The 72,089-nt window shown below is 38.2% G+C and overlaps 4 protein-coding genes across 4 annotated transcripts in view; 1 reads left to right on the top strand and 3 right to left on the bottom strand.

Annotated features, from left to right (window-relative positions):
- The first annotated feature begins 16,996 nt into the window (after positions 1-16,996).
- LOC122031795 (indole-3-glycerol phosphate synthase, chloroplastic-like) lies at positions 16,997-26,120 on the top strand. Its single transcript, XM_042590942.1, has 10 exons — positions 16,997-17,480; positions 18,801-19,055; positions 19,144-19,320; positions 20,172-20,246; positions 20,352-20,396; positions 20,515-20,679; positions 20,749-20,827; positions 23,463-23,545; positions 25,503-25,571; positions 25,815-26,120. The coding sequence occupies exons 1-10, from the start codon at positions 17,145-17,147 to the stop codon at positions 25,899-25,901; spliced, it is 1,371 nt and encodes a 456-aa protein (XP_042446876.1). The 5' UTR covers positions 16,997-17,144; the 3' UTR covers positions 25,902-26,120.
- Positions 26,121-28,284: 2,164 nt separating this feature from the next.
- LOC122032725 (transcription factor GTE1-like) lies at positions 28,285-31,466 on the bottom strand. The gene is made up of 6 exons (XM_042592039.1): positions 31,185-31,466; positions 30,749-30,979; positions 30,478-30,576; positions 30,229-30,287; positions 28,921-29,071; positions 28,285-28,595 (listed from the first exon to the last, which is right to left on the bottom strand). The coding sequence occupies exons 2-6, from the start codon at positions 30,962-30,964 to the stop codon at positions 28,437-28,439; spliced, it is 684 nt and encodes a 227-aa protein (XP_042447973.1). The 5' UTR covers positions 30,965-30,979; positions 31,185-31,466; the 3' UTR covers positions 28,285-28,436.
- Positions 31,467-36,903: 5,437 nt separating this feature from the next.
- LOC122031320 (probable serine incorporator) lies at positions 36,904-37,538 on the bottom strand. Its single transcript, XM_042590446.1, has 2 exons — positions 37,355-37,538; positions 36,904-37,214 (listed from the first exon to the last, which is right to left on the bottom strand). The coding sequence occupies exons 1-2, from the start codon at positions 37,536-37,538 to the stop codon at positions 36,904-36,906; spliced, it is 495 nt and encodes a 164-aa protein (XP_042446380.1).
- Positions 37,539-61,669: 24,131 nt separating this feature from the next.
- LOC122032410 (ubiquitin-conjugating enzyme E2 30-like) overlaps positions 61,670-72,089 on the bottom strand; it is a 13,761-nt gene continuing 3,341 nt past the window's right edge. Inside the window, exon 3 of the mRNA XM_042591700.1 lies at positions 61,670-61,813. Within this exon, the coding sequence (XP_042447634.1) occupies positions 61,670-61,813 (144 nt within the window). The remainder of the gene's footprint in view (positions 61,814-72,089) is intronic.

Below are 72,089 nucleotides of genomic sequence, written 5' to 3' on the forward strand. Positions count from 1 at the left end.
TAAACTTAAAGCTTACAGATACTATTTTTCCTTATACTGTAGATAAGGGTAAAGGAAAGATGGACTAGCAGAGGAAGTTGGAGGTCAATGCAGTGATGGTGTGTGTGGCAGGAACCTGGAATGAAGATCCTTAGGGAGTTTAGCAAATTGAGAACTTAGTTTCTTTTCTCAAGTACCTTTATGCACTTTCATACCTTAGAATGTTTAAACCATGGAAGATTTGTTTAAGTTGTTAGTAATTATGTTGGAATGCTAGTTAATAGATGTTAGAACTTATTTCAATTACTTTTAGAACTCTTATATGAGATTTTGGCACGAACTAGTGTTGAAATCAGGGTTTTGATTCGAAATCAGAAACCCAGATCGATCAGAGTTGGGTTGTGCCGCTGGATCGGTTAGCTGACCGATCCACTCGCGAACAGAAAGTTTATGGATCGGTCAGCCGACCGATCCAGATGCGAACAGTGAGTGCAGAAACTCACTGATCGGTCAGTCGACCGATCAGTGAGCCACTGGATCGGTCTACCGACCGATCAGTGTACTCCTGGATCGGTCGGTAGACCGATCCAGCCGCATACAGAAGCGATATAGCTTCTTGATCGGACAGCCGACCGATCCAGGGTTTTTCTCCGTGCCAGTTTCAAGCTGGATCGAACACTGGATCGATCCGACAGCCCAATCGATTCATGGATCGATTGAAATGCCTGATTACAGCTAGCAGGACATCCGGGAGGCATAGATTATCTTCCTTAGCATGTGTACAACTCCTAGGTACACCTAGAATATTAAGTTCAGATTTTACAGTAATTAGTTTAGTAAAATTTTAATCAATCCAGATTTCTGTAATAGTAATTTAGCACAGCATTACGTAACGATCGGCCTCGCAGCCTAGTCAGTAGGAGGCGGGTCATTACATCATAACTAGTTCATCTTCTTGTATAGATTTTGAAATACTAAATACAAGAGGCTATCGATTTTAGGCGATCAATTTTATGTTATCGTTTTATGTTTCGATTTCGTGCTTCGATCTTGCGCTTCTATTGACGTTTCTGTAGTTAAACATAGTTTACTGTAAGAAGTTAAATATTCGATTTCTTTGAAAGGCTTTGTCTAGGAAGTGGTGGATGATCCCATACCTAAGAAGGTCATGTGCCTCGCTATGTTTAACCTGGAAGCCAATCTTCGAAATAGATATTTAATTGACTTCTGTAATATAGTTTAACTTATGAAGAACACATCGGTTAAATTTGGATTAATAATGTTAAGTTTCATTTGCAATCCAAATTTAACATCTGAAGGACAACTTGGATTAATAATGTTAAGTATCGTTTGCGATCCAAGTTTAACTTCAATAGAGCACATGGGTAGCTAGGAAAGTTCTATGCTTGTACAAAATTTTTGTATAGGGGAACAGAACGATATCCAGGTGTAGCAACCAACATTTAATAGGGAAAACTTAGAGAACGAAGAAAAGAAAACTATCAATTCATTTTTTTTTTAAAAGCAAAAGAGTTGACATTGACAAGTCAAGGGCATTCTTCATTTAATATTGATATATTAAATTCCAGTGATCAATAACCTGACAAATCTCCTATAATTAATGTTGATGTCAATTCTTTTGAACTTGATCCAGTATTACGTACTCTGATATGGAAATATTCTGTTAATCAAATGGATGAAATTAAATGAGCTTATAGTAAGATAGAGTCATATCAATCTATTAAGAATAAGTACCACTGATCAAATTCGGAAGTCAAAATTGGGGATTTCAAAGTCATTGGTTTAAGAAATTTATTTGATTAGAGTACTCTCGTTTGAAAGATGATGTATTTATTTTCCCTACTTTTTGTTTGAACATAAACATCCTCGTAATTCTACATTTATGAAAGATGGATTCAGATATTGGAAGTGAGTTAATGATAGGGATAAATGAGCATTTTTATGCATATAGAGATGCAATACTTCACCATATAATAATACTGCGGAATTTCTTAATAATTTAATGAATATACTGTTAGGGTGTATACTAAAAGTCTAGCTTTTTGTAAACATTTATTTGAAATAAGAATCGCATTGGTCATATGTCTGTATTTATGTTAAATGTAGTTGTCCATTTAGTTTATATTGTAGATAACATGGTGTGTGGTGTCACACACAGAAGATCATGTTATCAGTTCCTTATAAATTATAAATAGTAGCTCAAGACCGAAATGGATAGGGACAAACCATTGGAATGGTCATAGTGTAATTTGGTATTAGTTTATCTTAACTATAAAATTACACTAGTACACTATGAGTATATTGAGTAGGACCATTTGAAGTAGTTCTTTTCATACTGACTGAATAAAGGAACAAGATCCTGTTATTATGGAAGTGTGTGCTCTTAATCCTGATATAATAACAAGCACATATACTTAATATATATTTCTTTAATTTATCAAAGGGTGAGATTTAGTTCGTTAAATCAATAGACCCGATAAGTTGGAAAATAATATTATTTATATGGTGTGTTATTGATTATAAAAGGAAACTGTGTCCTAGTGATCTAGGTTGATGATGTCCCCAAGACGAGCTCATAAGGTTTGTCATGTAAACCCTGCAGGTGGACTTAGTCCGACATGACAATAAGGTTGAGTGGTACTACTCTTGGAGTTAGATATTAATTAAGTGAGTTGTTAGTAACTCATTTAATTAATGGACATTCGATATCTTAAACACAGGGAGATAGCGCACTCATGATAAGGAGTCCATAATGTACTATGGGATTGGTGCGGTAGTTCAATAATAGCTCTTTGGTGGTATAAGTTATTATTGATGAACTTGAGTTGGGTGTTCGGGGTGAATACGGGAAGCCCAAGTTCATCGGGAGACCAAAACCAATTCCTCCTCTCGGTCCCTATTGTAGCCTCTTATTTAGTCTTATATCCACCTAAAGCCCAACTTCTTAGCCAAGTAATAGGGGTCGGCCAAAGCCCATCTTGGAGACCAAGATGTGGCCGACCACAAGCTTACTTGGAGTCCAAGCTAGGGCCGGCCAAGCCTTGCTTGGTGTCCAAGCAAGGGGTTGGTCATTAAAAGATAGAAAAGAAAGTTTTAATTTATTTAAAATCTTTCCTTTATAGCTATCCATAAGAGGATTTAAAAGAAAGATTTTAATTTTAAAATTTTCCTTTTTTTAGATCGGTCATAAAAGAAAATTTTTATTTTGTTAAAAACTTTCCTTTTATAATGTTATCCACATTGTTTTAAAAGAGTGTTTTAAAATTTTGAAATCTTTCCTTTTATAACTTTCTACAAAGGATTAAAGAGAGATTTGATATCTTTCATTATTTGTAGTTAAAAGAAAGATTTTAATTTTTGATAAAATTTTCTTTTTTGTAACCATGATATAAAAGAAGTTTTTATTTTTAAAATCTTCTCTTTTATAGATATTCATAAAAGGATTTAAAAGAGAGAGATTTTAATTTATAAAATATGTCTTTTATAGCTAACCACAAAAGGGATTTTAAAAGAGATATTTTAATTTTTTGTTTAAAATCTTTCCTTGTTTGCTTGGACAAGAGGTGGCCGACCATGTAAAGATAGAAAAGGAAGTTTTATTTTTGTTATAAAACTTTTCTTTTATGGATTCACCAAGGATTATAAAAGAAAGGTAAAGGATGCCTTCATGAGACACACAACCTTGGCTTTCCTCCTCTTCTTTCTTCCTTGGTGGCCGACCTTTTCTCTCTTCCCTTCTTCTTGTTTTCTTTAGCTAGGGTTGGCGGCACCCATTGGAGATCTCCCTTTAGGTGGCCGGTTGGTTGAAGTTGAAGAAGAAGAGAAGGAGGCATTGTGTTCTAGCATCTCTTGGTGGTGGTGGCCGAAACTTGGAAGCTAAAGGAGGGGCATTGGTGGATTTCATCTTGGTAGATCGTCGCCCACACGACGTCCAAGAGAAGAAGAGGAATACAACAGAAGATCAAGAGATCGTTAAAGATACAAAGAAAGGTATAACTAATTAATAGTTTCTGTATCATATTAGTTAGTTCATGTTCTTTGTATTGTTCTTGAAATACCAAACACAAGAGGTTAGCGATTTTATGCGATCAATTTTTTATGTTATCGTTTTGTGTTACGATTTCACGTTTCGATCTTATACTTCTATTGAGGTCTCTATAGTTAAACCTAGTTTACTGTAAGAAGTTAAACATCCAATTTCTTTGAAAGGTTTTGACTAGGCAGTGGTGGATGATCTCATAACCAAGAAGGCCTAGTGCCTCGTCACGTTTGTCCTGGAAGCCAATCTTTGAAATAGATGTTTAGTCAACTTCTGTAATATGGTTTAACTTATGAAGATCACATCGATTAAATTTGGATTAATAATGTTAAGTTTCGTTTGCAATCCAAATTTAATTTCTGAAGAGCGACTTGGATCAATAATGTTAAGTTTCGTTTGTGATCCAAGTTGAGCTTCAGCAGAGTACATGGATAGCTAGGAAAGTTCTGTGCTTGTACAAAATTTTTGTACAGAGGAACAGAACGGTATCTAGGTGTAGCAACCAACATATACCCCATCATATTGACAAAGTGATGAATGCACAATCTTTAAAAGAAAAGTAGAAGAACATATTACTGTTGGTGCGGTTAGCACTAACGGTCTAACTCAGATTTTGATGAATGACAAATCAGGTTAAGTTAGGTTCGTCGTTATCTAACACTCTGATCGAGTGTGCAGGATAAGGCCAGCTAGGTCGACGGGCTGACCGGATAGCTGGCGAGAAGTCCAAGCGGGTCGACGGACTGACCGGACGCTTGGCGAGAAGTCTAGCTAGGTCGACGGGCTGACCGGATAGCTAGCGAGAAGTCTAGCTAGGTCGACGGGCTGACCGGATAGCTAGCAAGAAGTCCAGCTAGGTCGACGGGCTGACCGGATAGCTGGCAAGAAGTCCAGACGGGTCGAAGGGCTGACCGGACGTCTGGCAGGTAAGTGAGGTAAGTCACTGGAGGGGAGTGACTACGAGGACGCGTTCCCGGGAAGGGAACATTAGGCGTCGATCCGGCTTAGATCCATTTCGGATGTCTAAGTCGAGATCGTGACTAGATTCCGGTCTCGGAAAGACGGAATCTAAGTCATACTAACTTGTGCTAATTCATACTATTATAAAATGTGCTAACAATCTATGTTGCAGGTTATATATTGCCTCGAACTAACTTTGTTTTGCAGGAAAAGGGAGTTTTCTGGAACAAGGTGGTCCGGGCGCCCGGAGGTCCGGGCGCCCGGAAGGCAAATTATATCCAGCCGAGTCGTCGCCACGTGGAGCATCACGGTTTGTGCAGCTACGTCGCATTCCAGGCACCTGGAAGGGATCCAGGCGCCCGGAACAGCATATAAAAGAAGCCCCGGGCAGGAGCTTCATCAACAATTCATCTAAGAACTCTTCTACTACTGGTCTTGCTGCTCGACGTTCAGTGCGACGCCAACAACGCTCCGACAAAGTGCTCCTTCAATTTTTATTTAATTTCCTTGTCGGTATTGCTTTGTTTTCACTAGCATTTCCTGTATTCATTCTGTAATCATATTTCAATTTGTTAGTGATTGTCCAACGAAAGTGGTCAAGGACCACGGGCCTTCGAGTAGGAGTCGTCACAGGCTCCGAACGAAGTAAAAAATATTTGTGTCTATTTTACTTTTCCGCTGCGTTTATACTCTAAGTTTTCGAATCGATATTCACCCCCCCCCCCCCCTCTATCGAATCTAACGGTCCTACAAGTGGTATCAGAGCAGGTACCGCTCTGATTTGGTGCAACCACCAATCAGACTGGGGGTGAAATTCTTTCTTTTTCCGGTCTTCAGTTTTACACTCAAAACTCCAAACTGGTTTATAATTTTCTATAATTTTTTTTGCTAAATTGGTGCAACACCAATCTAGATTTTTTTTCTCGTCCCGCACTACTAATCCAAGACCAAGTCTTGGGATTTTTTTTGGTTATTTATCTGTGTATAGGATGTCCCAACAAGAAGGCTTCAGCACAGTACGACCTCCACTTTTCAACGGGGACGATTTTCCGTACTGGAAGAAGCGCATGGAGGTCTACCTCAAAACAGACTTCAACCAGTGGATGAGCATTACGAGGCCCTACAAAATTCCAGCAGACACTTCCGGGAATATACTGGATCCTGAAGACTGGACAGCTGATTTGAAGAAGAAAGCATCAACAGAAAATAAAGCAATCAACACTCTACAGTGCGGATTAACAAGAGAAGAACTAAACAGAGTCGGTCCACACAAAAATGCTAAAGAGCTGTGGGACAAATTGATCGAGCTGCACGAGGGAACGAGCGACGCCAAGGTAACCAAACGAGACTTGCTCTTGAATAAAACTTTTAATATAAAAATGCAGGAAGGTGAAACGGCGAATCAGCTCCATGTGAGGATCAAGGATATCCTCAACGGGCTTCATGCGATAGGCCACCAGATGGATAATAGAGACTTAATAAGGTACGCATTAAACGCCTTTCCACGTAATAGTTTGTGGGCATCAATAGTGGATGCCTACAAAATTTCTAAGAATCTTTCTAAATTAAAATTAGATGAGCTTTTCTGTGAATTAGAATTACACGAACAAACTAATGCTGGAGCCGAGAAAGGTGTAGCTTTATTTGCAGGTTCCTCCAAAGAAAAGAAAAGCAAGCCTGAATTTGAAGAAGACTCCGACCAAGACTCCGAAGACGAAGAACACCTGGTGAACTTGGTAAGAAAAATGTTCACCAGGAGAAAGAGGAGCTTCAGCAAAAAGGATCTTCAAAAGATCAGTTTTCCTTCAGAACAAAAGAATGTGACTTGCTACGACTGCAATAAAAAGGGACACTACAAGAACGAATGCCCAAAACTGAAGTTCGACAAACCAAAGCCAACCAAAAAGAAGGCACTCAAAGCAACGTGGGACGACTCCTCGGACAAAGAAGAGCAGAAACATCAGAGCCACCTCACACTGATGGCCCGCGAAGACGAAACAGAAGACGAGTCGGAAGATGAAGACGGGTCTGAACCCGAAACAAGCCACGAGTCCGTACTCGTTTCCGAAGGCCCGAATGAGGTATATTTTAATTTAAACAAAAATTTTTTTAGAATTATTTCCTGTTTAAATAGTAAATTAACCAAAATAGAAAATGAAAACAAATCACTTCTTGAGGAAAATCAAAACCTCAAGGAACAAATCAAAAATTCAAATCCAACTCAAGATCTAACACTTGAGGAGGAGAATTTATCACTAAAAAATGAGATCAACAGTTTAAAAGGAATGTTAGAAAAATTCACAACAAGATCAAAAAATCTTGACTTAATCCTGAACAATCAAAAAGCATGTTATAATAAAACCGGACTCGGATACAAGTCAAACTCAAATAAAACTTTTAAGTCGTTAATAACTCAATACAAATCAACTAATCAAGCGTGGGTTCCGAAAGCGTGCTTAACCACGCAAGTAGGACTCAATCAATATTATATACCTAAAGAAAAAATACATTATATAAAATCAAATAAACCAAACCAAAATCCAAAATCCAAAATACAAACCTAAATCAAATTCAAAATCTAAACAGTTTAAAAATCAACAAAATTATCACCAAATTAACCATGACTATAAAAAGAATCGACACAAGCCTAAAATCAAAATTTATTAAAGGCCAATAATTCAGGGGGAGGCTCCAGAATAGCTGACACCTCCAAAACTAACTTACCCGACAGGGTAACCCAAAATTTACCGACCCGGTAGGGTAATTAGGATTAGTTAAAAAGAGACCAAGTTTAACTTGAATCATAGTACTGGTGAAATTTTTGGATGATAGTATGTTAGGGAAGCTTGGGCATCGCATGTCTAGAAAGATATGGCTTCGATCTGGTGCATTTGGCCAAGTGGAACTGACCGAAGCTACCCTTAAATGAATCCTAACCAGTTAGACCAAGATTTAGTACTAAGTTCCGTGGATAGGACTATTCGAAAAACCTCGAAAGGTTGGTTACTTCTAATGATGTCCATGTGACTCACCAAGCTTAGAAGTTTATCCGAAGAATGCCTATTTGTGGAAACCAAAACTAAATCTGAATCTAACACACGTTAAACCAAAACTCCATAATTAAAAATCCAATTTCATCTCACGAAATCATAGGATTCCCTGATTGAAAATATAGATCGGGTGAGATGAATAAGGCTTCAAAATTTTAATTTTAAACTTAAAAATTAATCTCAAAATTTTAATCTTAAAAAAAAAAATTTAATTTCAAATTTTTATTTTTAAATTTTTTTTTATTTTAAACTTAAAAATTATTTTCAAAATTTTTAAACTTAAAAATTAATTTTCAAAATTCTAATTTTTAAACTTCAAAATTATTTTCAAAATTTTAAACTTAAAAAATAATTTCAAAATTCTAATTTTAAACTTAAAATTACTTTCAAAATTTTAATTTTAAAATTAAAAATTAATTTTTAAAATTTTAATCTTAAAAACTTAAAAATTTATTTTTAATTAATTTCAAACTTAAATTAATTTTACACTTAAGTAATGCATGCTCAAAAGACTAACTTTAAATCCTACTTACTGTAGGAAACCAAGTGGATTTTGGACAGTGGTTGCTCCAAACATATGACTGGAGATCACACCAAGTTCACTCAACTCACTTACAAAAGCCTAGGAACAGTTGCCTTTGGAAACAACGGCAAACTCAAGGTAATTGGTATAGGTAATATTGAATTAAAATTAGACTTTATAATTACAAATGTTTTACTTGTTGAAAATTTTAAATATAATCTTCTAAGTATAAGTCAATTGTGTGATACTAGGTATAAGGTCAAATTTCTATCTACAGAGTGTTTAATCAAACATCTAGATAATCCTACCATAAGCCTAAAAGGTTTTAGAAAAGACAACATCTATGCCATCAACCTAACCATTTCTTCCATTAAGTGTTATTTAACACAAAAAGAAGAAACTTGGTTATGACATAGGAGGATGTCTCACACCAACTTTAGAAATATAAGTAAACTAAATGGACTTGTAAAAGGCTTACCAAAGCTACCTAACTTAGATTCAACTATATGTAATGCTTGTCAACAAGGCAAACAAACTAAATCAACCCACAAACAAACAAATCAACCACAAACTAACTCAATCTTAGAACTCCTACATTTAGACCTTTTTGACTCCCATGGAGTCAAATCTATAAATGGAAACTTATATTGCTTAGTAATTATAGACGATTATTCTAGGTTTACTTGGGTAAAATTCTTAAAACATAAAGATGAAACTTTTGAAATTTTTACAAATTTTTGTAAACAGATTGAAAACGAAAAAGATATTAAAATTAAAAGAATTAGGAGTGACAACGGGGGAGAATTTAAAAATCACAACTTTAACAGTTTTTGTCTAGAAAACGGTTACCATCATGAGTTCTCATGCCCTAAAACCCCCCAACAAAATGGAATTGTAGAAAGAAAAAATAGAACCTTACTTGAAGCTTCTAGAACAATGTTAAATGAGTATAACCTACCTAAATACTTTTGGGCAGAAGCCGTTAGTACAGCCTGCTATGTACAGAACAGAACAACAATAAATAAAACTCATAACAAAACATTCTTCGAAATGTTTTATAATAAACAACCTAATATAAAATATTTTAAAGTATTTGGGTGCCCAGTCTTATCTTAAATACAAGAGAACACTTAGGAAAATTCACCTCTAAAATTGAAAATGGAATTTTTGTAGGATATTCTCTAAATAGTAGAGGCTACAGAATTTACAATAAGGTTACCTTAAAAATTGAAGAAACTACTAATGTAAAATTTGAAGAAACTAAACAAGACATAGAACCTACACAAATACCTAAGTTTGTTCCAAAAACCAACCAAACTCTAAGTCATGAAGAAGAAGAACAACATCAAGAGAGTCAACCCCCTAGAATAATAAGGGTCAACCCAAATCATCCAATTGATCAAATAATCGGTGACCCAGACTTAAGAGTTCAAACCAGATCATCTTTTCGAAACCTAAGTCAAATTTCATTAATTTCAAAAATTGAACCCAAAACTGTGGATGAATCCTTACTAGACCCAGATTGGATTATAGCTATGCAAGAAGAACTAGCCCAATTTGAGCGTAATGAGGTTTGGGACCTAGTCCCACCACCTAAGAATAAGAAAATAATAGAAACAAAATGGGTATTCAGAAACAAACTAAGTGAAACTGGGGAAATTACTAGAAATAAGGCTAGGCTGGTTGCCAAAGGATTTAGTCAAGTTGAAGGACTTGATTATGATGAAACATATGCCCCAGTAGCCAGATTAGAATCCATCAGAATGTTACTAAGTTATGCAGCCCATAAGGGATTCAAACTATACCAAATGGATGTTAAGTCTGCCTTTCTTAATGAACTAATTAAAGAAGAAGTTTATGTAGGTCAGCCTCCTGGGTTTGAAAGTCTAGAACATCCTGATTATGTTTTTAAATTAAAGAAAGCACTATATGGACTTAAACAAGCACCCAGGGCATGGTATGAGAGGCTAACATCTTACTTAACATCTAAAGGATTCAAACAAGGTCAAATTGACCCAACCTTGTTTGTTAAATCATTAAATACAGACATATTTATTGCACAAATATATGTAGATGATATAATATTTGGCTCAACAAATTCAGAATTTTTAGAAGAATTTATTAATCTAATGGAAAAAGAATTTGAAATGAGCTTAGTGGGAAAATTAACCTATTTCTTAGGATTACAAATCAAACAAACAAATGAAGGAAATTATATTTATCAACATAAATACACCAAAGAATTACTTAAAAAATTCGGAATGGAAAATACAAAAGAAATAAAGACACCTATGGCAGTAAACACAATCTTAGACAGTGACCCAAATGGAAAACCAATTGATTTAAAACATTATAGAAGTGCAATAGGTAGCCTACTGTACTTAACTGCAAGCCGACCTGATATTTTATTTGCAGTTAGTATGTGTGCTAGATACCAAACTTATGCTAAGGAATCCCATTTAACACAGGTTAAAAGAATTTTTAGATATCTTAAAGGAACAACAAATGTAGGAATCTGGTATCCTAGGACAAATAATTTTGAACTAATAGGGTATTCTGACTCAGATTATGTTGGATGCAAATTAGACCGCAAAAGCACAAGTGGTGGATGCCAATTATTAGGTTCATCACTTGTTAGCTGGTTTAGTAGAAAGCAGCATTGTGTTGCTCTATCTACAACTGAGTCAGAATACATAGCTATAGGCGAATGTGTTGCACAATTATTATGGATGATGCATACTCTAAAAGATTTCAACTTAAATATCACAAATGTAAAAGTATTAATTGACAATATAAGTTCAATTAACTTAACCAAGAATCTTGTGCATCATTCAAGAACCAAACATATTGAAATTAGGCACCACTTCATCAGGGATCATGTTACTAAAGGTGATATTGAACTCAAATACATTGAGTCCAAATCAAATTTAGCTGACATTTTTACAAAACCACTCCCTGAAAGTGAATTTAGCAACTTACGGCGACAATTAGGGATGTGCCTAATAGACTAGGATTTTTTTTAAAAAAAACTACTTTTAAAATAATTTTTTTTAACTTATAAGTTAAAACTGTATGTTTTCAAAACTTTCCATTTTTAGATTTTCAAAAATAGCTTTGGCCTTAGACTAGTTTCGAATCCATAGAAAGCATGTACCCATAGGTCTAGTTTTTGAGCATCTCACCAACACCTTAGGTTTACCTTGCTTGTGTTTGACAAATATAGAAAAGGGTGAGATGCATAGGCCAATTGTCTGGACTTAAGATGCTTATTTCAGTGCATCAGCATAAGTCTGGACGTTAAATACAACTCATATATTAATCAGATTAAGTTGATCAGTCAAGTCAACTTAATCTGACTAACCAAGTGAAAGCTACTATCTTCTGATAGTCTGTTAGTACCTAACTGGTTAGACAGCTGGTTAAATTTAAGTATCAAGTTCAGGGGAAGAGTTAACTAAAATTTGTGTGTTTGAAAAATGTTTTATGTTTACAAAAAGTTAAACTTAACTAAGTGTTTGAAAAACTTGGAAGATTAATTCCACCTAATTTTCAAACCTGATTTAAAAAGTTGACTATTAAACTTTACAAATTTAGCTTTTATCAAATTAGCCTTAAAAAAATTTATTTTGGCAAAATTTAATCTCACTTAATTTTTGCTTTGTTTTGAAAAAGTGAAAAGTAAAAGTAAATGTTACTTAAACCAAAATTTTTTTTTGAAAAGTTGAAAAACCTGATTTAAAAATTTTTTTTACTTGGATTTTTTTCTTGAATTTTTGAACCAAACTCAGATATTTTTCAAGATCAGCTGTTTTACAGTAACTCTACACTATGTGTATCCTTGTTCTTTTTGATGAATGCCAAAGGGGGAGGGTTAGGTGGTTAAGTTAGAGCAACTAAATGCAAACTTGAAAAACTAACTTAAAAACCTCGAAAATCATGCTTGATTTTTGCATATATTTATCACTAACTTAACCAGGTTGTCATTCCATCAAAAAGGGGGAGATTGTTGGTGCGGTTAGCACTAATGGTCTAACTCAGGTTTTGATGAATGACAAATCAGGTTAAGTTAGGTTCGTCGTTATCTAACACTCTGATCGAGTGTGCAGGATAAGTCCAGCTAGGTCGACGGGCTGACCGGATAGCTGGCGAGAAGTCCAAGCGGGTCGACGGGCTGACCGGACGCTTGGCGAGAAGTCTAGCTAGGTCGATGGGCTGACCGAATAGCTAGCGAGAAGTCTAGCTAGGTCGACGGGCTGACCGGATAGCTAGCAAGAAATCCAGCTAGGTCGACGGGCTGACCGGATAGCTGGCAAGAAGTCCAGACGGGTCGAAGGGCTGACCGGACGTCTGGCAGGTAAGTGAGGTAAGTCACTGGAGGGGAGTGACTGCGAGGACGCGTTCCCGGGAAGGGAACATTAGGCGTCGATCCGGCTTAGATCCATTTCGGATGTCTAAGTCGAGATCGTGACTAGATTCCGGTCTCGGAAAGACGGAATCTAAATCATACTAACTTATGCTAATTCATACTATTATAAATGTGCTAATAATCTGTTTTGCAGGATATATATTGCCTCGGACTAACTTTGTTTTGCAGGAAAAAGGAAATTTCTGGAACAAGGTGGTCCGGGCGCCCGGAGGGGATCCGGGCGCCCGGAAGGCAAATTATATCCAGCCGAGTCGTCGCCACGTGGAGCATCACGGTTTGTGCAGCTACGTCGCATTCTAGGCGCCCGGAAGGGATCCAGGCGCCCGGAACAGCATATAAAAGAAGCCCCAGGCAGGAGCTTCATCAACAATTCATCTGAGAACTCTTCTACTACTGGTCTTGCTGCTCGACGTTCAGTGCGACGCCAACAACGCTCCGACAAAGTGCTCCTTCAGTTTTTATTTAATTTCCTTGTCGGTATTGCTTTATTTTCACTAGCATTTCCTGTACTCATTCTGTAATCATATTTCTATTTGTTAGTGATTGCCCAACGAAAGTGGTCAAGGACCACGGGCCTTCAAGTAGGAGTCGTCACAGGCTCCGAACGAAGTAAAAAATATTTGTGTCTATTTTACTTTTCCGCTGCGTTTATACTCTAAGTTTTCGAATCGATATTCACCCCCCCTCTATCGAATCTAACGGTCCTACAATTACTTCTTATAACAACTATTGAAAGCATTTGATGCTCACTTTGTATGTATGTGCATTTAGAGAGTATGATAAATCTTCATCTTCTAATAATTATGGAAATTTTATTGAGATGATAACACTTATGGGAAAATGAATGAGAGCATTGGAGACATTGTCTTAGAGAAAGTTCCAAAAAAGACAAATTATATTTCACCAAATATTCAGAAAGATATCTTAAATATTCTTATCAATAAAGTGATAACCAAGATTCATAAAGAAATCGAGGATAAAAAATTCTACATTTTAGTTAATGAAGCAAGAGATACATCTAACAAAGAGCAAATGACTATTATATTATGATTTGTAGATATTAATGATTTCTTATGAGAGTAGTTCTTTGACATTGTTCATGTGACTATATAACTACTACAATACTTAAAGAAAGAAATATCTAATGCTCATGGTCATTATAACTTGAATATCCACAACATGCAAGGATAAGAATATAATGATGTGAGCAATATGTGTGACTTTTAAATGGAATACAGACTCTTTTCTTGAAAGATTGTTCATATGCTTATTATGTACATTATTTTGTTTATCGACTTCAACTTGCATTAACTGTAGCTACTGAAAAAAAAGTATCCATTAAATTGTTTTTTTTCAAAATTTAATTCCATTTGTAAACTCATTAATCATCTCTTAAACACCATGTTGAGTTATATTTTGCTCAAAGAATTGAAGTTGCACATATGGTAGCTATTGGTGACCCTGATACTTATAGAGAATGTAATCAAATTGGAAATTTACTACGACTTGGAAAGACTCGTTGTAGGTCTGATTTTTGACTTAATTTATAGCATGATTGATATGTATAACTCTCTAATTACCGTGTTAGAAAGCATTGTGGATGATGGATCTTCTAACTCTATCTATGATAAAACTAGTAGTTCATTGATTACGATGAAGTCTTTTGAATTCATATTTATATTACACAGGATGTAAAAGATAATGAGGATAATAAATCAGCTTTGTCGAGCATTGCAATTGAAATCTCTAGATATTTTAAATGTAATAGACTATATTTCAACTACTAAAACTTTGCTTCATACTTTTAGAGAAGAAGAATTTGTTCTTCAATTTAGTTGTGTGAAAGAAGTTTGTGCCAAGTATGATATTGAGATACTTCACATGGAAACTCATTATAAATCTATAAGTTGTTCTTGTCGATGAAATGACTCAATCACAGTTAATCACCACTATATATTTGATATATTTATTGTGGCAATAGATTTTCAAGTCGAAGAGCTTAATAGTATATTCAAGGATGAGATCATAGCCGACCTAGAGGTTGTCAAGGTGGGGCCAACGCACAGGGACCCACCTCTGATGGGCCCTTTTTTAAAAAAAATTATATAATTTTTTTTAATACAAGCTAATAAAATATATTCATTAGAAAAAAATTTAGAAGATGTAATTATAAATGTTAAAATATAATGATTTTTTTTATAAAGGTGCCCTTAAGAAAGAGAAAAATATGCATGAAAGTAGTTGTTTCTAATTTCTATTTCCCTAAATCCTAATCTTTCAAAATTCACTTTTGTTCAACCTCAAACTCTTCACTCACACTGATAGCCATCGTCTAATGTTGCCGTTGTCACATTGTCATGTCGTCGCCCTCGCCTACAGATACTACACAGTAGTATAAAATTTTCTTACTTAAATTAAAGGAGGATTTTTTTTTTTGCACCAGATCTTTTAAAATCTAGGACCGACCCAAGATGAGATAACCGAACTTCTTAAGCGTAGCCGTACTTTTGAACCCAAAGAAATCAACTTGTTGAGAAATTCTATCATCTTAATTTCGATGCACAAGATTTGCTCCATTTGATAATACAACTAGACCATTATAAGCTTGATGTTGCTGGCTATGAAAATTTTCAAAATTTATCAACTATTTTTGAATTATGTTGAAGATTAGTTAAAACAAACAAATTAATACAATTTGATTGATAAGTGATTTGTTTCTCATTTGCTATATTTTTTAAATTATAATTATATCATTTATTTTTATATTAAATCTAATATATTTATTTAATTGACAGCTTGATTCATCTTATTTTACTCTTCTCGTTTCTACATCAACAATGAAATGAATATTTTCAACTATGAAATTTGTTAAAACAGTTCTTTATAACAAGATGGAAGAAGAGTTTTTAATAAATTCTATGATCATCTACATTGAACGAAAGTTAGTTCAAAAAATTGATAATGATAAAATAATTAATAAGTTTGACTCCAAGAATAATGTAAAAGCACAACTTCAATAATATTTTTGTTATACGCTTTTGAATGCATTGAGTATTAAATACTCTGTTTCATATTTTTAAAAAATTTATATTCACATACTTTTTTTATTTTATTTTATTTTTTGAATTATTTAATTTATTATATCAATTATACTATCGGTAATTTTGAATCATGGTTACGCCCCTAGTTATAGTGTTATTGCAACTACTATAAATGTTTTTAAAGTAATTTTGATCAAGTTAAAATAGTATTAATGAAATTTAAATAATTTTGATGATTTAATAAAACAGTGTTCTATATATAATAATTTTGATTAGAATGAAATATTATATTTGATCACATTATAATAACTTATAGCTGCTATAATAATGTTGAAAATAGCCCTCACAATATGATACAATTGATACTTACATGTAATATTATTGTAATATATCATAGGATAGGTTGATTCTCAGCACGTATGAAATATATCGTGGGTCACCTGACTCTCATAAAAAAAAGTCACTGTGTTGGATGAAGTCTCTCATTTAGTCTTTTCTAAGTCACATGAATAGTCTTAGAGGAGTTTTAGGGATAATTTTTATAAAAGTCATTTGATGATTCATTAAACGTGAAACCTAATCCTTTCAATTTTTGCTCATTTATTCAAGTACTTGTAGTTTGATCCTCAATTATAATAAATTTATAGATTTTTTTTACAAATAAGACGTATAACCAAATAAGAGTGATTTTTAATTTGTCCTGACAATCGGTAAAAAAAGTTTGTAAGACTAATAAAACTAACTAAATTTATCATTAAACTTTTCCAATCTTTGCCCGGTTAATATTCTTTTGGATCGGAAAACACAAAAGGTAATTTGATTCTTTGAATGAAGGAGGATATTCTCATCTCAAAGTCATGTGCGTAGCACGTGCGAGGAAAAAACAAGACGGGAATTTGTGATATTTTCTTTTTCCTTTTTTGTTTAGTATTATTATTATTATTATTCGGCCCTTAATCAGCCACTCACCTGCTCCTGTTTTTCTCGCGTCGCGAAACAGAGTCGTCCCAGCGCTGGGACTGCTTATCTTCCTGCTGCTCTCCTCCTCGTCCCAGCACCGATCTCCGTCCGATGGCAAGGTAAACCTACCGCTGCTCTCCGGAAAATGGCGGCGCCCGCCGCCGCTGGCTTCTTCTACGCTCCTTTCCAATTCAGGCAAGTTAAATCATTCTCCTCCTCCGATAAACCTTCCATTTCCCTTCATGCCCCTCTCGGGATCTCTCCTCTGTCTCTCTTCGCCATCTCGAAGAATCCGTCCCGCCGAGATGTCTCTTCCCGGTGCTCCGTGGACCCAAATACTTTATTAGAGGAGGAGGAGGAGGCGGAGAAGGAGGCAGCTGAGAAGCGCCGGGAACTTAATTCGACGAACTTGCCGTGGGACACGCCCACCCCCCGCGTTGAGGAGCTCTTCGACCAGTGCGGGGCTGAGAAGGATGTCGAGGTACCGTTTCCAGCCCCTTGGATATTTATAAGTTACTCATCTTGATTGGTTGAGTTGTTCAGACCATTGGTCAGAAGACGAAACTCGCTTTGGATTGTAATTCATGGTGTTAAAAAGCCCAACTCTGGGTGCATAAGCACTGCTTAGGGGAATTTTGAGAGCCAACCGCATATGATCTCACGAACACTCTACTTTGTGCAATTAAAAAACCTCGTTTGGTTCATAACTAATTTGGACTAAATCAAATTGACTAAAACTCTAAGCTATCCTGGTTAGTGAATTGTAACTTGTAAATGTTTAGTTAAACAATTAACAGGTATTTTGCAAGTAATAAATACTTTATATACCACTATCATATGCCTTCATATTTGTTTCCATGTACCATGTGTGCACTGTGTAGTGTGCTAATGACATACCACCTTGTATATGTTTTTGAAACCCTGGTTCAAATTAACTAAACATAATGAGATTGTGAGAAAATATAGGCATTGTTTCTATTGAATACTTTGATCCTATAATTACATCTACTGGACTTGTGTCTTTGGTTTCATTTGAGTCAAAAATATTTTTGTTTCATTAATGGAATCCATGCTAGATTGCTAGCACCAAAGCTTAATAAATTATCAATGTTTAATTCTCTATATTATGGCCTCCATTTAAAAGTGCAATCTTGATGCTTATGCACTTCAAGAATTTAAGTTGATGCTATTGCAAATGTAATTCTAATAGAGACGAATTTTTCTATTAGAGGAAAATGTCTTAAAACAGTCTACAACTTAATAAAATTTTGGGTTACTAATTTTCCTTTATATTGATCATTATTTTTATCGTGTTTGAGTTTTTTTTTTTAATATCCTTATAGAGACAAAAATTTTAGTATTAAGAGGAAGATCCATAAGATGCCATGTATTATTGCTCTGAATTGACTTTGTTTCGTCATCTATGACTTTTTCCCCCACAATTTGGCATTCAAGATAGACATTATTCCTCTAAAAGATTTAGGATCTTCACTATGCTTAATGAAAAATAAAAATATGAATGTTTAGTTCCTCATTTTTTTTGTCCGTGATAATCTATTCACTTTTTATTTTATGTGCTAAGATGAATTGGTACTGAGAATAATATATACTATATGATACAAAATATAGCTTTATTAACTAATCTTACCATTTCTGTTGTATTTTAAATAATATCCACTTGTATTTGTTCCTTTAATTTGTTGTTTGAAGCCAGTGACTCATTACCATAGCTTCTTGGTTTTATTTGGCTCAGACCATTGTTTAATTAGTTCACACTGTGATTATTTTCAACTTCATAAAGGAGACAACATTAGCAAGTACCTCTGTCACTGCCAAGGAGGAAATTTCTAATTCACTGAAGTTTCCCGAGTGCCAAAATGGGAAACTAGCAGAAGATGTTGCTGCAGTTCAGGGTGTAAAAATCAGGAGGCGGCCACCAACTGGACCTTCTAAGCATTATGTTGGGCCTTTTGAATTCCGCTTGGAAAATGAAGGAAATACCCCAAGGAACATCCTAGAGAAAATAATATGGGACAAGGAATCGGAAGTGACAAAGGCAATTTCTGATTTAACCTATGACTATTTTTTTACTATTATTTCTTAATTGGTGAATGCTGACAATTCTTATTTCTGCTTCCCTTTAGTTAAAAGAGAGAAGACCTTTAATCACAATAATGAAAGCCCTAGAGAATGCTCCACCTGTTAGAGATTTTATTGGAACATTGAAGGCATCATACGAACATACAGGTATGCCTGCATTGATAGCAGAGGTCAAAAAGGCTTCTCCAAGTAGAGGTGTGTTACGGGAGAATTTTGATCCAGTGAGTGTTTTGTATCCTAGTTTATTTTTTATTTATTCTCCTAGTTTTGTTCATATTTTGTTAAATGATGGGGTTGACACATTTAGTTAAGTTTCACACTTGTCATTAACTATATAATATTTGTTCATATGCTTTCTGATTCCTACTAATCTCAGACTATTAATAATCTTGCATATTTGATCATTGTTAAACTTATATAAGTATATATACATATTTCACTTAATGTTTTTTTTAATTCCATGCCTATCATATACCATCTCAGTGTTTCTTATGGTATCATTTGAGCCTATGTTATTGTTCTTTTTCGGGTCCACTCAAGTCAGGCAATGAATGCAACATAACCATCATGTTCTTGTTGATCGGTCCCCCAGTTTGGCAGTGTAAAGAAAATTCTTGAGAACAATTTGTGGATACTTTTTCTTACATTGAATCAGTCATCCATACATTTCTGTTTGACTAGAATTTTTTTATGTTGTGTCATTCTTAATTCAGTAGAATAAGCTAAAGTGTTTTATATAAAGCTTTCTGAGCTCTGGTTCAAAAGGACAAACATACTACAAATTACAAAATGTATATCTTACCTCACACTTCAAGTCTATATAGTGTATGTCTTTCAAGCTGCTATTCGGGATGCTTATTAAAAGGTTTATGTTGGTTACAGCCATTTGCAACTGAGATTTTAAAGGCTGAAATGCCATATCTTAGTAGAGGATATACCTTTTCTCATATTTATTTGAAAATCTGTTATTTCACAAGTCAATTTCTTGAAAGATACTGCCATAGATAAAACTTTTGATATTGTTTGTGGGTTTGCTTCTACATTTGGCCACTTACAATCACATTTAAAACAGGTTGAAGTTGCCAACTCATACGAGAAAAATGGAGCAGCATGTATAAGCGTCTTGACCGATGAAAAATATTTTCAGGTAGCATTCTCCTGTTTTATACTTCTTTTTTAACAATATCATTAATACTTGAAGCAATCCTATGGATAGAATGTGATTGCTTGAGGCTGTCTGTTTTGCTTCTAGGGAAGCTTTGAGAATCTTGAGGCTATTCGCAGAGCTGGAGTTAAGGTCTATAGTCAATTCTTCCAAGTTATCTTTTATTCTGGATGATTCTTTACAAACTATAGTTCTTTCTTGTCGAGCATATCTCAGTTAGTATGATAATCTAATCTAGTAAAAAGTGCAGTGTCCACTTTTGTGCAAAGAGTTTATAGTTGATGCCTGGCAAATCTATTATGCTCGCTCAAAGGGGGCAGATGCAATCCTCCTGATTGCTGCTGTTTTAACTGATCTTGATATAAAATATTTGACTAAAATCTGTAGGTTGCTTGGCCTAGCAGCATTGATTGAGGTTAGTTAACTTCCTCTATTTCTTTGAAAACACTTGAATGCAGATATTCATCATTTGGATCTTGCTTAGGTGCATAATGAAAGTGAACTGAACCGAGTATTGGGCATAGAGGGTGTACAACTAATTGGCATCAATAACCGTAATCTTGGTATGAGTATGTATATTCCTTTACTGCAAAACCTTTATAGTTACGATCTATGTTGCTCCTTTTCACCTGTAAAGTCAGGGGTGTAATCGAACCAAGCCGAGCCGAACAGTAAGAGGCTCAAGCTCAGGCTCGGATCGTTATCCCTAAGCTCGAGTTCGATTTGAGCTTTAGTTCTTAAGCTCGAGCTCGTAATAAAATTAGCTTGAGCTTAGTTAGAAAAAAGCTCATTAAAAATTAAACGAGCTTAGCCATAAGAATTATATATATATAAACGAGCATCTTAACGAGTACGTTCGCGAGCCTTAAACGAACATGTTTGTGAGTTCACTAATCAAATATTGTTAAGCTCGAGCTCAGCTCGATAATGTTTTCGAGCTTGAAATCGGGCTCAAGCTCAAGCTCGGCTCGTTAACATAATCGAACGAACTCGAATAAACTTTTTTTTTTTCAAACCGAGACCTGAATAGCTCGCGAACGGCTTAACTCGTTTACACCCCTATGTAAAGATGATCATCGCGGTTTTGCGATTTTGGTTTAATGTTGTTGAAACAAATTATTGACAGAAATTAAAGAACCTTTTTAATAAATCAGTTACACCTCAAGTTAAAGCTATCTGGTCCATTCTAACATTGAACTCTTCATATTTTTCCAGAATATAAAACATGGGTTATGGCTTACATTATATGATTTGTTTCTATAATTTGCTTTCACCTTCCTATATAAGCATATCCACTGTGAACTTGATAAGCCTAAGATTTGTTTCCATGTTTTAGAATACAGATAACCAACACCTTAACTGATCAATTATGAAAGCTCAGGATCTTCAACCTAACTGACCGGTCAGAATATAATATTGCATCTATTGCATGTCTGGACAAGTATTCCTCTCTGCTCTAATCCCCAAAAGTAACTTGGAGTAATATTTAGTAGTTGGACAAATGAACAAAGATAATTGTGAACTTTATCTTGTGCATTCTGTATTTCCATTGTCATCTAAAAATTGTAAAGAAAGATTTTTGAACTGAATTTGTTCTGTAATCGTAAGCCCAACTACTTCCTATCTCATAAGTTAGTGATATGCCTAGACTATGTGTTATTTTTCAGGAATAAAAAAGGCTAATGAGCCAACTCTTTGACCCAAAAAATCTAGCCTATGTTCGACATTCATTAGGATTACTTGATGTGCCCAAAATCAATATTGGTTACATTTTGAGGCAGATCTTAGCCAAATTCTTGGGGAATGTTGTGCTTTAATGGTTCTTAGTGTATTTGGTTGATCTTGTAGAAATATTTGAGCGAGAGATTTCAAACTGAATGATTAGCTGCCAGCCTTAGAGATGATTGTTATAATCAGTTGTCAATATTGGTTTTAGAGTCGGGATAAGAATCAGTATAAGGTAGTTAAAGAATCCAAGAAGCGTTAGTTGCATGGAATCGGTGGGAAAGTAAAAATAATGAAAAATACAATTTTTATTTTCATATTACATCAAATCTTGTAAAAAAGAATGTATATTTATTTTGTTACATATCTTAATAATGTCATATTTAGCCGACCCCACCTAGTGGAATAATGCTTGATTGTTGTTGTTTTTCTTAATAATGTCATATTTATTAACCAATAATATAAATAAGAATGCCTATTTATTAATATAAATTAAATAAATAAAAAGGGCAGCCCGATGCACCAAGCTCCCGTCATGCGGTTTCCCGGAGAAGGATCCATTGTACGCAGTCTTATCCTGCTTTTTGCAAGAGGCTATTTCCAAGATTTGAACCCGTGACCTTTTGATCACAAAACAATAACTTTACCATTGTGCCAAAACCCCCTTTCTAATATAAATTAATAAATAATAAATAAAAATTATAACCCATAATAGAATCATATATTTTTAGTATAATCACTCAATAACACTTTCTTATTAATAATTTTTAATTGGTACTATTACATAATATTCAATGTTACAGCATTTCAAGTTCCTAACTGCATTCAAATAATTTTTAGTTAAAGGAAGTAGAGTTTTTGGATGCTTGTGGATTGAGAGAGACTATTGCATTCTCTCTCGATCCACAATAACTTTACTTGATTGTAGTGAGTGAGTGAAAGATGGGAAGATGTTGAGTATAATGAGTGATGGAAAGGTCAAGTAAGTGATCCTAATCTCATCGTAAATTTTGAGTTGTGACAAGTAGAAGCAATTTAAGAGGGTGCTAAAGACTCTCCTTCTCATGCGAGTTCTCTAAAAATCAAGCTAGGATTAAAGAATACGGCAGGTTGGTCAAGTTATTCAAAGTCATCTCAATTTTACCAAACCTCAATTCATTTTCATCCATTTTGGCTCTCAATTTGACTAAATTTAATGGATTGCATGAATTTTGTCATCTAACTAATTTGTAGCTAATTTCTTTGAATCTCTAGTTTTTTCTAGATTAATTTTTCTGAGATGCTGATTTCTTGGCAAATTTTTTTGAATCAACCATTGCCTATAATGATCCAACCTTGGGCAATCTATTTTGAAATTCGTTGATTTTGCCAACTGGGAATATAGTAAAACAAGTACTATTTGTTTTGCATAAAGATATTTAACCATGTGATATAACCCACTAAATTTATATTCTTATATTTACCTTCTTGCAGAAACATTTGAAGTTGACATTTCAAACACAAAAAGTTTGTTGGACGAAGAGCGTGGGGAGCTGATACGCCAAAGGGACATCATTGTGAGAAAACTTATTGCTCCTTATTTTTAGTTCTAGCCAAGCAATTTAAATTGATTATGGAAATAAGATACTTGCTGTTATATATCCTATAAAATGTAAAAGTTTAACAACATTTTTTATTTATCAACCAATAATGGGTTTTGTATAGTCAGATGTTAAGTGCCTTGCTATACCAATATACTATGTTACTCGGATATGAGTATTTAACATGAGTGTGGATCTGACAGTCATTTCTAAATTTTGTTTACATGTGATCAACAAGGGTGTCGAGTATCCATCAAAGTGACAATGTCTTAGTGTCAGGCATGGGGATGAATGACGAACCAACTATCAAACCTACATGATATCTAATACCAACTGTACCGCATGCTATTGTTAGAGAGGAAAACAAATGAAACCTTAGTGGACAGTACGGGAATTATGTAGTATTAGTATTGTTGCATTCACTGAGTCATTTGCATGCTAGCATGGTAGGCAAGGTTTAAAATTTCGACCCGTGCCGAGGTTTCGGTCTCAGACCGGAACGATACGATTTCGGTATCGTATCGTGCCGTGCCGATATAGTTTCGATATTTTTTATTTATATATAGTAATTATAAGATAAATATGTTTATTGTGTATATAAAAATAAGTTGTATATTAATTTATTATAAGTTCTCAATTATTGAATAATTTAATATTGTTAGAAAAAATAATTAAAAATAATTTTATTTAAATAGAATTGATATATCAATAATTCAAATTAAAATGGAAGTATCTATAATAATAATAATAATAATAATAATAATAATAATAATAATAATAATAAGTATATAAATTAATACAAGATATTACTTTATATTAATAATAATTATATAAATTAACTATTTATTCATTTAATTAATTATTAATTAAATAATATATATTTTAAATAGTAAAAAATATCAAGTAAAAAAATTTAAAAAAAAATAAAAAAAATCAGAATATAAATATAATTTATTAGAATTTTTTTAAAAATTTAAATGAAATTTAAAATAATAAAAAATGTATTAGAATATAAATAAGAATTATTATATATTTTTTAAAAATTTTAAATGAAATTTAAAATATTATTTTTTCAGAATATTAATTAATAAAATTTATTTAATTTATTTTAATTTTAAATATATTTTTTATATATTTTATTAAGATAATTTAATTAGGGTTTATAAAAGTCTCTTCAAAATATCACACATCCTCCCCACATCCTTGGAAATCGTTTAAATTAATTAAATAAAATAAATAATTATTAAAAACAGAAAAAAAAAAATCGCGTACCTGCGTATTCGAGATTGCGCCCGCGATCATCGCGAGCGATCCCGCGGGGGGCGTCCAGCGACGCTAGAAGTGTTGTCGGACGCCTCCGGCGGCACTGGAAGGGTCGCCGGAAGCGTTCAGCGACCCTGCCGGACGCTTTCAGCGCCGCAGAAGGCGTCGCGCACGACGCCTTCGGCACTGCAGAAGGCGTCGCGCACAACGCCTTTGGTGCAGAAGGCGTCGCGGGACGCCGCCAGAGGCGTCTCGTGTCTCCTCCGGCGCCGACGAAGGCATCCCGCGTCTCCTCCGGCGCCGCCGAGACGGGGACACCTCCCGTGCCGGTTTCGGCCGTCCGGCGGAACGGTAAAAACTGTCCGTGCCGGGCGGCACGAAACGGCATTTCAAACCAGTGATGGTAGGTCCCATGTTCTGACCAAGTTATGTAAATCACTCTGTGCCATCATATTCCTGTTCTGGCCTATTTTAGTACTGGCCATTGCAGGACAGGTGTCGCTGTAGAAGCCTCTGATATCTTAGCTTCTATTGCTTAAGTCTCACTTCAGTATTTTTTTTTTTTACTTTAACTTCAGAGGTCAAATTTCGATGTACATGTTTGTATAATATATATAGGAACTACATTATCTCCGACACTAAATTTCTTGAATGCAACCTGCTTCTTCAGGTGGTATCAGAATCTGGTTTATTTACTCCTGAAGATATTTCTTATGTTCAAGATGCGGGTATCAAAGCAGTAAGTTTTTTTGTTTACATGTGTTATGGTGTGCATTTGGTAAAGCTTCAACAAGCACGATGAACTGCCCTTCCATAAGTGGTTTTCCCAATGCTTTTGGCTATAATTATAGTTGATAATCTAATGACCCTATAGTATAGCAGCAAGCAAATAAAATATTTTCTTGCCATTGAATTCTTGTATATCCATTTAGTTGTCGCATGTTCTTTGTTTTTAATCCCTTCCTTGCATTCATAATTCTAGGTCTTGGTTGGAGAATCTCTCATCAAGCAAGATGATCCAGGTGGAGCAATCTCTGGACTGTTTGGTAAAAGCATATCTGTGAGGTAATTTTACAGGAGTTGCTTTAACTCCAAGATCGAAGAACAGATTAGTTCCCTCATTTACAATTTGATTTGTCTTCGTATTTCCTACTCGTTTTGGTGTTCCTATGTGAGTCTTTCCTCGACCATCGAAGTGTATTGTGCATGTTTCAGCTTTTGATTATGGATGTTTCTAATATCTGTCTTTACATTTGGAATCGAAGAGAAAATATTCTCTTAGTCCTCATTGGTTGAGTTATTCCTAACATTTTTATCCAGTTCAAGTCAGGTGCATTCATAATTCACCTCTCTTCAGAAGATCAATGTTAACAAAAATATTCAATTAATTTGTGAAAAAGTGATCATCCATGAGGTTCTCCATGTCTCCTTGATATCTTGTTGTCTTCACTAGCAATAGCCCCCAAAATTGTTGTGGATGATGTTCCTATGCAATCCTTCTCTTCTAGCTATCCCACTAGAAGTTGAACACCTAATCATGGAAACTGATTGTGAGCTGCCACCTTAGAAGACTTTCATTGGTTGCAAATGAATGATTAAGTTCAAAATAAAAGTTAATAAATCCATCCTCATAAAGCCCATCTCGTGGCAAAAGTATGCAACCAAGAATATAGAGATTTCAATGCAATTGATTCTATGCAGCAGCTAGATGTGAAAAATGCATTCCTCAATTGTATATTGGAAGAAGTCCTCAGATTTTTATGACCTCAAACAAACTCCTATGTGGTTCGCAAAATTTAACAACATTATGATCACTGATGGATTTCAACCTATCCTTATAGTATCAGTCTACTTTTCCATTATTTTTTTAAAGAAATTATTCTCCTTCTCGTATATGTTGATGATATAATTATTAGAGGAGATGCTTTTGTTGGGAAACAAAGCTCACAAGTAGTCTAGTTTGACTAAATTGTTTTGATATGTTTATCAAAAGGTTTAATTTAGGTGTCACTTGTATTTTTTGATATGCACATAGACTTGCATATTGCATATGAAGCTTGTAGAGTTAGTTGACTCGATGAGGTTGTGTTGGTTTGCGCTTAATGGCTCAGTGGCATAGGACCAATATTAAAACTTAGAGAAGTTTGGAATAGACTATGGTAAGGAGTGCTGGGTGGTTGCAAATGTGATCATAAGATTGTGGGTTCAATGACTCAAGGCCTGGTACGAGGTGGACTTGAAAGGCGAGGAGGATATAGATGATAGGAAGTAAGTTTAGGGAGTTTGTGAAAAATCCTATTGGACAATAAGTTCTTAAGGAATTTTATTGAGTTGTAAAACTTTCATAGAAATATTTTTAATCAAGTGCTTACATTGGTCAAACTTTGAACAATCTTCTAGTAAAATAATATTTTTATGAGATGTTGTTAGGGTGGTAAATAAGTCAAGCCGAATCAAGCTTTGTGGTGTTCAAGCTTATTTGATAAGGTAACCGAGTCAAGTCGAGTCGAGACTAAAATGAACCAAGTCATTAAAATGATTGTCAACTTTGACTTGATTTTTTTTTATGACTTTGAGCTTTCTTTGAGTTTGATTTAAGTTTGATTCATTTAGATATTATCAAGCTCTCAATTCAAGATATTGAAACTTTTACATTTTAAGGTTGTTTAATTAGTTAGCGAGGTTGATAATATAAATTTATTTGTTGATTTTGAAAGTTTCTTTATTTATTTAGCAAGTTGATAAGAATTTTATTGATAAATATGATTCACGAACGTTGTTCACGAATATTGTTCACGAACGTTGTTCATGAATATTGTTCACGAATGTTGTTCACGAATATTGTTCGTGAATATTGTTCATGATCGTTAACGAGCTGAACACATATGTGTTCAAGCTTATTCGTTTAGTTAAACAAGTTGTTTAAGTTTGCTAGGTTGCTAGGAGCCGAGCGGGTGTTGGTCTCTGGCCGGCTCCGGCCGCCCACTCCGAACCAAATTATAACCTAGAGGGGACGGTGAACTCAAGAAGAGATTATAACCAATTGTGGCATGATTGCGACTACAATCGTGTCGTAATTATAAGTGGTTCATCTCCTAGTCGATAAAAAAAAGGACCGAGATCTTTCTCTGGTTTTTATTCAGGATAATTGTTCATAGCTAGCCAGGAGGAAGAACAAAAAGTTATTCCGTCCCATTTCGAGACGACGAAAAAAAGAGAAAAAAAAAAATCTGCATGTGGATTTAAAATCCATCTGTCGTTTATTTTATTTTATTTTTTTTTGATAGGTAAACTAGAGAGAATGACTCAACTCTCATGGATGCTTCGAATATACCACAACACAACAATTTGCACTGCCATCAGAACAAACAATACAAATTATTACACAACCAACATCATGACCGCATTGCTAAACTTGATTCGAACTTTTTTCGGTATGCCAGAAATACCACTAGCAAAAGCTGTTTAAAGGCAAAAACTTCTTTCAAACATCTTGGGCAACAAAAAAGGCAACTTGTTTCAAAAGTTCCTACTAAATTTCTTCAGCAACAAAAGTAAGTTGCATTTACATGTATGACATTAAGCAACATCATAACACCGAAAGCTATTTGTTTCTCTTCTTCGCTGCACTCTTCACCAAAGCTTTGCAAATAATCTCTCTCTTTCTCTTCAAGTTGTCGTTAGCCTTTACCACAGAGTTCTTTGCTTGATTCTCTAATACCCTTTTCATGAAGAATTTGAGCTTCCACAATGTGGTTTCACTCTGCAGCAATACAAAGATAAGCAAATTGAATTCACTGATCAGCGAGAATGAAGCCTCAAAGAAGGCTGCTATCTGAATGACATAATAAGAATATGTTATCAATGCAAACTTGAGATCGGTATCTAAAACGCAAAGAGCAAAGTTAACCACTTTTTGCACATCTGTGAAAGAGGCATATGCACCATTTTACTTGCAAAGTAGTGGTTACAAATGGAAAGGTTTTCAAGAACATGGTGATCCATTAGCAAAAGTTACAAATTCAATCCAAAAGGCTAGTTTTTCTGGTATAGCAACAAAATATGAAAGAAATAAAAAAGAGAAATACCTGCGCATCCAAATCGAGGTCCACTACTTCGCCAGTGGCTTGGAAACTAGGATTGTCTTCAGTTATAATTTCTAAAGCCATGTTAAGATCTTCAGGGGATAAAGTGCTCAGGCCAACCCCAAGTTTCCTTTTCTCCTCTGTAGTCATTTTTCTGAAAACAAATAAATTTAAGCATTCGTCACACCATCATATTCGCGGTTCACTTTCACACTACTGGAAAAACAATACGGGCAGACTAAATGGAAGTAACAATAACCAATGTCCTAAAATAACCTCATGTTGCTAACAAAATAACAGATTAAATTTTCTGAAGTGAAACTAGTATTTTAATGTTCATTAAATAAGTGGAAAGAATTTTTATACAAAAGCAAAGGGAAGAGCAACAAGAAAGAAAGAAGAATTAGAATGTTCATATATACGTCATTCAATTATATATTAGATTACAAACTTTCAAGTTTGAAATAATCTCTATTTAAGTGGGATGTAATTTACATAATAACTTTGTTTTAACTTGGTTTACTATGGAGTTCAAATAACAATTAAAAATAGTTGTATGGAAGTAAAGAGACTAAGGAAAAAACAATTATTTTAAATAGGATGAATGGTTGATATTGAGGGCATAAAGCAAATATATCATATTATAAAGATCCTTTCAGTTAGCGCAAAGGAAGGATATCATTTTGCCAGCCGATTATCATGCTGAACATGTATAAGACATGTATGCTCAACTATTCGACACTTTAATTGTAGCACACTCCAGATGGCATGAGAAGATGGATAGGGTTAGGGAGAGAACTCATCAAGACACAAGATGCCAGATAGGATTCTTCTTCTTGATGCCTTCATACTAATCCGAGCCAGCAGCACCGTCAATCGGTGTGCCAACAAGGCATCAACACAATATCATCTCTGCTGGAGTTAAATATCCTAGCTAAGACCAATACTTTGAACCTTGATTAATACTAAAACTAAAATAATGAATTTTCCCTGGAGTTCCATCTGCCCTAACTTTCTACCTGGTCGCTAAATTATGTTACAAATAATATTTTAAGATCTACTGTCTGGCTGATAATCTTTCTCAATGGGATATCTTGCTATTTAATCACTAGTTTGTAGCCAAGAACCACACAAGGGCAGGCAACTTTTTCTAATTCTTGCCCTACATCTGTTGAATGATCAACTTCTAAATGTCAATAGTTGCTCAACAGTTTAGCTAAATTAAAGCATTCAAACAACAAAGCAGAAGAAGCTGCATGTTTGTGTATATCGTACATTCTATAAGGATGATGATGAGGCAAAATTGTTTACCTGCATTTCTCTATTATCTTCGCCCTTAGATCTTCCAATTGTGAATTGAGGTCATCAAGCTGAAAATTGGATTAAAAGTTATGAAAAAAAACACAATTGTGCTCTAACATGATTAGTTTCTATAACCTGGAGAAGACCAAGATAACATTTACATAGTCATATGACTCCAGCCTCTCCACTAGAGTAAAGAACTACAACCACTACCAGAAATGGAAAGTAACAAGAACACATTGAGTATACAAAAATTACCTCATTATATGTCTCTCTAGCTATTTTTGCATATGCAGGCTTTCGAGAATTACGAATATTTGAATGAGTTTGAGCTCCCTCATCTTTTTGTCTTGCTTCCTGGGAAGTAAAAAATTCAAGAAAAATCATAAGATAAAACAAAAAGGTATTTACAATGACAGATTTGATGCCATTAACAGAGACTAATAGATCCATGAAGAAAATGGAAAGCAAAATGTTACTGGAAGATAAAAAGAAGATGGGAGAAGAAATAAGAGTAGCTCAACTCAACCTCTTCAACTACTTTAGGTAGCAATTGCAGCCACTTCTCTTCAAAATTTTCCAGCGATGACTTTGCCATAACATGAATATCACTTTGATCATCATTGTGTTTCATTGCATTAGTGAAAACCAATCTTGCATCAGCATATATTTCACGAACATTCTTATACCAACTGCCATCCTTATCCTTAGCTTCCATCTGGCTCTTGATTGTACCAGAAACCATGGGTTTTGTAGCGATCTAGAAGCACAGAAGGATAAAGTAAAATATTGGGGGAAAAAAGACTTAAAAAGTATACCAACTGAATTTTTAAGGGATTGCTTCTAAAAACAACATTGAATACTTCTAATCAATTGTTTTGACCAGTGAAGAAGCCGACAGATACATTTCATGGAGCAATGACTTCAGACCCCGAGAGAGATAGCGATAGAGAGAGATGAAAGACCTGAGTCCGGACGGAGAGTAGGCGAGCACCACAGCGCGTTGGAGGTTCGATCGGAGGGTCCGCTGTCCGATCCAAGCACGGCGTCGTGAAGGGACGGAGGAATCGGAAAAGGAAGGAAGAGAGAGAAAAACGGGGATCTAAGATTTCCAGAGAAAGGGTGTGCTGTCGCCGCTGCCCTCGCCGGCGGCTTGATCACGCTGCTCTCGATTGGGATCAGGGCGCCGATCGGGCGGAGTCGCAAGAGAGACGAAGAGAGGGGAGGGGGGAGGGGAGAGGGGACGAAGAGAGTCGTGCTCTCACATGATTAATTTTCTTTTCTTTTATTGTTGTTTTTTTCTATTTTCCTTTTTTTTAGTATATTAAAAATATAAATAAAGTTTTATTAAAATTGCTTTAATTTTAATTTTTTATTTTTTAAAACATTAATTAAAAGATAAAAAAGAAGGAAAAATAGATAAAAAAGAAGAAGAAAATAAAACGCAGAAACGGATTAATTCTATCTATATTTATCTCCTATATTGATGGGACAGGCACCAAGATACAGTTACGATTATATATATATATATATATATATATATATAAATATATATAAAAAGAGAGAGAATTGTTATTCTACGGATTATTTCCTACGGATTACTATAGACCTTGCCATGTCATTTTCTTTTTAATTTTTTAAATGTAACTTTTTCTCTTTTCCTTCATTCTCGCTGAAACAATTTATTTCACCAAAACTCACCGCACAGCTTCGCTCACTAGCCACTCGCCTTGCCGCCCACCTCCTGTCCACCGTCGACGGCCTCTGGCCGCCTGGACCCAACCTAATGCTGTAGCATGGGGGGGGGGGGGGGGGGAACCCTTAGGGGGATCGCGACATGGATTTCAACCGCAATCGCTAATGGATTCCAGCGAGTTAGGCACGGTGGGCGGGCGGTACGGTGGCCAGGCGACCAACAAGTGGCGTGCAGCGAGGTTGTCATGGTGGGGGATTGCGGCATGGATTCTAGCCGCAATCGAGCTCGATCGCGTTGGATTCCAATTGCGATCCGGCTTGATTGCGACCAGAATCTGAGCGATCACGGGCGGAATCCGATCACTGTCAGACCCTGATCAGTTCACGACCAGATTGCAACCGGAATCCGGTCAAAATCCGACTCGATCCGGCCGCCACACTAGCGACCGCGATCACGGCTGGATTTCAACCGGATTGTCGTCGGGATTCTGGATGCAATCCAACCGGCAGTGGGCGGGTGGGCGGGTGGGCGGCAGTGGGCGATGGGCGAGTGGCTGACGGCGAGGCTGGCACGATCACCGCCTGGCACGATTGTCGCTGGCACGATTGGTACACGAATAGTGGTTTCGGCGAGAGGAAACAAGGAGAAAAAATGCAAGTAGAAAATTAAAAAAAAAACTGACATGGCATGTCCACAAAAGCGGTCCGTAGTAAATAGTCCGTAGCATAATATATATATATATATATATATATATATATATATAATTTTTCTAATTAGCATATTGAAAAAAAAAAATTGCACCGCTCTGATTTTAATTTTTTTAATACATTTTAAATATATATATTTTTAATAAAAATCAAAGTTAGTGTATTTGATGAAATCCTATATTATTGCGGTGCAACTTTACTTTAAAAAAATAATTAATTAGATGACAGATTTATAGCATAAAAGTTTTTCACTAGATATCAACGTAGATTAAGAAATATTTATAATGGATAATTCAAAAGTCTAATATTCATTAGTTGCAAATTTTATTTGGAGAAAAAATCTGTCATAGCTGAGAATTGTGGGTACTTGGGAGATAACTGAGCGCTCTTACCATTGCACCATAACCATGAGGCCAAAAAATGATTAACTGGATTGGATTATGTCAAGCCTGGGATGATCAGCTCGGCTCCCTGAAAGTTCTCCACCGATCATCAGTGTAAATCGGGAAGTAATTACGACTGACGGCTTAGAAGCCAAGTATTCCTTAGTTGCAAGTGTTGGATCGAATTTTACGCTAGAGGGGGGGGGGGGGGGGGGGGGGTAATAGTGTTTTAAAACCTTTCGAGAAGAGTTAAGCGCAGCGGAAAATGAAACAAGGAAAAATAAAGAAGACAGAGACACCAAGCTTTTTACTTGGTTCGGAGCCTGGGTCGACTCCTACTCCAAGGCCAGTGGTCGTTGACCACTTTCGGTGGGCAATCACTATCAATCCGTAAAATGATTATAATTTGAGAGTACAAGTATTAAATGAAGAACAAGTATACCGACAATACAAAGATGAAGAAATTAGATGTCGGATGTCGGAGTAGCAGAGCGCAGTTGAAGACTTCGAAGCAGCGTACAGGAGCACAAGATCTTTTGTTCGAATTATTGTTGAGACTGCTCCCCGAGGCTCCCTTTTATAGGCTCTACAGCATTGATCCAGAACCTCGAAGTTCGGGATCAACTTTGACCCGAAGCGGATCAGTCGATCGATCCCCATTTTGGTCGACCGATCAGACGATCTTCACCTCATCTGATGCGCTCGCTCCGCTTCGCTCTGGTCAAAGCCTATCCACGGTTCGGTTGACCGATCATCGGTTCGGTCGACCGATCAGCTGCTCTGACCCGATCCATCCGGCCTGATCCAGCCGACGATTATCCTTGGTTTGGTCGACAGAACCCAAGGTCCGGTCGACCGATCCCCTAGTCGAACCCGGTCCACTTCCTGGAAATCTGATCTGCTGCTTTGGAGGTTCGGTCGACCAATCCAAGTGTTCGGTCGATCGATCCTGGTCAGTTCTAACCTGCACAAAAATGTTAGTCTCCTGCAAAAAAGAGTTAGAACAGAATAGATAGAATAGATAAAAAGTAGTAATTAGATTCCGTCTCACCGAGATCGGAATCTAGTCAAGATCTCGACTTAGAGTACCAAAATGGCTCTAAGTCGGATCAACGCCTAAGTTCCCTTCCCGGGAACGCGTCCTCACAGTCACTCCAGTGACTTACCTCACTTATCTACCAGACGTCCGGTCAGCCCTTCGACCCATCTGAACTTCGTGCCAAATGTTCAGTCAGCCCGTCGACCCATTTGGACTTCGTGCCAGCTATCCGGTCAGCTCGTCGACCTAGTTAGGCTTCGTGCCAAACATCCGGTCAGCCCGTCGTGTCTAGACTTCTCCTGCACACTCGATCAGAGTTTTAGATCAACAACAAAACTAACTTAACCTAATTTGTCATTCATTAAAACCATCCGGTAGAATCTAGTAAAAATATTTAAAATTTAAAAAACAACTTAGTTTTTAAAAGAAACATACTTAGAATAAAAAAAACATTTTTCAAATACTTATTTTAAAATAATTAAGTCCTCCCCTGAATCCGAGAATTATTTAAAATAAAACTTTTGAAAATATTTTCTAAAAAAAAGATTTTTGAAGTAATTTTTTTTTAAAAATAAATTGAGGTAGAATTTTCTAAAGAGATTTTAAAGAGAAATTTGAAAAACATTTAAGGAGATAATATTTTAAGTAAAAAATAAACCTCCCCTAAATTTTATACTCTTTTAATTTATTACTCTCCCTTAATTTATTACTCTTCCTTATTTTATTACTCCCCCTTAATATAATGCTAAGGTTTGGATGGGTTAAATTTCACAGCCTTAACACATTTTTCTAATCTAGTAACACTTATATTATTTACATAATTATCTCTGTATCCTTGGTATAATTGTTTATTTGAGTTTGATTAATCAATAATTAATTTTAGATTCAGTCGTTTAAACTTTAGTTTAAGGTTAAATAAGATAAGATTTTATTAATTCAAACTAGTTAACCATTATTGATTAATTTTTACTTAATTTAATATTTAATAAAATAATCTAAATTTCGTATTAATTGTCTTATTATCAATGGATTGAAATAAATAGTTATAATTTATAATTTGTTTTTCATTTACTTAAGATCTTTAAGTGTTGATTAAGTAACTTAAGTTATACTTAATTAGGATTAGGTAAGTAGCTTAAGTTAATTTAAGTTTAAAGTTTAAGATTTGATTAACTTAAGTGTCTTAGAGTTACAATGAACTTTAAAGTCTTTTAAAATGATTTTTAAAAGAGTTTTTTAAAAGTTTTTAAAGTAATTTTTTAAAGAATTTTTAAAATGATTTTTAAAAGAATTTTTAAAATGTTTTTTAAAAGTTTTCAAAATAATTTTTTTAAAGAATTTTTAAAATGATATTTAAAAGTTTTTTTAAAATAATTTTTTAAAGAATTTTTTAAAATGATTTTTAAACGTTTTTAAAAATAATTTTTTAAAGAATTTTTAAAAGTTTTTAACATAATTTTTAAAAGTTTTAAAAATAATTTTTAAAAGAGTTTTTAAAATAATTTTTTAAAGATTTTTAAAAATAATTTTTAAAAGAGTTTTTTAAAGAATTTTAAAATAATTTTTAAAAGAAATTTTTTAAAATGATTTTTAAAGGAATTTTAAAAATAATTTTAATAATGATTTTAAAAAAAATTTAAAATAGTTTTTAAAATGATTTTTAAAAGATTTTTTTAAAAAAAAATTAAATGTTTTTTAAAGAATTTTTAAAATGTTTTTAAAATAATTTTTAAAATGTTTTTAAAATAATCTTTAAAGAATATTTTTAAATGATTTTAAAATTATTTTAAAAATGATTTTTGTATAAAATATTTTTTAAAATGATTTTTAAATAATTTTTAAAATAATTTTTAAATAATATTTAAAAGAATTTTTAAAATTATTTTTAAATAATTTTAAGATAATTTTTAAAGAATTTTTTAAAATGATTTAAAAATAATTTTTTAAATAATTTTTAAAAATTATTTTTAAATAATTTTTAAAGAATTTTAAATTAATTTTTAAATAATTTTTAAAATATTTTTTATAGAATTTTTGAAATGATTTTTAAAAGTTTTTTTAAAATAATTTTTAAAATGTTTTTTAAATAATTTTTAAAATAATTTTTGAAGAATTTTTTTTAAAATGATTTTTAAATAATTTTTAATCTAATTTTTAATGAATTTTTTAAAATCATTTTAAAATAATTTTTAAAGTAATTTTTAAAAAATTTTAAAATGATTTTTATATAATTTTTTAAGATAATTTTTAAAGAAATTTTTTATATGATTTTTAAATAATTTTTAAGATAATTTTTAAAGAATTTTTTAAAATCATTTTAAAATAATTTTTAAAGTAATTTTTAAAAAATTTTAAAATGATTTTAAAATAATTTTTTAAAATAATTTTTAAAGAAATTTTTTATATGATTTTTAAAATAATTTTAAAGATTTTTTAAAGATTTTTTTAAGTTAAAGTTAATTTAAAAAATATTTTTTACGTTTAAAGTTATTTTTAATTGTAATTAATTTTAATTTTAATTTTAATTTGAAATTTAATTTTAATTTTAAAATTTAATCTTTAGTCATCTCAATCTAAATTTTCAATCAGAAAATTCTATAATTTTGTAATATGAATTAGGTTTAATTTTAAGGTTTAGTTTAACTTTGTGTTAGATTCAGATTTAACTTTGGGTGCAACAAACAGGCATTCTCTGGATAAACTTCTGGCTATGATTAGTCACCTGGACATAATTAGAGTAACCATACCTTCGAGATTTTTCAGGTCGAAATCATATCTTCTTAGACATGCATAGATTAAACTTTTACTATCATCCAAAACTTCACCATAGGTCAAGTTAAACTTTTATCTCTTTTTATTCTAGTTTGTATTTTGATTTACCCAATGACACCATAGCCCACAAAGGTAGGTTGTCGAGGAGCCTTTGGGGACGAAGAAGCTGACGACGCCATTGGGGACGAAGAACATAAGAAAGACCACAACACACCAGCAGACAATCTTCGCCATCCAACCACCATGGTGCAGACGATAGCGCGGATCCTTCTGATTCTTTATACCGATCATAAGAAGAGCTAGAATCGTGAAAAACAGGAAATTCCCCAAGCTGACACGAAGCATGGCGCTGGTCTCAAACCATTCCCTATCGGGTATCTTCTGGAAGTGATTAATCCCTACAAAACCATCCAAGGGTTGGTCAATTAGATCCAATCTGGTAACGATAAAATTTTGAACGATCAACCAAAATTGTAGCTTAATACGTAGAATTCGTCTTGCGAATTGGTAAAAATGAAGAGAAGGTAAAAATTTATACACGGGAGGGACTCCATGAGAGGAGCGGCCACCTCGCGTAGGATCCACGAGATGACGAGGGACAAGGCGAAGAGGCCGCAGTAGGCGATGCGAGCGGAGCGGCGGTTGATGCTGCCGGCAATCGAGCGGCATGCCTTGCAAGCACAGGACGCGCAACAAGAGGCGAGGCACGAAGCTGCCCACATAATTTCGTCGTCGTCGATTTCGCCCTCTTCTTCTTCTTCGAATCTACAAGGAAGAAGCCCGAACCGGAAACCCTAGAGCACGGAAACGGTGAGCGGAAGCTTCTCTTTCCCTTCCTCTTGTAATCTAGTTCAGATCCTCTGTCCCCATTTCTCTATGTCTCCGTGTCCCACTGTCGATCGGACGGATCAGATTAAATCTGAAGGATGATTTGTATCTTTAAAATATGTGCAGTATCCTCGTGATGTGCAAATCATCCTTCAGATTTAATTTGATCCGTTCGATCGACAGTGGGACACGGGGACAGAGATAAATGGAGACAGAGGATCTGAACTACTTGTAATCGAGTAATCGACAGGAATAACTTTTTCGAATCAGCCCTCCTATGTTTAGTTTTCTAAATTGTCAAATATTAGAGTCGGTCAAGCATTCAAAAGTATAGGACTTTTTGTTATCTTATTAATTTCATTGGTAAACCGTCTTAATTTTAGGGGGGCAAGCGCGGAAAGGACACTCTCATTTATTTTTTTAAATCAAAAGTATATAATTACTCCATTATTCTCTAAGATTAATCAATATTATAGATACGATTTTATAATTACTATACATACACTAAAAAAATAGTTTTTTTAGGAACGATGATGTGTGACGAATATTTTTTCATCCTAAAATTTTTAACAAATTTTTCAAAAAAAATTAAATTGTTGGAAATTAGCAATGAATTTAGTAACAAAAATTACTCGTCGCAGATTATCAACAAAAATTAATTGGTCACTAATTTTGTTGTAATTTAGCGAAAAAAATATTTATTGCAAATTCTGTAACGAATAAAACTTTTGTCACAATCTTTGCGACGAAAATATTTTTCGTTGGGATTTTCCAACGAATCCATAACTTGTCGCAAAATTTACGATGAATATTAAATTTGTTGCACATAGTCTTTTCACTGATTTTAATTAAATATTTGCAGTGAACTTGAAGATTCGTTGCAAATTTGCAACGAACTTATAAATTCATTGTAAAAGTTTTTTTTAAAAAAAAAAATTACGCAAAGGTGAGTGACTAAAGGAATTTTTAAACCTGGAATGTATTTTTCGGATACATCGGTGTTTGAAAAATTCTCTAGATCTATCAATTGAATTTTGAAATATTTGTAAACTTTCCCACGAATATGAAGATTCGTTGGAAATTTGCAATGAATTCTCAGATTCGTTGCAAATGTTTCCAACGAATCTGAGGATTCGTTGGAAATTTGCAACGAATTTTGAAATTTGTTACAAATGTTTATTTTATATCTGAAAATAATTGATGGACCTAGATAGTTCGGAATGAGAGGAAACTAGTTCCTATGGGTTTGTCTTGTTCTCCTAATTCTATAATGTGGTAAAAAAAAATTGGCATAGTATAATATTTTTCACATCTTGGTCAAATAGACTGATCCTGTCCGAATGCTGAACCAACGGACGCTGGGCACGTGGCGCTCCCCTGCTACTGACGTGGATCTTCGACTGGTTGCACGAAGCTCTGGCGAACCTGCACAGAAGTCGGGCCGGGAAGGGGTTCCCGGTGGCGACCCTCCGACGCTCAAGTCAGGCAAGCAAGTAGTGAAAAAAGTGGCTCCAAAGGTGTACTACGCGCACCTCCGGCGAAGTATAAGGCTCTTTATATAGAGCGGAGAAAGAGCTCCTGCACGTCCACCGAGGCGCATATGTGTCCGCAACCCATACCTCGGTATGTGTCTGTCAGAAAGCTTACCTGACGCCATACTACTACAGTCCAAGCACGTCTTCGATGGGACAACAGAACACCTCGTTGTCAGACTTGGAGTATGGCCTAGCCATAGGACTTGACAGCTGTCCTAAGATGTTCTTGTCCCTCTCTACCGATCACTGGCTAGGGCGTCCGGCAAGCCGGCTGGACGGGGAGTCCATCCGGCCAGCCCTCAGCTTAAGCGCTGGCCGGACGACACTCACATCCCGTCCGGCCTGCCGTTGGCATCGATATGCTGGGGATATTTTCGGTAGGGTGCCATGTAGGGACTGTTTAGCAGTATGTCATCTTCTCTTAGGCTTTCCGCTCGGCTCTCTGCTACTGTTCAATTGAGCGTCGGGACCCCGACTTCTGTCGGGGCGACTTTTTCCATCGTCTATTCACCGGTCGGCCGGCCGGGAGGTCGGCCCCTCCTTCTCCGATCGGCCACCTGGCCTTTTGACTCCCGCGTGGCATTGACCCCTCAGAATGGGGGTCCCCTGTTTTAACCGCCGGATCACTTGCCTCCCCCTCAAGTCTAGTCGAGGGAGGCGAAGTCCGACTGACTGGACTGCCGATCTGCCTGGATAACGACCGCTATACTAGTCCGCTTGGCTAGGCATAGAGGTGCACATCCGGTCGGCGGTGTCTCGTTCGTGCCTTGTATTCCCTTGAAATTCCTATCAAATCCTTTCCCTTACTGCCAATCACGTGCGCCGCGCACGGTAAGGTGCGTTCATTAAATGCGACCTGTGTCCTGCTGACACGTGGTGACTCTGCTCTTGTCAGCGTATGGCGGTGGCTTTACCTCCGATGGGACAGCAGCCATTTGAAATGAATGGCTGGATGATGACCTCGTTCTTCGTGACCTGAATCGGACGACCACGGCCGTTCGACGCTAACGTTATAAATCTCGCGGCCAATTCTCTCCGCCGCCTTCTTGTTTCATCGACTTCTCCCTCACGCTGCTCTCTCTGCTCCGGCGATCCTCATTCCCTGCTTGTTTGGTGCGCTCGCCATCTTCTTCTTTTCCTCGATCTTTCTAGCACCCGTAAGCCCTCCTTTTCAGCTCCCCACCTCCTGTATTGCTTGCTTTTTCATTCTGTTGGCATTTTCCTTTAGTTTTTCTGTCAATATCTCTTCTGTTTCGGCCATGGCGAGTACTTCTACGCCTACCGTCGGCGCTCCTAGTCTCTGGTATGCGACTATGGATAGCCGATTCGATGAAGAAGACGCATTGCGTCTCATTCGGATGTATGAAATTCCGGCCGACCATGAAATAGTTGTAGCCACTCCTTCCGATCGGCCTAATGATCCGCCGCCCGACACCATTTGCTTCTTCCGTGATCAATTTTTGGCCGGGCTGTGCTTTCCTCCACATCCGTTCATTGTCAAAATATGCAACCACTTTCGCCTCCCGCTCGGCCAATTAGTCCCGAACTCGATTAGGTTGCTGAGCGGGGTGATAGTCCTTTTCAAATTGAACGATATCCCCTTAGACCCCCAAATCTTCCACTATTTCTTCTAACCAAAACAATCCGAGTGGGGGACCTTCATATTTCAATCTAGGTCGGGTTTCGTCCTATTTACCAACATGCTGAGCTCCAATAAGCATTGGAAGGAGCATTTCTTTTTTATGCGTCTTCCCGAACGGCCGGCCTTCTGAACGAAGTGGAAGACGGCGGTGCCGAATCAACCGGGTCTTGGCAAATTCAAGAGCCATCCGGCGTATCTTCATGCGGCCAACCAGCTGGTCGGCCAACATTACGATATCGACAAGTTGCTCCTTCCTGGAGTAATGTACATATTTGGCTTGTCTCCCATCCAAGCCGATCTGCCTTGTAGCATGAGTAAGCGATTCTTATCCCCCTTTTTCTTTTGTTCTAACTGATTTATTCTTTGTTTCTGCAGCTGAAGTTATGTGGCGTGCCAAGGCAACCGAAAAGTTCAAGCTGAAAGCCGCCAATATTGAGGCTGTGAAGGACAAGGAAGCGGCCGAACGGGGGCTGGTCCTGACCGGCCAGACAACTGAAGGGAGCGAGGGAACTCCAGTTGTTCCCGAGGCTTCGGCCGCCCGCGTCTCCACTGACGAGGCCGCGACCAATATCACAACATCTGCCCAGGCCGAGGAGGAAGGCCGATTGGCTGACGAGGCACCTTTGGTGACTCGTAAACGCCGTCGGCTAGAGTAAGCCGCTCAGCAACCTCCACCAAGAGAGCAGCTTTCCGAGCGGAGCGATGATGCTCCGGTGGTTTTTGAGGCGGTCTCCTCGGAGCACACTCCGACTCAGCTTGACTTGCTGCCGACCATTACTGAGGCGCAACCTTCCACCTCTCAGACTCTACGTCGTCTTAGGCGACTTGACGACCGTCCGGTCCCGATCGGCGAGTCTTCTAGCCACGCTGCTGCGTCTCAAGATGACTCGAGCGTCCCAAGGGTGATTAAAACAGTCCTCAGATTTCCCTCGGAGGAATACTTACTTGCCGCCGATCGGCCATCGGCCATCGGCCATCGGCCATCGGCCATCGGTTCCCGAACAGCAGATCACCCTCACCGGTCCGCTCGCCAAAGTTTGGGAGGACGCGCACGTACACGTCGCGCTTATGTCCCCCAGTCAGCTAGGGGACAATAACCTGCAGCAGGCGACCGGGGTATGCCTTTCTGCTTTACTGATATTTTTTATTTGAGTTTTTAACTTAACTGTCTTCATTCGCAGAGTTGGGTAGAGCAGATCGCAGTCAGCAATCGACTGGCTGAGCTGGAGGAAGAAATGAAAAAACTTAAACTTTCGGAGGCAAACCAAGGGCAATCCACGGCTGCTTTGGAGAAGAGCAAAAAGCTTTTGGAAGCCGAACGGAGACGTGCTTCCGATCTGGCGAGCGAGGTAGCTCGGCTTGAAGCTGTGGTCAAACAATGGGATAAAGAAATCAAGACGGCGACCACTCGGAAGCGCAAGGCCATCGACGACATGGACCTAATGAAGGTGGAGATCAGAGGGCTAGAGCAACGCGTCAAGGATCTGGATGCCCTTCTGGCCACCGAGAAGGAGAGCCGTTCGGCCGATCGGCTTAAATTTGAAGGGGATTTAAAGGATCTCCAGACTGCCAACGATGCTTCCCGAATTGCGCTCAAAGAGTATCAGGATGGGGAGTCGGCTCGCTCAGACGAAGTGAGGAGGACATTTGTCCTCTCGGATGACTTCGGAGAGAAATTCACCGACAAGATTTCCCTCACTTTCGAAGAGGCGATTAAGGCGGCGGTGGATTACTTGAAGACCAAAGGCCACCTTCCTGCCGAGCTGACCATCCCCCTAGAGGATCTGGCTATCGTGATGGGCGCCATTCCAGATGCTCTTTTTGATTTTGACGCGTGAGGCGTGTTTTTTATCAACCTTTTTGTATCGCCGTTCAGCAAAACTTATTTTTGTTGTAATTTCTTTTGTTGGCCCAGCGTTTGACGTAAATAGATCATCTTTCCGTTCTTGCAACTTTTGTTTTGGCAAGGAAATTTTTCTTTCGTCATGTTTAAAGTGTTCTTTAAAACTCCTCCGCTCGGCTTCATACTCTAATATGAGCTCAAGCCGATTGTCTTCAAAAAACGTCTTTCGTCATTCGACTGCATGGCCGCTCGGCGCGAGAACATCATTCGTTCACGTGCTCACATCCTTAATTCTTATTAACTATCTTTTACTTTGCACCTTACCTTAAAGGGGGTTCCATATATTTTTGCTAATCGAGCCGTTCGGCCGTATGTTGGCCTTAAAGAACAGGCTCCGTCGTCGGTCGGCTCTCACCGTCGGAATATATTTCGTGGATGGCTATCCTCTCAGACGTTTATAGACGCTGACTCGTCTCTCGATATTTAACGTCGGAGCTCGACGGTCTTCCGCTCGGACGTTTATGTTAGGACCTTCGGACGCGGCTAGAGAGGGGGGGTGTGAATAGCCGACCTCAAATTATCGTTTCTTCCTACAATTTAGGTTAGCGCAGCGGAAATACAATGTAGAAACGAAAGTGGAGAAGATCAAACCTCAAACACGATGATGTAACGAGGTTCGGAGATGATACTCCTACTCCTCGGCGTGCCCGTAAGGTGGACGAAGCCTATCAATCCGTCGGTGGATGAGACCCCGGATAACCGGCTAATATGAACTCCTTCTGGGTGGAGAAACCTCGCCACAATCTCTTTTGCAACAGCAATAAAGGAGTACAAGAAATAAAGCAAGAAACAATGGATAATATGAATGTAAATACACTCTACCAAGTTTTCTTGCCTTCTTCTCGTCGACTGGAGTTCATTGATGAAGCAACAACTTCACGGATGATGCCAACAATAGCTGATCAACCAGTCGAGGGAAGCTCACACGAAACTTCAGCAAAGCTCAAATCGCAGTAAGGAGGAAGAGCAAGAAGAACTGTTCATAGAGGCGCTCAGCATTTGATTTATATCTGCACATGCGAAGAAGACAAAGAACAACACAGAAATCTAGCCATTGTGTCGCAACGGCTAGGGCCTGGACTGATCAGGCTCCACCCTGATCGGTCTAGGAGGCTCCTGATCGGTCTGTGGACCGATCAGGCCCTAGGCTGATCGGTCCACAGACCGGTCACTGTGGACTGATAGGCTTTAGGCTGATCGGTCGGCCTGGACCGATCAGGCTCCAACTTGATCGTTCCACGATCGATCCGTGGACCGATCGGATAACCTCAGCGTTTTGATCGATCACGGACCGATCGGATAAACTGAGTATGGATCGGTCACCGGTGATCCAATGCCTTAAACTTCCCCTAAATCCTAAAGCCTTCCGGTCTAGAGAGCGAGCTACCGAGCCCTCTCGACCTAGTCCGGAGAACGAGCTACCGAGCCATCTCCGACTTCCATGTCTCGTCGAGCGAGCTCCGAGCCCTCTCGACCTAGTCCGGAACGAGCCACCGAGCCCTCTCCGACTTCCACGTCCGGTCGAGCGAACTCAGGCCCTCTCGACCTAGTCGGAGAACGAGCTACCAGCCCTCTCCGACTTCATCGCCTCAGAACGAGCTACCGAGGCCCTCTCAGTCTAGTCAGGCGAGCTACCGAGCCCTCTCCGACTTCATCCGGTCCAGAGAACGAGCTACCGAGCCCTCTCCGACTTCGTCTGGTCCAGAGAACGAGCTCCCGAGCCCTCTCTGACCTAGTCCGGAGAATGAGCTGCCGAGCCCTCTCCGACTTCCCATGCCAAGCTTCCATACTTGGACTTCTCCCGTGCCAAGCTCCCTGCTTGGACTTTTCTGTGCCAAGTCTCCATACTTGGACTTTTCCCGTGCCAAGCTCCCTGCCAAGTCTCCATACTTGGACTTTTCCCCGTGCCAAGCTCCCTGCTTGGACTTTTCCGTGCCAAGTCTCCATACTTGGACTTTTCCCGTGCCAAGTCTCCATACTTGGACTTTACCGAATCAAGTCAACTCAAGTCGGGTCAACCAGGTCAACCTTGACCGAAGGTTGCACTCACAATCTCCCAAGTTTGTATTCTTGTCAAACATCAAGATACAACTTTTCTATTCTCGTCAAACATCAAAATACAACTCGAGTCAGGTCAACTCGAGTCGGGTCAATCAGGTCAACCTTGACCTAAGGTTGCACCAACAATCTCCCCTTTTTGATGTTTGACAAAAACCATAATCAAGTTAGGTTAACTCGATAACCTAACTTAGGTTTTCCAATAGTTCTCTAATCAATGTTCTTCCTTGAACATTCTCCCCAAACTCCAATGTTCTTCCTTGAACATTCTCTAGACATTTCTCCCCCTTTTTGACACACATCAAAAAGAGTGAATTAAGGTTATGAGTTTCTTCCTAATGAAAGTCTCATACCTTTCATTGAAACCCTTAATTTCCCCCTTGATACTAAAGACAATAATCAACTTAGTGATAATCCCATATCACTCATCCTCAGAAATCGAGTAAAAATTCTCCCTAAAAGTCAACTCCCACTTGACCAATAGGTAAAACTCCCCCTAAAGGTCAACTCCCCTTGACCATTGCACCAACAATGTCTTGGAGAGTTTCAATCCTTTAGAAATCTAAAATACCAACTTCCAGCTGAAATTTCAGACAATCAGCATTTGGCACGCTCTGATCGGTCACCAGACCGATCCACACTTCCCTGGATCGGTCCAGTGACCGATCCAGACCTCCCTGGACCGATCAGCATCCCCTCTGATCGGTCCACAAAGCTCTGATAGGAATTTCTGATTTTTCTCCCGAAATTCAGAAACCCCTAAAAAATCACAGAAAATTCCAAAAATTATAAAATTTTGAGGATACATTCCTCATAACATATATTATCATGGAAAAATAGTTTTCTATAAAAATAACTTCCATTTTTAAATCTTGATACAAAGTTCGAAAGACTTTGAATAGTTCAAGGTTAATCCATCTTTGTATCAACTTGCTCAATGATGAATGCTATCACTAGAAAAGCTTCATCAAAGTTTTTCAAATCAATTTTGAAATGATTTTAAACCATTCAATTTAGGATCACAATCTTAGGGCTAAGTATACATGACTTGTACGCAAGCTTTCCCTATGATCCTCAATTTCGAATTAGGCTCATCTAGGTACAAGAACTATGCACCTTGATCATAATTCATAATCCTAATATCTCACACACATCTAAGGTGTATCAAACACATCCAAGTCAATTTTTATGAGAGATATGGGTTTAGGTCATCTTAAGCTAAGTTCTCACGCATTTTCTAAACAACAATTTGATCTCCATATCAAATTATGTTTTTATCCTTAAATCAATTTAATTGATCATACATGCAAGAGATGATGACATGTCATAAAATAATATCATAAGTGGAAACATGTGCTAATGTCATGATGTCACGGCATAAAGTATGAAACTTAAATAAGGCATGACATATAACTAACCTAAGCATTATCATGACATTTCAAATGATAGTAAATTAGATATGATGTCATGACATGGCATATGACAAACAATATATGACAAATAACATATAAAGGTATAGAAAATACCTAATTCTAGCTTTAGTTGCCATTTTTGATAATTTTGATCATTTTGCCATAAATTCTATATTCCTAAGTGTAATAGATCTAAAATAATATACTAAAGATTTTTAGATCACTATGTGCCAATTAGATTGACCCTAGAAAATTCCTCAAGTGTGGTGGCACATCCTAATCACCTTAGGAATGAGTAAAATTTTAAATTTCATTTTCAAGGCTTGATTACACCTTGAAAATTCCTAAAATGCCACCTTTTGCCATGATTAGGTTAACTACCTATCCAATTAAGGTTGGCACACCCTAACCCATCTAGAGTGATGGAATCACGCTCCTAGGAACCCAAAACCTATTTGAGCTCATTGGGTTTACTAAATATTCACTAGGGATGACTTCCCTAACAACCCTCCTAATGACCCTCCTAGGCTTTAAAGCCTTGGTCATTTGGGACTCATCAAGATCAACTCTAGGGGTGACTCCCCTTGTGACCTTGGTGATGGTCTTCCTAGCCCTAGGTCTTGTTCCATAATCGAATGGAACATTATGATAAGTGGGCTTGACCACTTGAGACTTAGGTTTGTGACTCAAACCTCTCATGACCTTGGGCTTTTGTTTTTGACCCTTAGACCCTAGAGTTGACTTCTCCAAATTCTTAAGGGCCTTTTCTAAGGTGTCAAGTCTTGACCTCAAGACTTGATTTTCCTTCTCTAATACCTCAAGTTTTAATTTGTCATTTTTCTTTGAGGTATTCCTAGGCATATGTCTAGTTGTTTTGGGATTCCTATCTAGGTTTTCCTTAACCTTAGATGAGTTAATTCTAGGGTTGGCATTTCTAGTATTATCCTTACCTAGACTAACATGTTTGGCACCTAAGCACATGTATTGGTTTCTATGGTTATCATGCTTATCATCATTGGCAATTGCAATAAAGCTACTAGCATGTTTCTTATTAGAATTGCAATAATGTGCCTTAAAGGGTACCTTAGGGTTTGCCTTAGCTCCCCCTATAGATGTGCTTGGTCTCTTGTCCTTGTGAGGTTGCCTCCCCCTCGGACATTGGCTCCTATAATGTCCCCTTTGCTTGCATTGGAAGCACACCACGTGCTCCTTGCCCTTGCGTATCAGGACTCCGGCTTCCTTGACCTTTGGCGCCGGTGGAGTCTTCCTAATCCTCTTTGGACATTTACTCTTGTAATGCCCATATTCCCTACGCTCAAAGCACATTATACGTAATTTATTTGAAATTAAGTTGCTTGAGTTACCTAGGGTTGAGGATGGATATACGCTCTCTTCTTCATCCCTTCCGGAGGTAGAGGCTTCTTCTTGCACCAATCTTGATGAAGAACTCTCCTCCTCTTCTTCCTTAGATGTTGAGTAGCCCTCAACTTCTAATTCCATACCTCCATGATGTGAGCTACTTGGCTCACTTGACTCCTCTTCATGACTTGAATTGGAGCTCTCCTCATGGAACTTAGCCAAGTTGTTCCACAACTCCTTAGCATCGTTGTATCCACCTATCTTACACAAGATATCATTAGGTAATGAAAATTCAAGGATTTTCGTTACCTCGTCGTTGATTGTGGATTGGTGGATTTGTTCCTTTGTCCACTTCTTCTTCTCGAGAGGTTCTCCCTTTTTATCCACCGGAGGAGTAAAACCTACTCGTACACAATTCCAATTCACTAGGTTAGTCATAAGAAAATACTTCATTCTTACCTTCCAATACGCGAAGTCGTCGCGATCGTAGAAGGGTGGAATCGTGATGTCTTCTCCAAGTAGATCTATTCTCTAGCTTGTGCTCCCCCGGGTGTTAATCCGACGAAGAGCAACCTTGCTCTGATACCACTTGTTAGGACCTTCGGACGCGGCTAGAGAGGGGGGGTGTGAATAGCCGACCTCAAATTATCGTTTCTTCCTACAATTTAGGTTAGCGCAGCGGAAATACAATGTAGAAACGAAAGTGGAGAAGATCAAACCTCAAACACGATGATGTAACGAGGTTCGGAGATGATACTCCTACTCCTCGGCGTGTTCGTAAGGTGGACGAAGCATATCAATCCGTCGGTGGATGAGACCCCGGATAACCGGCTAATATGAACTCCTTCTGGGTGGAGAAACCTCGCCACAATCTCTTTTGCAACAGCAATAAAGGAGTACAAGAAATAAAGCAAGAAACAATGGATAATATGAATGTAAATACACTCTACCAAGTTTGCTTGCCTTTTTCTCGTCGACTGGAGTCCGTTGATGAAGCAGCAACTTCACGGATGATGCCAACAGCAGCGGATCAACCAGTCGAGGGAAGCTCACACGAAGCTTCAGCAAAGAGGAGCTCAGCAAAGCTCAAATCGCAGTAAGGAGAAAGAGCAAGAAGAACTGTTCATAGAGGCGCTCAGCATTTGATTTATATATGCACATGCGAAGAAGACAAAGAACAACACAGAAATCTAGCCGTTGTGTCGCAACGGCTAGGGCCTGGACCGATCAGGCTCCACCCTGATCGGTCTGGGAGGCTCCTGATCGGTCTGTGGACCGATCAGGCCCTAGGCTGATCGGTCCACAGACCGGTCCTTTAAAGCCTGATCGGTCTGTGGACCGATCAGGCAACGATCAGTAGCTTCCTGATCGTTTTCTGATCGGTCTGTGGACCGATAAGATAACCTACAGCGTTTACTGATCGATCACCAGACCGATCAGATAAACCTGAGTATCACTGGATCGGTCACCAGACCGATCCAATGCCTTAGAGCTTCCCAGCCCTAAATCCTAAAGTCTTCCCGGTCTAGAGAATGAGCTACTGAGCCCTCTCTGACCTAGTCTGGAGAAACGAGCTACCGAGCCCTCTCCGACTTCCATGTCTGGTCCAGAGAACGAGCTACCGAGCCCTCTCTGACCTAGTCTGGAGAACGAGCTACCGAGCCCTCTCCGACTTCCATGTCCGGTCCAGAGAACGAGCTACCGAGCCCTCTCTGACTTCAGTCCGGTCCAGAGAACGACTAGAGCGCTCTCCGACCGAGTCCGTCCAGGAACGGCCACTGAGGCCCTCTCCGACCTATTCGGTCCAGAGAATGAGCTCCCGAGCCCTCTCTGACCTAGTCCGGAGAACGAGCTGCCGAGCCCTCTCCGACTTCCCATGCCAAGCTTCCATACTTGGACTTCTCCCGTGCCAAGCTCCCTGCTTGGACTTTTCCGTGCCAAGTCTCCATACTTGGACTTTTCCCGTGCCAAGCTCCCTGCTTGGACTTTTCCGTGCCAAGTCTCCATACTTGGATTTTTCCCGTGCCAAGTCTCCATACTTGGACTTTACCGAATCAAGTCAACTCAAGTCGGGTCAACCAGGTCAACCTTGACCGAAGGTAGCACCCACAATCTCCCAAGTTTGTATTCTTATCAAACATCAAGATACAACTTTTCTATTCTCGTCAAACATCAAAATACAACTCGAGTCAGGTCAACTCGAGTCGGGTCAACCAGGTCAACCTTGACCTAAGGTTGCACCAACAGTTTATAGACGCCGGCTCGTCTCTCGATATTTAACGTCGAAGCTCGACGGTCTTCCGCTCGGACGTTTATAGACGCCGGCTCGTCTCTCGATATTTAACGTCGGAGCTCGACGGTCTTCTGCTCGGACGTTTATAGACGCCGGCTCGTCTCTCGATATTTAACGTCGGAGCTCGACGGTCTTCCGCTCGGACGTTTATAGACGCCGGCTCGTCTCTCGATATTTAACGTTGGAGCTCGACGGTCTTCCACTCGGACGTTTATAGACGCCGGCTCGTCTCTCGATATTTAACGTCGGAGCTCGACGGTCTTCCGCTCGGACGTTTATAGACACCGGCTCGTCTCTCGATATTTAACGTTGGAGCTCGATGGCCTTTAAGGCTACTTTTAATGCAACCGCTCGGCGGACACACTAGCCATCCTTGGAATCATTTTTGTTTCCTGCATTACAAGGACATAGGCGACTAGTATATATACATAAATGAGTTGCATCGGTGCACCTCTCATCCAGCTCGATAAGGCTGGAGATGATTCGCGCTCCATGGCCGATCCAGCTGCCGTCCTTCTTCATCCTCCAAATAGTAAGGCCCGAGCGGAGCTTTTCGATAACCTTGAAGGGGCCCGCCCAGGGAGCTTCCAGCTTATCGACGTCGCCGACCGGCTTCACTTTCTTCTAGACAAGATCGCCGACCTGGAATGATTTGGGATTACGCGCCGGTTGTAATTCTGCTTCATCCTTTGACGGTACGCCATCAGCCGGACGGATGCCTTGGCTCTCTCTTCTTCGACCAAATCCAGCTCCATGTTCCTCCGCTCGGCGTTGTTGTCATCATAATTCTGGATCCGAGCGACTCAACGCCAACTTCGACAGGAATAACTGCTTCGCCGCCATACACCAGATGGAAGGGCGTGACTCCAGTTCCTTCCTTCAGGGTCGTTCGGATGGCCCATAAGACGCCCGACACTTCATCCACCCAACTTCCTCCCAAATGGTCGAGCCGAGCACGCAGAATACGAAGAATTTCCCGATTAGCTACTTCAGCTTGACCATTGCTTTGGGGGTATGCTACGGACGTGAAGTGTTGCTCGATGCCATAGCTTTGGCACCAATCTTTGAGCAACTTTCCGGTGAACTACCGTCCGTTGTCGGAAATCAGTCGGCGAGGGATGCCGAACCGACAGATGATGTGCTGCCATATGAACTTTTTGACCATCTGTTCGGTGATCCTGGCTAGCGGCTCGGCCTCCACATACTTGGAAAAATAATCGACCGCCACTAGCAGAAATTTCCGCTGTCTGGTCGCCATAGGAAATGGACCAACGATATCCATTCCCCACTGATCGAACGGACATGAGACTATTGATGCCTTCATTTCCTCTGCCGGTCGATGATAGAAGTTATGATACTTCTGGCATGAAAGGCACGTCGACACGGTCCGAGCGGCGTCTGCTTGTAAGGTTAACCAGAAGTACCCGGCCAACAGGATATTCTTAACCAGCGATCGTTCGCCCGGATGTCCTCCGCAGGATCCTTGATGTACTTCTTGGAGGATGTAAGCTGAGTCCTCCGAGCTCACGCATTTCAACAGCGGGCGTGAGAAAGCCTTCTTGTAAAGCTGATCGCCGATGAGTGTGAACCGACCGGCTCTCCTCCTTAGCAGCTGGGCTTCATTCTGATCGGACGGTGTGGCGCCCGAGCGCAGAAACTCCGTGATGGGTGTCCTCCAGTTGCTCGGAAACGTAAGGCCTTCCATACGGTCGACGTGCGCCACCAACAATACTTGTTCAATTGGCTGCTGAATGGCGATCGGCGTTATTGAGCTCGCGAGTTTGGCTAACTCATCGGCTGATTGATTTTCTGCTCTGGGTATCTTCTGGACAATGACTTCTCTAAAATTGGCTTTAAGCTTCTCAAAGGCTTCAGCGTAGAGCTTGAGCCAAGCACTGTTGATTTCGAATGTACCAGAGAGCTGCTGAGCAGCCAACTGGGAATCCGAATGAAGCGTTACCCGACCGGCACCCACATGCCGTGCTACTTGCAAGCCGGCTATGAGGGCCTCATACTCTGCTTCGTTGTTTGTAGCTTTATAATCCAGCCGGACGGATAAGTGCATCTTTTCTTCTTGAGGGGAGAGCAACAGTATTCCAATCCCGCTTCCAAGCCGAGTGGATGATCCGTCCACAAATATTTTCCACATAGCTTTTGGCTCTGAATTCTGCACCTCAGTCACAAAATCTGTCAAGGACTGCACTTTGATTGCCGAGCGGGGCTGGTATTGGATGTCAAATTCACTTAACTCCGTCGTCCATTTGATGAGCCGCCCGGACGCTTCTGGATTTAGTGCGCCAGGAAGTATGGACGAAGGCGCCGAGCGGCGAGGACCAGAGTGAAAGCCAGCTTCTCGAGCCCAGTGTAGCGAGATTCAGTATCTTTTAAAATATGACTAAGGAAATACACAGGCTCTTCTCCGCTCGCCCTCACTAGTGCCGAGCCAATTGCTTGCTCGGTTGAAGACAAATACATATAAAGTGGCTCACCCGCAGTCGACTTGGCTAATACCGGGAGAGAGCTCAGATATGCCTTCAAATCTTCGAACGCCCGATCACATTCTTTGTCCCAATGAAACTTATTGGCCTTGCGCAAGATTTTGAAAAATGGAAGGCTTCGGTCGGCTGTCTTGGAGATGAATCTGGACAGAGCAGTTATCCGACCGGTCAAACACTGCACTTCCCTTGTATTTCTTGGAGGCGGCATGTCTTATAGAGCTTTCACCTTGTTGGGATTTGCTTCGATGCCCCGCTCGGTCACTATGTACCCCAAGAAATGCCCTCCTTTTGCTCCGAACAGGCACTTCTGGGGATTTAGCTTGACTCCATATTTGCGTAGTGTTCGGAAGGTTTCCTCCATGTCTTTGAAGAGATCGGCCGTTCGGACGGACTTGATGAGAATGTCGTCCACGTACACTTCCAAATTTCGCCCGATCTGCTCTCTGAATACTTTATTCATCAAGCGCTAATATGTGGCTCCCGCATTCTTCAATCCGAACGGCATCACATTATAGCAATAGGTGCCGTCGGCCGTCACGAAGCTGACTTTTTCTTGATCTTCACGGGCGAGCGGTACTTGATGATAGCCTTGGTAAGCGTCGAGGCAGAGGGTAAAAGTCTTTCGGGCAAGCTTTGTTGAGATCCCAAAAATCTATGCATACTCTCCACTTGTTGCCCAGCTTGGAGACTAATACTACATTCGCCAGCCAGCTCGGGAACTGCACCTCGCGTATATGGTCGGCTTCCAGAAGCTTCTCCACCTCCGCCCGGATGATGGCATTCTACTCGGCGCTGAAATATCTTTTTCTCTGCTTTACCGGCCGAGCGTCCGGTCGGACATGTAGCTCGTGCTGTGCTATGCTCGGCGAAATTCCTGGCAGCTCATGCGTCGACCAGACGAAGACATCACAATTTCTCTGGAGGCATTTGATCACTTCCTCTTTCTGGTTGACTTCCAGATCGGATGCAATAAAAGTCGTGGCCTCCGCTCGGGTTGGGTGAATCTGCACTTCCTCTTTTTCTTCATAAACTAAAGAGGGAGGCTTTTCAGTTATAGCATTCACCTCGATCCGTGGCGACTTCCGAGCGGAATTGGATTCTGCTCGGACCATTTCGATGTAGCATCGCCGAGCTGCCAGCTGATCTCCCCGTACTTCTCCCACTTTGTCTTCGACGGGGAACTTGATCTTCTGGTGGAAGGTAGAGACGGCTGCTCGGAACTCACTGAGCGTCGGTCGTCCCAGAATGACGTTGTATGAGGAGGGAGAGTCTACCACCACGAAGTTCGCTGTCCGCGTCCTCCTGAGCGGCTCTTCTCCCAGTGAGATGGCCAGCCGGATTTGTCCGACCGGTAGGACTTCATTGCCCGTAAACCCATAGAGGGGGATTGTCATGGGCAGTAGCTCGGTGCGGTCAATTTGTAGTTGATCGAACGCCTTTTTGAATATTATATTGACCGAGCTTCCTGTGTCAATAAAAACGTGGTGAATAGTGTAGTTGGCTATTACCGCTTTGATGAGCAGAACGTCGTCGTGGGGCACTTTAACTCCTTCCAAGTCCCCAGGCCCAAAACTGATTTCGGGTCCACTCGCCCGCTCTCGGCTGCAGCCGACTGCATGGCGGCCCACCAGCTATGATGTTGATCTCGCCTCGGGAAGTATTGCTTCTGTTTTCTTCTTCCCGAGAGGAAGGTCGGGACCGTTCTCTTGACGTTCGGCGATTCTCCTACCTTGGAGAGAGATGCCGATCGGGAGTCTGTTGCTGTAGCCTATCAGCTCGCGTCCGATCGGCATCATGAGTTCTCTGTTGCCTGTCAACTGAGGGAGACCGTCGGCCGCCATTCCGGGGAACGGGATGAGCCACGAAGGGAAGACTTCGACAATCCCTTGTGTTGTGCGTATCCGTCCGGTGGAAGGAGCAGAACATCGGGGTCCATTTCTTCTTTGGCTTGGGTCGGGCGGCAGCTACCTCTTGCACGTGAGACCTGGCATGGGGGGAGCGGATTGCTTCGGCCCTCGGTCCTCTGGGCGGCTGATGAGCGGCGTGCTGTTTCCGCTCGGCAGGAGGAGCCCGCTCGGTTGGAGTTTCTTTTTTCCTGGCCGCTTGCGCTTCCTCCACGTTGATGTATTCGTTGGCCCGGTGTAGCATGTGGTCGTAGTCTCGGGGCGGCTTCCGAATGAGCGATCGGAAGAAATTCCCATCCACGAGGCCTTGTGTGAAGGCATTCATCATGGTCTCCGAGGTGACCGTTGGAATATCCATGGCCACTTTGTTGAACCGCTGGATGTAAGTTCGGAGCGATTCACGGGCTTCTTGTTTGATGGCGAACAGACTAACGCTGGTTTTTTGATAGCGCCGACTGCTTGCAAAGTGATGGAGGAAAGCCGTCCGGAAGTCCTTGAAGCTTGTGATGGATCCATCCGGCAACCTCCGAAACCAACATTGAGCTAATCCAGATAGGGTGGTGAGGAAAACCCGACACTTCACCCCATCTATGTATTGATGCAGAGTTGCCGTGTTATCAAACTTGCCCAAATGATCATCCGGATCGGTGGTTCCATTGTATTCGCCGATCGTCGGAGGCACGTAGTGTTTAGGCAGAGGGTCTCGTAGGATAGCCTCTGAAAATTGGTGATTAATCCACTTGGGCGATGAGTCCGCTCGAGGGGCTTTTCCTTTTCTGTCATCTCATCTCGGCATTTCATCCGAAGAAGATCCCCGATCTCTATGAGTGGGTGCGGCTTTGGGGGTGCGGAATAGGGCCCGATGGAATGCAACGGTGGCTTGAGGTGCTTCCGCTCGGCCACCAGAAGCTGAGGTTGCTTGCTGCTCTGGCCGCTCGGCTGTTGCCTTCTGTTTTTGCTCCACAAGCTTGGCGGCCCTCAACTCGATCAGAGAGTCGAGTTTCTCCGTGGAGAGTGTTACCGTGTGTTGTCGTCCAGTCTCGTCCATTGTTTCCTTTCGGATGCAGGAGCGTTCCCACAGACAGCGCCAATTTGATCCTGTCCGAATGCTGAACCAATGGACGCTGGGCACGTGGCGCTCCCCTGCTACTGACGTGGATCTTTGACTGGTTGCACGAAGCTCCGGCGAACTTGCACAGAAGTCGGGCCGGGAAGGGGTTCTCGGCGGCGACCCTCCGACGCTCAAGTCAGGCAAGCAAGTAGTGAAAAAAGTGGCTCCAAAGGTGTATTACGCGTACCTCCGGCGAAGTATAAGGCTCTTTATATAGAGCGGTGAAAGAGCTCCTGCACGTCCACCGAGGCGCATATGTGTCCGCAGCCCATACCTCGGTATGTGTCTGTCAGAAAGCTTACCTGAAGCACGTCTTCGATGGGACAACAGAACACCTCGTTGTTAGACTTGGAGTATGGCCTAGCCATAGGACTTGACAGCTGTCCTAAGATGTTCTTGTCCCTCTCTACCGATCACTGGCCAGGGCGTCCCGCAAGCCGGCTGGATGGGGAGTCCATCCGGCCAGCCCTCAGCTTAAGCGCTGGCCGGATGGCACTCACATCCCGTCCGGCCTGCCGTTGGCATCGATATGCTGGGGATATTTTCGGTAGGGTGTCATGTAGGGACTGTTTAGCAGTATGTCACCTTCTCTTAGGCTTTCCGCTCGGCTCTCTGCTACTGTTCAATTGAGCGTCGGGACCCCGACTTCTGTCGGGGCGACTTTTGCCATCGGCTATTCACCGGTCGGCCGGTCGGGAGGTCGGCCCCTCCTTCTCCGATCGGCCACCTGGCCTTTTGACTCCCGTGTGGCATTGACCCCTCAGAATGGGGGTCCCCTGTTTTAACCGCCGGATCATAGACAAATTTGAACTGTCAGTTGAAGATGCTAGAGATTTAATGCAAATTTCGGTAGTTGAACTTGTTAGATTTATAAATTAATGTTTTTGGACACATCGGTGTTTGAAAAATCGCTAATAAAAATATATTGGGTGAAAAAATTATTTGAGGACACTTATATAATCAGGAGAAATAGAGGAGCACATAGGAACTGGTTTCATCTAATTCCAAGCTCTCTAGATCTATCAACCGAGTTTTAAAATATTTGCAAACTTTCCAACAAATCTAAGTCTATACCCGACTACTATAGACATACCAACACCAAGGCACGAGTGCATTCAGATCTCCGTCTAAGTATTGAGTAACATTTTGTTTACAGTTAATTATTTTATAAAGAAAAGTGTAGGTGTTGTTACACTTTTTTCTTTGATTTGTGTATTCAATTATGACTTGATAGTGAATTATCTGTCACTAGGTTCAAAGGCCAGGAGTAGGAGTCACCCAAGACTCCGAATCAAGTAAAAAATCAACTGTGTTCTATTCTTTTTACTTAGTTTGTTTTTCCATTGCACACTCGTTTTAAAAAATAGAAAAGAAAGTTTTAAAATATACGTGATTCACCCCCTCCCTTTCTCCTCTCACGTGTAATCAATCCTATAGTTTATTCACATCTGAATTCTGTTCGAGAATGAGTGATTTTCAGTGTGTGCACTGTATGGATCCTTAGATTAGTCACCCCAAGGAGATGGATGTTGGTTGCTACTCGGAAAACCTAATGGTTCCACTGTACAAAAATTTTGTACATGATCTAAACCTTTCCTAGCTACCGTGTGTTCTTTTAAATTAAACTTGGATCGCCTGTAGAACTTAACACATTTGATTCCAAATTTAACTTATATGTTCTTAAAGGTTTAGACTTGGATCTCCTGTGAAACTTAACACGTTCGATCCAAATCACCTAGGTTATAAATTTAATTAAATATTAATTTCCAAAATTAGCTTCCAGTACTGCATGGTGAGGCACATGACCTTCTTGGATATGGGAGCAACCACCACCGAATAGACAAAACCTTTTAAGGAAAGTTAATATTTAATTTCCTTATATAACTCTAGGTTAACCAAAAGGAACAATCGAAACACAAGGATCGAAAAAGAAAAAGAACACAATATCGAGAACAAATTCGAAAAACTAGAATCGCATGCCTCTTGTATTTGGTATTTATATAAAGGAAAAATAACTAGCATGATGCGGAAATTAAATACTAGTTATACCTCTTCCTTGTATGTTAATAACCTCGAGATCTTCTGTCGTATCCCTCACCTCGCCTTGGACATCGTGTGGGCGACGATCCTCCAAGATGAACTCCACCCGAAGAACTTCTCCTCCTTCTCTAAGTTTCGGCCACCACCATAAAAGAACCAAAAGAGAGAAAAGGGAGAAGAGAGGGAGAGGGGCCGGCCACCTTGAGGTCTCCAACAACACAATATGAATTGTTATCACATAAGGCCTCCCCTCCCCTTCTTTTATATTACTTGCCCAGGGCAAATAAGGAAAGACTTTCATAAGAAATTAAATCTATTCTTAAGTTTTTCCTTTTTCTTTTTTCCTTTTAATTTTTTCTTTTCCTTTCTCTTGATTGATTCAATCATCAATCAACAAATTGTTGATTGGCTTGATTGAATATTGATTGGCCGACCCCTTGCTTGGATACCAAGCAAGGGTGGCCGGCCACACTAGAGGAAGGAAATAAAATTTTATAGAAGAAGAAATTCTCTTATAAAATTTTACAAGCTTTCTTTCCTAGTGTGGATGTTAAAAAAAGAAAGTTTTAAAAAATTTAAAACCAAGTTTTAAAATTTAAAACATCTCTAATAAAATTTCCTTTTTAAACATTGCTACATAAAAGAAAGTTTTATAAATTTTACAACTCTATTTTAAAACTATAAAAGTTATAAAAGGAAAGTTTTATAAAATTTATAACTCTCTTTTAAAACATGTGACCTAATTCAAATAAGGAAAGTTTTGTAAATTTTAAAAACTCTCTTTTACAAATTGTAAATATCTGAGAAGATTTTAAAATTCAAAACAACCCTCCCAATTTAAATATTGTGGCCGACCCCTTGCACAAAGCAAGGGTCGACCACATTAAGGAGTATTATGGCTGGCCCTTGGCTTGGTCACCAAGCCTTGGGCCGGCCCCTTCTTGGACACCAAGATGGGCTCTTAATGGATGAACTTGAGGCTTTAATGAGGTTACGATAGGGACCTAGAGGAGAAATTAATTTTGGTCTCCCGATGAGCTTGAGTATCCCGTGTTCGCCCCGAACACACAACTCAAGTTCATCAATAATAACTCATTCCACTAAAGAGTTATTATTGCACTACCGCACTAATCCCATATTACATTTTGAGCTCCTTCTTATCATGAGTGTGTTAGTCTCCCTGTGTTTAAGATATCGGATGCCCATTAACTAATGAGTTATTGACAACTTACATAATTAATATCTAGTTTCAAGAATAGTACCACTCAACCTTATTGTCATGTCAGACTAAAATCCACCTGCAGGGTTTAACATGACAATCCTTATGAGCTCCTCTTGGGGACATTCTCAACCTAGATAAGTAGGACACAGTTTCCTTCTATAATCAACAACACACACTATATGTAATATCATTTCCCAACTTATCGGGCTTATTGATTTATCGAGCTAAATCTCACCCTTTGATAAGTTAAAGAAATAAATACTAAATATATGTGCTCGTTATTATATTAGAACTTCCATAATTACTAAGCTCTCATTCTTTTATAGAGTCAGTATAAAAAGAACTTACCTTAATGGTCCTACTCAATACACTCTAAGTGTACTAGTGTAATTATATAGTCAAGATAAACTAAAACCTAATTACACTACAACTGTTCTGATGGTTTGTTCCTTTCCATCTCAGTCATGAGCTACTGTTTATAATTTATAAGGAACTGATAACACTATCTTCTGTGTGTGACATCACACACTATGTTATCTACAATATAAATTAAATGAACAACTGTATTTAACAAATAAACACAAAAATTTGACCAATGTGATCCTTTATTCAAAAATAAATGTTTACAAAAACTAGGATTTTAGTATACACTCTAACAGTGGATACTAAGTAAATTCAGACATTAGCATTGCTTCAAGTTATTCCGCTGTAACAAATTAATAAAATAAAGTGATTGGAGTTACTCATCCCCAACTCCTAGAATGTACTAACAATCAGCATTAAAGTGGTGATGCTTTGGTCAAAATAATACTAAGGTGGTGATACTTTGATCGAAGATGATGATATTTTGAAAAAATCAACACCAAGATGGTCATGCTTTAAAGAAATCAATAACAACTAACATGGTGATGTGTTGACGAAATCAACATCGAGATTATGATATTTTGATAAAATCAATACCATGATATTTTATTAAAATAATTAACAAGGTGATGATGCTTTAATCAAAGCAGCACCAAGATGGTGATGCTTTTCACCAAAATAGTATCAAACTACTTTTTATTTTTTTATTTTAGTTTCATTTTTTTTGTAATTAAATATTTAAAAAATAGTAAATTTAATTTTTTATTTTTATTAATGTTCTTTTAATTTTTATAATTTTTATTAACCTTATTTTATATATTTTTTTAAAAAAATATGAATACATTTAACAGATCATTTTTTTTTTTTGATTTGGTTCGATTTAAATAAAAAATAATTACTTTCACTTAGAGCTGAAAGGTGTATTTAGAAAGTAAGTGATTTTTTTTTGGTAAAAATCAAAATATGATGTAACTTTTGTGAAATTTGGAAAACTGAGTGTGCCTTTGATAAACAATTATTTTTCATACTTACTTGTAGTGTGTTCTTGCCCAACAATAGTCTAATTTTGAGGTTGTTGATCGAAGTATGTTGCTGCTGCTTAACTTATATAATATACACATCCAATGACGTGGATCACCAATGGAGAAACAATACACACCCCTCGCTCGCAAGAAATCTTTCATGATTTGACTTTGGAGCTTATTTCCACGAGAGAAGAGGAGACAATTCACTAGTGTAACCGTAAAGTAATTAAGAGAGAACAAAGTCTAACGGGTTGATGGGCTACTCGCTACAAGTACTTTTTATTTTTATTTTAATTACCGATAGAAAATTTAGTGGAATGTCACTTTTACGATTAATCAATATAAATTAAACACCTAATGTCAAATAAAAGAAAGACAGAATAAACAGAGCTTATGTTTGAGATGTTTATTATGAGAGGGAGTACTTAATGAGTTTACTATGCGAGAAAAATTATAAAACATATAAATACATTATTTACCTCTTCCAAAATGGTTTCAAATGGCTCATTCAAGTGAAGACAGCCCTAAACAAGTCCTAACGGTGCTTGAACTTGCTTCCGCGAAGAGACTTTAATTAAAATATAAGTAGAATTATCTCTCTAGTGTCTATTGAAATTGATTGAAAATCAAAGCATTACTCTTGCTCCTTTCGATGTAATGCTGCTAATGACACCCTTCATCTTGTAAGTCTCTCGTGGGTTTTAATGTTTCTAAATCATGTTAAGCGTGTAGTTTGATGGGTTTGATAAATGGTTAATTGTAGGGGTTGACTTGCTTGACTCAAGTTAAGACGATGGACTCGTTAGATTGACCTCAAAAGATATCACAGAAGCTTAAGAGACTCTAGAGCTTGAATGTAATTGATCTAGGCAACAGATTTAATTACTAGATAGTATGGTTAATTGTAGGGGTCACAGAAGCTTAAGAGGGCTCATTGTAAAAATCGTCTCACACTTGCCATTGACGCTGCGTCAAGTTCTAAGTACTAGGTAGTATGGAAGAACTATCTATGAAAGGATTAAGATGATAAGATTCGGCTTGACTATCTATGTATGTTGGTCAACCAAACATTTTATATATGTGAGCAAAATTTTCAAATTTGATGCTTTTAAGGGCATCATTCATTGTTAATTGACTAGCAGCCATCGTTTGGTCAACAAAACTTTTTGATTTCGTGGATAACAACTAGAATTATCATTAGTGATGGTTATCCATTATCCAATGCTACTATTGATTTTTGGTCGGGCAACCTCTAAGATTGTTTTTACCAAAAAAAAAAACATATTAATTGAAATAGAAAAAGGAGTCAAATGCTATTTGTGAATTGTGATGAGCACATGAACAAGATATTAAAATGGACACGCAGACATAGAGAGATATATAAGAAATAAAAACATTAGAAAAAAATTGATAAACAACCCTGAATAATACATTTAAAATGATAGGATAATGCACTAGTTAAATTATATAAAAGTATGATAAATATACACATTACTAAAAAAAAAAAAAGGAAACTTAATTAACAATGATAGAATATAATAAAATTTATTTAAATGTAGATAATATAATAAGGAAAGTTTAGTGGCATAAGCGATGCTATATAACCAATCCTACTTAATGAAATAAAAACATAAGTGATTGGTTTACATCACGCGAATATTTAACCCATGGCATATTTCCGAGTCCATGACCTGACAGTGGTCTCGTACTTGACTCGATCAGTCTTGTAAACTCGAGTGATCTCAAGAACCAAAGGATCATCAGGGTTGGGATCAGTGAGGAGTGAGCACAACGACAACAACACCTAAAATTTGAATTCAGATTGCCAGTTAGGTTCTCTTTAGTAGCATCAAGGAAATATAGTCCAATAATCTTCTATGAATTTCTGAAGACGCTATTAAAAATTAAAAGTATTTTACCAATAAATTGCATGTCTCTAATGTTTATCAATAAGTTTATACAACTGAACTCCCAGTAGAACTGAAGTGAAACTCAAATGAAAGTCTATAGTCAGAAGAGGAGGTCATTTCTCTAATGTTTCTACAACTTTATTTTTTTTTGGAGAAATTTATAGTACCAAAAGAACAAGTGCATTAGAGATTTATGACTTTGTATGACACCATTAAACCAACATCACTCAACAAGACCTCACTAGTATCTACAAAGTTCCAAACATGACTTGGACTTTGTATGATACCCGAGCATATCACAAAGCACAACCACACAATACAAAAGAATCACTTGATATCCACAAAGCGCCAAACATGAACTTGGACTTTGTGAAATATCCTCTCAAAGCAAGGAACAACATTCTCAAATCGACTCATGTTACGTGCATTCCATACGAGATAAATCATGGAAGATAAGGCAAGATGTCTTGCTTTCATTTGCCGCCCTTTGCCTTTATAATGTTGTCGAAATGTATCAAGAAAAGAGGCCACATCCGTGATGTCAAAAGTGATACCCATCCATGTCTTGATTCTTTCAAGAAGAGGCTTGACAATCTCACAATCAAAGAAAAGATGATTATTGGATTCATCTTGTTGGTGGCATAACGCACATAATTTGTTGGGCTCATACAGGATGGTGTCCGCCGTTCTTAGTCTTCCATGAGCAAGTAACCAAGATGTGAACCGATGCTTGGGCAAAATATATGGCTTCCATATCACCGAAAACCAATCCACTTTAGCTGCTCTTGGACGGAAAAACTCATATGCCAAAGTCGACCCTTTATTTTCCCCCGCAAACCACTCTATCATTTTCATATTTGCGGTGCCAATGGAGGTAGTTCGCTGTACAAGTTCATCACGAATAAAAAGTAAACGTTTAATAAGTGGAGAATCCGAAGGCTTACTCCTCCATTACCAAAAGTCCGAATTTCGAAGATAGTGATGATGAACCCATCGAACCCAAAGAGACTCATGTCATTTTGAATATTCCATAGATTCCGACATAAGAGAGCCATATTCCATGTTTGCAAATCACGTAAACCATATCCTCCTTCTTCTTTGCGTAGACATATAGAAGCACATGAGATTGGTGGATGTTTTGTTGACCATATAAAGGAACGTGAGATGCCATATATCTTGTCAATAACACCACTTAGTATAGGAAGAATAGACAACCAAAAACATTCCACTCCTTGAAGTATCGATCGCACAAGTTCCAACCTTCCGGCATAAGAAAGTGTATGCTTCGGCCAAGAGAGAACCTTCTTCCTTATGGAGTCAAGAAGTGGCCCATAATTTGCAATCCGACATTTCTCCGTTGCTAATGGAATGCCAAGATATCAGAAGGGAAATGTGCCTTGTTGAAAACCGGTTATGTGTAGTAGCTCCTCCCGTAGTTGTTCACTAACCCCGGCCATATATAAGTTGGACTTCAAAAGATTTGCTCGAAGACCCGCTTTATCACCAAAAACCGTTAGGCAATCCATAATAAGGGTAAGAGTAGAAGCATCTGTTGGACCCCGTGGTAGTTTTGATGTGATCAACCAAATTGGTTAGGTCCTGCTGTGTTTGATCCCTGTGTCTGAGTGTGCAGGAGCTTAGGAATACAGGAAGTTGAGCGGAAGACGCAGCTAGCGAGAAGGACGGCACGGGAAGGGAGCCGACGGGCTCGGTGCGTTCGAAGGACGAGAGAGCTGTGGAAGAGTACTCCGGTGGGCGTGAAGAGTGTGCGCGGCGTTCGAGGGACGTGAAGCCGGGATGAAAGGCTGCTCGAGGAGAAGGCCGGAAATTGAGTTCGGGTGAGCCCTATTTCGGTTGGTCGAAATCACCCAAACAAACGGAGCTTCGGAAGATAAAGTGAAGAAGAAAGGAGTCAAAAGAGGCTGGAAGTTACTGTAGCAGAAATTACTATAGCAGGAACCTTGAAGGCGCCTTAAACACATTGAAGGCGCCTTAAACACATTGAAGGTGCCTTGAATGGATTGTTTAAGGCACCTTGAGCAGGCCAGTTTGACTGTTTGCGCTGCGGATAAAGTTTTATCCGCAGATCGAGTTGGAGGCGCCTTGAACCCTGTTGGAGGCGCCTTGGACTCTCGGGATAAGATTTCCAGGGCCTATATAAAGGCCCCTGGAGCTAGGAATTCAATAACAACTCAAGCATCCAACTTGTAATCAATTCCTAGCAACTAAGTGAGCGTTCTAAGTGTAAAAAGGCTTCTCCGCCTACAGTAAAGGAGATTCTGCTAGTGGAGCTCTTCATCGCCCTGGATTAACAAACTCCTTGGTTGTAACCAGGTTAAATTCTGTTTCTGTTTCTTTTTCTGTCTCCTTAATTTAGTTGTTAGTTTATTGCTGATTTTCTTTCTGAGTTGAAATCCGAGGAGGGTAGTTTTATTTTTGTTTTCAGCAATTCACCCCCCTCTTGTCGGCCTCCGCTGAACCAACAAATGGTATCAGAGCCGGACCGCCTCAGAAGGACTAACCGCCGACTGAAGCACGAAGATCTAGACGATGGCCAGAGCCAGTGACTACCCACCTGCATTCGAGGGGGAGTTTGCTTCATGGAAGCAAAAAATGGAGGTATACCTTAAGTCTGATTTTGGTATTTATTTAATAATGAAATTTGGTTATGAAGCACCAAAGAAAGTAAACGGAGAAGAGCTCTAGAAATACCTCTGGAACGAGAAGCAACGTGATGAGTCGATGGCAAATGCGCGGGCTGAATTTCATCTTCTAACCACAATACCAAATGAAGATCTCGACAAAGTCGGAGAATACAATAGCGCAAAAGAACTTTGGGAAAAGTTCTTAAAGATCTATGAAGAGTCCGAATCCAAGGTAAATGCCGCAACAACCCCAACAGCCGAATTCCATCCTGAAGCCACAGAAAGCTCATCCCAGATGAGCATCGATGAAGGGGAAAAGACTTCGGAAGAAAGCAACTTGACAGGGGGAGAATCAACAGCTGACAAGGTATGGTCTTCACCTTCTGAACAATTAATTACATTAATCGAGAAGGTACCTGAAAATTTTTGCGAATTAAAAATTAAATCTTCGAAAGAATTTTCTGGATTAGGAAAAAATTTGTCGAATGAATCTTTCCAATTAAAAACACCGTCGAAATATTTTTTACCAACTATTTTGTTGAAAGAATTTCTGAAACTAAAAACATTGCCAAAAGATTCTTGTGAGTTACAAAATAATTTGTCGAACGAATTATCAAAAGATCTTTTATCAATTATTTTGTCAAAACAATTTTACGCATACTTAATATTGCTTTCCTTAAATCTAAAAAATTATAATAAACTAAAGTGGAAATTTAGATATTAGAATAAGGTTAGAGAAATGGCAATAACTTTGAGAATGAATTTTGTTTTAATAATAATAAAAAAAAATTATTATTTTCGCCTAACTTAAAAGCCTTTTCTATAATTCTAAAAAGTAATTTAACTTAGATTTTTTTTTTAAATATTCTTCTGAAAAATTCAAAAATTCATTTTACTAAAATTTTTTGGAAAATTTTTTAACTTGAAAATTTTTTTGTGGAAACTTTTTGACTTGAAAATTTTACCTAGAAAATTTTTCAAAATTTCATTCTTACTTGGAATATTTTTGAACCATTTATTTTACCTAACATATTGTTGGATAATTTTCTCTATTTTTATTAACCCCGTTTTTGCTATGATCAAAGGGGGAGAGAAAAGTACAAGTTTAGGGGGAGTTAGAAAAAATTTAAAATTTAAATTTCTTTTTCTATTTTTTGTTGCAATTTTACTAATTGCAAAAATTATACTTAACCTTTTATTTTAGTAATTTTTCTTTAAAATTACTTTTTTTTATGTCTATTTTAACCCTAACTTGAACTTGAGTTGATGCACATCAAAAAGGGGGAGATTGTTGGACCCTGTGGTAGTTTTGATGTGATCATCCAAGTTGGTTAGGTCCTGCTGTGTTTGATCCCTGTGTCTGAGTGTGCAGGAGCTTAGGAACACAGGAAGTCGAGCGGAAGACGCAGCTAGCGACAAGGACGGCACGGGAAGGGAGCCGACGGGCTCGGTGCGTCCGAAGGACGAGAGAGCTGTGGAAGAGTACTCCGGTGGGCGTGAAGAGCGTGCGCGGCGTTCGAGGGACGTGAAGCCGGGACGGAAGGCTGCTCGAGGAGAAGGCCGGAAATTGGGTTCGGGTGAGCCCTATTTCGGTTGGCCAAAATCACCCAAACAAACGGAGCTTCAGAAGACAAAGTGAAGAAGAAAAGGAGTCAAAAGAGGCTGGAAGTTACTGTAGTAGAAATTACTGTAACAGGAACCTTGAAGGCACCTTAAACACATTGAAGGCGCCTTGAATGGATTGTTTAAGGCGCCTTGAGCAGGTCAGTTTGATCGTTTGCGCTGCGGATAAAGTTTTATCCGCAGATCGAGTTGGAGGCGCCTTGAACCCTGTTGGAGGCGCCTTGGACTCTCGGGATAAGATTTCTAGGGCCTATATAAAGGCCCCTGGAGTTAGGAATTCAATAACAACTCAAGCATCCAACTTGTAATCAATTCCTAGCAACTAAGTGAGCGTTCTAAGTGTAAAAAGACTTCTCTGCCTACAGTAAAGGAGATTCTGCTAGTGGAGCTCTTCATCGCCCTTGATTAACAACCTCCTTGGTTGTAACCAGGTTAAATTCTGTTTCTGTTTCTTTTTCTGTCTCCTTAATTTAGTTGTTATTTTATTGCTGATTTTCTTTCTGAGTTGAAATTCGAGGAGGGTAGTTTTATTTTTGTTTTCAGCAATTCACCCCCCTCTTGCCGGCCTCCGCTGCACCAACAGCATCAGCTCTTGCAAACAACAAGAGGTCATCGGCATATGCTATATGTGTGAGTTCCACCTCTTTACATTTTGGATGATAATGAAAAACACTTAATCTTGAAACAACTTTCATAGAGCGTGAGAAAACTTCTAAGCATAGACCAAATAACAAAGGAGAGAGAGGATCACCTTGCCTCAAGGCTCTTCGTGCACTAAAGAAACCATGTAATCCACCATTTAGACTAATGAAGTAAGAGACCGTTGTAATGCATTCCTTTATCCATCCATAAAATTGTTGGGGAAAACCAAAACCAACAAGTGCGGACATAAGAAAGCACCAATCAACCGTATCGAAAGCCTTACGCAAATCAACTTTGAGCATACACCTTGGAGAAACCCGCTTACGAGCATACTTCCTCAATAATTCTTGGGCTAAATGAATGTTATCACCTATGGACCGGCCTTTGATGAAAGCCACTTGAGCCGGATCCAACAAGATATCACTACAAAAAAAACACCTGTATAGGAGTGGTTTTAATACCGCTCTTGAAAATTGACCAACTGAATCAGTTTAAACAAAATCGCTTCTATTACCTGACCTTTTAAGAACAATTATGAAACCACTCTTACTGCATAGCTTTAGCATCGATTTGAAAAAATTGTTACTATAAACCGCTCTTAATGATACAACTATTAAAAGTAATATTAAAAGTGCTGATATTAGCTACCTTTAGTAGCGGTTCTAAGTCAAATGCTGCTACTAACCGTTCCTATTGCTATAACTTCTAGGAGCAATTTTCAAGTCGCTCATATTCGATTCTTAGAACAGAAGCTTGTGTAAAGTGTTATTATAAACCGCTTCTATTGCTCTAAGGGTTTAGAATTAGTTTTTAAACTATATCTATTGCATAGTTTTAGAGCTAATTTGCATAAATCGCTAATAGAAACGACACTTATTAATACAACTATTAGAAACCATATTGAAACTGCTAATTTTGGATACTTCTGGCAGTGATTCTGTGTCAAACGCTACTAATAATTATTTATATTGATCTAACGTCTAAGAGCAATTTACAAACCACTCACATACATTCGGGCGCCCGGATGCCCCACACAAGTCGGGCACTGGAGTCAGGCATGAGAGTTAGGTAGCATAACCTTACTCCCTCTAAATACCTTATTTTTTATAACAATATCCTAAAATACTCATTTATTTATTCAATAGAATCAGCTTAACCATGTGATCATTGCTAACTTAAAATTTTTATGATTCTTTATTTCTAGGATAAAATTCAAATTTAAATAAATTTCTTAATAAAAACTTATTAAAAATGAGAAAAATTTAAATTTGGCTTTTTATTTTTCAAATTTTAATTTTATTTTATTTTAATAAGAGTACTTAAATAAAAAATTTGACCATGCACCTAGTATTTTAAAAATGGTACAAATTATTTAAAATTTAATATAGTTATAAATATTTATACATTTATATTATTTCCTTTTATTCAAATTAAATTAACCATATATGACTAAAAATATTATTTTAATATACAAAGCGCAATGCAAATAAAAAGGGAGAGGTGTTTTGCTTAAAATTTTAAAATACAAAGTTTTATATGATCATTTAATTTTATGGGTGTTTTATGCTCTTTTCTATTTTTACTTAGATGAAAAAATAATATTTTCTCAAAATTTATTAAAATTACATCGTGTTTCAAATTTATTAAATTTTATAGTATTTTCTATTTGTACATCATAAATTATAGGAAACTTATAATTTTAATTTTAATTATACCAGGGTAGAATTAGCATTACTGAGTTGATTGATTTTAATACCAAATTTTAATTAATTAAAATATAAGTTCTTTTAATATTTATTTTATAGTTGATTGATTATAATTATTCACCAACGTAATCTATAACATGTTCGCTCTTTTAATTAATATATAGGTACTAATGTTTCAAAAAATAATCGAACAGATCATATAATGAAGAAGGAATGGATGGACTGGCCCCGTGCTAGTCTTGGGTATCGGGTGGGAATCCTAAACTTTCTACGTTTTGCTTTTGTTGACTCGGCTGATGAAGTGAAGAAACCATGTGCTTGCCGCAAATGCATAAATTCATCAAATCATGATCGCCCGACAATGCATGAACATCAAACCATATATGGTATGTTACAAGATTATCATATTTGGGATTTTCATGGAGAAAAACCGATGGTGCAATCTCGTGACAGCATGTGTAGTGTGCTTCATGCTTCATCTAGGGAGAACAATGACGAAGATAACCATAACCTGGTGGTGCAAGAAATGTTATGCGACACATTTAGGATACATGAAGAACCATTTACAAATAATGAAAATAACATTAGTACATCGACAAGTCATTTGCCAAACGAATCTAGATATTATGCGGCGGTATACAAGTCCTCCATCAAATACATATGAAAGTGATCACAGATCTCCTCTATTATCAGAGTAAGATAAAAATATAAAATTTTGAAAAAAAAATATTTGTCTCATGTTAGTACTTTTAATTATATATTGAATTTGAAATAATTTTATTTATTTAATATTAGTAATTAGAGTATTCTTGTTATTGTTTTGGAGGATAATTGTTTAATAATATTATATATTAATTTTTTGGATTGAAATATTAAATATTAAGTTTTTTATTATTTAATCATTATGTATTTAGGAGAGTTTTGTGATGTTAGAGAAGTTTGTGATGTACACTTATTGGGATGCATTGTTGGAAAGCTATCAAATTTATTATTAATGATATTTGAATAAGTTATTATGATAATATTTTTATTATTATTTAATGCTTAATGAATTCTCCCATTAATCATGGAGCTGACGGCAATCAACCTATTAAAATTACCTTTTTTTAAAAGGAAGGAGGCCTATTAAATTTTAATAATTAAAATATCCAAATATTAATAAGGATCAAAAGAAATTATCAAACAATCTATCTATGTGGCAATCATGTATTGGATAAGACAAGTGTCATGGATCATTGTAATTTTGATATTATTTACCTTTGGATTAAATCCATCCAATGGTTGAAAATTGCATCAAAATATGTTTTTATTCAACTTAAATGCCACCTCTTTTCATCATTACACGCCCCATTATTCTCTCCTAATTAAATGCACGCCCATGTCTTTCCTAATTAAACACACACCCTCTTTTCATCATAATCTTGCTCTATAGATGCACGTCAATTTTCATTGCATCTAACCCTAATCATTCTTCTACGAAGTAGATGGCGTGAAGTCTACTAGCGGCAAGGCGTCGAGGAAGTCGGCTCTAGCGACTGACGGCGTAAAGAAGCGACACTGCTTCTTTCCGAGCACGGTGGCGTTGAGGGAGAGATCAGAAAGTACTAGAATAACATGGAGTTGTTGATTCGAAAGTTGTCGTTCCAACGCCTTGTGCGTGAGATCGCATAGGACTTCAAGAGCAGATGAAGCAGATGCTACAATTCCAACCGCCCCCATGAAGTTGAACACCGACAACTCCCTGCACCAGCCATGCCTAAATGCCACAACTTGCAAGACCTCACTGGTGAGCCTTGCTATCTCCTTCAAATTTTAACTCAATCACTAGCAATTAATCTTGCTGCAGCTGTGACTCCACTGCTCTATCCTGTGTGGGAGAAAAGATCCATGTCCTTACTGTGCCGGGATCGGTAATGCAAGTGATGACATACACAACATTGCAATGGCCGAGGATGAGCTCTCTGATGATGACATGCAAGCAGGAGAAGAAGAGGCGGTGATCATGAAATAGGTGAGCGCATTGGAAAGGAGCTTCGATCTATAGGGAAACAAACTGGAGTCAGAGAGGAAATTGCAGTTGGCTGCCGCGCTTGGGTTGCATCTAAGGCAGGTGGCTATTTGGTTCTAGAACAGGAGGGCCAGGTGGAAGACCAAGCAGTTGGAGATGAATTATGAGCTGCTCAAGACCCGATTTGATGCCTTTAGATCATATAATGGGACCTTAAAACAGCACAACAAGAAGCTCCAATCTGAGGTATATTGAGAATTTTCAAAAAATGATTACTGGGACATGAATAACTCTGAGGAAATGTAGAGATCTTGGCTCTATAAGGCAGGGAAACAACACGAGAAGTCATCAATCACAATAAAGAAACTGAATGTTCTTGCAACAATTGGAGAACAATATTGCAAATGTTGAAAATATTTTGGAGGATGAAAGTTTCTTAACTTGATGTAACTTTTAATTTGAGAATAGCATATGGAGAATTTGATTTGGACTTATCTTATCAAGTTTGTAAGATGTATTTGAGTAGAGATCTTTGAAGAATATACAATAAGATTTTCTTCTATAATGAGTTGAAAATTATTTTTATACCTGTTGGGTTCTAGTTGAAAATTGTTTATACATCTAATAGGTTTTAAAGCTATAGTGGTTTGAAATGTTTCTAAATTTTAGTTTTAACAATGTTTCGAAGTGCTCTTATACTCATGCCATTTAGGTGTGGTTTGAAATTACTCTTAAATTTCAAGAATCAATAATGTTTCAAAAGTGCTCTTTAACAACAATTTAAGTGCTCTTATACCCATCATATTTAAGAGTGGTTTGAACTTGCTCCTAAATTATTAGCATCAATTGCATCTTGAAATCGCTTTTACATATATGGCGTATAAGAGCGGTTTGAAATTGTTCTTACATCCAACATGTTTTAGAGCAGTTTGAACTGTTCCTAAATTTTAAGCTTTAATAACATTTTGATGTGCTCCTATACCTACATATAGGAGCAGTTTAAAATCGCTCCTTAATGTCTAGCATTAATAGTGTTTCAAAATCACTCTTATATCTATGACATATAGAGGCGATTTTAAACCATTCTAACACCTAAAGAGTTTAAGAGCGGTTTGAACTGCTCCTATATTTATAGCTATAGAAGTGGTTTGAAACCGTTGTTATACGTACAATATGTAAGATCGATTTCAAACCGTACCTATAAAGTATAATAGGAGCGGTTATTCAACTTTTACCAACGGTTACGAAAATCGCTCCTATAGGATATAGGGACGGCAACAAGAGGAGCGGTTTTCAAACCGTTGGTAAAAGTGTAAGAGTGGTTGAAAACCACTCTTAAAAGTCAAAAAAACCGTCCCTATATGGGTGTTTTTTTTGTTGTGTATCCATAACATTTGCCAATCTTGCTGCCAATACTTTGGAGATAACCTTGTAGAAAACCGTACAACAAGAAATGGGCCTAAAATCCGTTACTCTTGATGCATGATCAGATTTAGGGATGAGGGCTATCAAGGTGTGATTCCATTATTTTAGGAGCTAACGATTA

Source organism: Zingiber officinale, chromosome 11A, assembly GCF_018446385.1.
Source record: "Zingiber officinale cultivar Zhangliang chromosome 11A, Zo_v1.1, whole genome shotgun sequence".
NCBI lineage: Eukaryota > Viridiplantae > Streptophyta > Magnoliopsida > Zingiberales > Zingiberaceae > Zingiber > Zingiber officinale.

Bases quoted from the DNA above. Each gene is read 5' to 3' on its own strand.
- LOC122032725 (XM_042592039.1), bottom strand. From the start codon at position 30,964: ATGGTTTCTGGTACAATCAAGAGCCAGATGGAAGCTAAGGATAAGGAT. The intron at 30,577-30,748 runs GTTGAGTTGAGC...TTTACTTCCCAG, and splicing joins TACCTAAAGTAGTTGAAGAG to GAAGCAAGACAAAAAGATGA. The intron at 30,288-30,477 runs GTAATTTTTGTA...TCCAATTTTCAG, and splicing joins CTAGAGAGACATATAATGAG to CTTGATGACCTCAATTCACA.
- LOC122031795 (XM_042590942.1), top strand. From the start codon at position 17,145: ATGGCGGCGCCCGCCGCCGCTGGCTTCTTCTACGCTCCTTTCCAATTC. The intron at 17,481-18,800 runs GTACCGTTTCCA...AACTTCATAAAG, and splicing joins GGGCTGAGAAGGATGTCGAG to GAGACAACATTAGCAAGTAC. The intron at 23,546-25,502 runs GTGAGAAAACTT...CTGCTTCTTCAG, and splicing joins TACGCCAAAGGGACATCATT to GTGGTATCAGAATCTGGTTT.
- LOC122031320 (XM_042590446.1), bottom strand. From the start codon at position 37,538: ATGTGGGCAGCTTCGTGCCTCGCCTCTTGTTGCGCGTCCTGTGCTTGC. The intron at 37,215-37,354 runs GTATAAATTTTT...ATGGTTTTGTAG, and splicing joins TCTCATGGAGTCCCTCCCGT to GGATTAATCACTTCCAGAAG.